We start from the raw sequence: 70836 nt of genomic DNA on the forward strand, positions 1-70836 counted from the left end.
AAAAAAAAGTCAGGACTTTATCAGAACTCTTAGATGTCGATAACTGTATACAGAACAAGAGAAAATGTACAGTCCATGAACATCTACTATATAAATGCCTAGTGGCGTGTGTGAAAAAAAAAAATCAAGCTGCAGCGCCACCTGCTGGGCAGAGTTATACACTGACCTATATATTTCTAGAAGGAGAAGTGACAGTTGGGAGTGGTTGGTGGTTGCCGGGGGGTGACAGTGGGGGAGTTTTTAACACCTTAAGTAGCTTGATGAAGGATGTGGCGATGAAGATGAAGGATGAGGTGATGGAGAAAAATGATGAGGTAGGTGACATGTGGTCAAAACCACGTAAAAAAAGGGCGCTTGCGTCGGGAAGTAACGCTCTTCCCCTGAGGAGGCCTGGGCTAGGCCCAAATGCATGACAAGAAACTTTTTAACACCTTAAGTAGCTTGATTTGACTAGAATGCATGAGTATCATGCACGGGTTAACTTGTATAGAATAAAAAACATATACTGAGAATTATTATGGGGTAATAGTTTAAATAACCTATAAGGTGCAATCTACATGCTGCAAAGAAAACAATATCACAATGGCGTTCTATAAAAATATATGTTTCTGCAACTTTATAAAATCATATTTTGGTTGTACTTTTATTTTTTTTTATATTTTTCCTATAGGATAACTAAGAATAACAGCGCATCCAGTTCAGTTATGCATATCCAAAAAAACAAACCTGTAATAACAATTTAAATATCTATGCACATATAGTACTACTTAAGCTATGTAGAATATGGTTCAGAAAATGATGTTTAAAACGCCATTCCATCTAAAACATACGTACTAACCTATTCATGCAAAATATAAAATTACCCTGAAATGAATTTGATGCATTTGACATTATTTTCCCTTTAGATAAAGTTGTGGATGAAGATTTCTATATAGAGTAGATTATGTTAGGTAGATTTTTTTTTTAGATTTAGCAGTTTAATAAAATGGTAAACAAGGGCTTGGGGTGTTTTTATTTTAATATTTTTTTAAAAATCTTTTTTTAAAGAGGAAGCAGCATAGAAAATACAAACCGCACATAAATCAAAATATGAGTATACAAGATGTCTTCTTTTATATTTTTATACCAGTGGGGAGGGGGGAAAAGAGAGAGAGATCAGGGATGGGGGAGGAGGTAGACAGGAAGAAAAGGGGGTTGAAAAAGCACGAATATCACCGTAAATTATTACTAGTGGAAATATATGCAGCAGGTCGACCTATGCAATAATAAAAATGTTTTTAAAATTGTGTGGTTTTTTTTTTCTGTTAGATAATTATGTGGAAATATGTTTTCTGGAGGACCCTGTTTGGAATAGCATGTTGGTGCTTGTATGTAGTAGTAGTAGTCAATGGCTGTCTGCAACTTGTAGTTCCACAACAGTATTTAATGACTCCGTATTGTTAGTCACCCACCTCTCAGGGTATTGTTTGTCCTGTGTTACACACGCGTGTTTTTTTTGCAGGACCGGTGTCCCCTAAGGAATTGTTCCCTGTGCTAACTGGCTTGGGGCTGATCTCACATTATGAGAGGGGGACCCCTGTTCTAGTGTGACCAGCTGGGTCTGGCAGAGTCTAGTGCGGGTTGTCACTTTTGCAGAATGCACTTGTGCTATAGTGGTAACCAGACCAGGCTATCTGGTGCTGGTTCTTCATTTATGAAGGAGGTGCGATGCTGTTTGTGTTTTGTTTTGTTTTTTTTCTCTCTCTCCCTGGTAATTGAATTTTAAGATGAATATCTTTCACAAAGTGCGGTGAGAGCTTTCCAAGCAGCTAGTGCTAGTGCAACATATTAAACAGTAATGCTGACAGAGAAAGTTATGTTAAAGTATTGCAAAGAGAAACTAAGGGCTAGATTTACTAAGCTTGCGGGTTTGAAAAAGTGGGGATGTTGCCTATAGCAACCAATCAGATTCTAGCTTTCATTTTGTAGAAAGTGCTAAATAAATGAAAGCTAGAATCTGATTGGTTGCTCTAGGCAACATCCCCACTTTTTCAAACCTGCAGCTTAGTAAATCTAGCCCCAAGTCTGGAATGAAGTGACGTGGTGAAAATGGTGATGCTCTGTACAGCACACTCTCTGCTAAAGCCTTTTGTGTGACAGAAGAAAGGGTTTTCACATTCAATGTAATGTCTGTTTTCTGCTGGTCCTGCACAAGCCTTCTCAAAATCTGTGATCTTCCTTTACTTTACATTTAATGTCGGTGGCATTAAGAAAAGGTTTTTCCACAGGTAGATTGTAGATAATAAAACCATTATCTAGCAATTTTGGCGCAAGGCTAAGATGATCTAATGCATGGGCCCAGCACACCTGTAAATGTGGCCCAGAAGGAGTTTTGGTTGTGGCAAGGGGGGCAGTACTGTTAATGGAAAAAAAAATCCTGCAAAAAAAAGAAAATACTTACCTTGCAGTCACGTCAGCTGATACTCCGGCTCCCTCCCTTGTCTCCTCCTCCATGTGGTGCTCGCAGTGAATGTCGGGCGTGATGTCATCACGCCCAACATCCATTGCGGAGCGCAGCACAGGGATGTATATGTCAGGCACCGCAGGCCTGGTCAGGGGCACCCTGATATACAATACCTGGCTTAAATGCACTTTATTGATATTGCATCGAAACAATACAAAAAGTGATTATAGTATAATAACTAGAGAGGATTTTTTGAACAGGGCGATTGAAAGGTAAGTATAGGGGGATTTTAAAAAAAAAAAAGTGATATATATATATATATATATATATATCACTTTTTTTTCTCTTATATATATGTTAACTATGTTTTCTATGGTTTTTTGGATGATCAGCTATCGTTATTGTATCTTATGTGCGGCCCGAACCAACTCGTGATCTTCCAATGTGGCCCAGGGGATCTAAAAGGTTGGACACCCCTGATCTAATGTATGTATCATTGTGAGCCTGTAATTCATCCTTCTACCAGCTAAGGCTGACGGGTCGTCTCTGATTGACCGTTTTCTCACAGGCTGGAGAACACCGCCGAAGGCAGAGAAGAATGTGGGCAACTGAACAGTTCTTCTCTAGGAAGGAAAAGGTGATGGCACCTTTTGATATTTTATGGTGTAATCAAAAGACAATATAATAGCAGTAATAGAGTAGTTATGAGCAAAATGAATTCTGAAGCAATACGGTGCTTTACACCTATGGACTTGGATCTTGGTGAGGAGCACGGCTCTTCCTGGATGAATCCTAAGAGGACTACTGCAGCTAGACCCACAAACCATGGACCATGCATGTTGGGATGTCTGGAAGTCCTGGTTCCATCTTACTTGCACGATATGTTATATATTGGACATCCCTTTTCTTATTACCTGTCTGCCCTACAGCAGAACTGCTGTAGCTTTGTCTTTTCCTGACATTATCTCCTGCTTTTCACAGTAGTCGGAGCACAGAGTCTACTGGAACTGTTGTCTGCATGCTACAATACTTAGTTTATACCTACCTACCTGCCCAGCCAACGAAAAATTTAAATACACATGATTGGCTCCACTGCAATTAGTTTAGATACATTTTGTGGGGGGAATTCAATTCCCCAATATGAGCTGCCGGAAATCACCGCTATGTCCAGCTGCGCTCATGGCCGGGTGCTGGGGTACCCAACCACCACGGATTCTTGCCGGAGGAGAGGTGAAGTACAAATACGGAAGAGGGTGTCGTGAATTACGCCCTGCCCCCCTCCCGATGCAATGCTAAGGCTAAAATGATGAATGGCCAGGATGCAGGAGAATAGCCTGCTCTCTTGGGAGACCTACCCAGAATTCTGGAGTATCCTGAACATTCTGTGAGAATGGGCAGCACGGTGACTAAGTGGTTAGCACTTCTGCCAAACAGCGCTGGGGTCATGGGTTCAAATCCCGACCATGGCCTTATCTGTGTAGAGTTTCTATGTTCCCCCCCTTGTTTGCGTGGGTTTCATCCGGGTGCTTCGGTTTCCTCCCACACTCCAAAAACATACTGGTAGGTTAATTGGCTGCTATCAAAATTGACCCTAGTCTCTCTCCCTCTGTCTGTCTGCCTGTGTGTATGTTAGGGAATTTGGAATGTAAGCTCCAATGGAGCAGGGCCTGATGTGAATGAGTTCTCTGTACAGCGCTGTGGAATCAGTGGCGCTATATAAATGATGATGATGAGGGATGCTCCATATACATTCTTTTATCTGCTCCCAAACTTCCCTTTATTGAAGTTCCCTAAGCTGAATGAATGGCCTGCACAGTTATATAATTAGTAAGGATGAAAAGAGACCGGTCCATCAAGTTCAACCTGTCATAAATTCTAATTGTATTCATTCAACAGAAAGCAAAACAAAAATACCGGTGTGAGGTTGACAATTTAGTCTCCCATGAAGTTGATGCTTAAAACCACCATTCTTGTTCATTTTGTCATCCCGGGTTACTGTAATGGCATATTAAGTGGGGAGTTCAGGAGTAAAGCATTTTATATTGGGGGAAGAGACCAATTTTTTTTCTAATCACATTAAATTATACTGAATGAATTGATGTCATGGATATTTTGTTACCACAAATTAATACTGCAAAGTCTGCAGCATTTATAAAATATGTGTCAATATTTAAGGCCTGATTCAGTATGGGTGAACCGGGCACAGTGTTGCCAGTTCTGAAATAGAAAAAAAGCAACTGTGAATTCCAAAACCAGCCCATAGCATTGTATGAAGGGGGAGGTGGAATAGACTTTAGGGTGCTTTTCTTCCTAATGAAAATCACAGAGGGAAATATGAAAAATATCAAACTTCTTTGCAATTTTAACCCCAGCATATAACTCTAATCACTCACGGGGCTCAAAGAATATAAAATAATAGCTACCAGCATTGAGTAGTCCAGGGATGGAGGAAGAGGACCAGCATTTCTCCCATCCTAGTTTCAATAAACTCAGGGGTGTCCTCATTTGAAAGAGGGGAGTTTCTACTTTCAAATGCTGTGGCCCCTCAGTAGTTGCTTAGTGATCACCAGACAATAACACCCTACACTGCAGAAATTATTAAGGTGTTCTAGTAGTAAAAGCTCCCAAATCCTGGATCCAAGAAACAATGGGGACACCTCAAGTGAAAGAGGATAGTCCCCTCTGATCATTGATGCCCCCCTCGATCCCTTTATAATTCTTGATTACTGGACAATAAAACCTACACTACAGAAAGTGTTAAGAAATCCATAGATGGGTGTTATAATGCCCAGATCTCCTCCATCTTGACTTAAATAAACTCAGGGGTTGTCTAACCTTAAAAATGGTATACCTGGCTGGGCTAGCCATATTATCCCTACACATTATAAGCATTTAATTCATGACAGTGCAAACTAACAAGAAGAAAGAAAAAATGCATTATCATATTCAAGGGTAGATTTCATTATGAAACCCTATGTGTAGAATCCCTCTTTTTGATATTTTGGAAATGTAGATTGATGCCAAACACTAAGTCTTTCCTTATGGAGTTTAGAAAAAAAATAAATTTGCTTTTAGTTCACTTTCTTGCGATGTCAGTACAAAAACACTTTTTTGATCAGCTCATTTGAACACTCTTTAAATAGTGTTTACAAATAAAAATATTTTAAAATATTTAATAATTATTTTAACTTAAATGCTAATTGCAAATTAATATTGGTGTTTTCAACGACTTATTAAGCTGCACTACTTCCAACACTATAGGGCTTAAGTCACTTCTGGCACTCCAGCCTGCTGGGACTTGTAGTTCCACTACAGCTGCTGACCTACAGGCCGCTTTGTAACCTTTAACATTAACCATCTGATTTGCGGTGCATCATGGGAAGTGTGGTTCTTTTTACAGCTGGAGCGTCACGGTTGTTATAGCAACATCCGCAGTGATCTCATACGGAGTCACCTGATCTTTGCAGCTGCTTCCGGTTTCGTACAGTGGTTTCAGCCTGTCGCCACTTCCGGTTCCGGTTAAGTGACAGGCCCCGGAATCCGCAGGAACCCTTGAGACACCGGGACCGGGAGATGAGATGACAACGTCAACCCTGCAGGTACCGGAGAGAGCCGGAGAGACTGTGGTGGGCGGGATCACCGGGGTACTGGGGGAGGGCGGGGGGCGTCACTGTAGTGTGTTGTGACAACAAGGGTCTGATCACTGGGTGCTGGGGGGGGGGGCTGATGACAGGGTGCTGGGGGGGGGGGCTGATGACAGGGTGCTGGGGGGGGGGCTGATGACAGGGTGCTGGGGGGGGGCTGATGACAGGGTGCTGGGGGGGGGCTGATGACAGGGTGCTGGGGGGGGGCTGATGACAGGGTGCTGGGGGGGGGGCTGATGACAGGGTGCTGGGGGGGGGGCTGATGACAGGGTGCTGGGGGGGGCTGATCACTGGGTGCTGATCACTGGGTGCTGGGGGGTCTGATCACTGGGTGCTGGGGGGGCTGATCACTGGGTGCTGGGGGGGGCTGATCATTGGGTGCTGGGGGTCTGATCACTGGGTGCTGGGGGGGGCTGATGACAGGGTCCTGGGGGGGCTGATGACAGGGTGCTGGGGGGGGCTGATGACAGGGTGCTGGGGGGGGGGGGCTGATGACAGGGTGCTGGGGGGGGGCTGATGACAGGGTGCTGGGGGGGCTGATCACTGGGTGCTGATGACAGGGTGCTGGGGGGTCTGATCACTGGGTGCTGGGGGGGCTGATCACTGGGTGCTGGGGGGGACTGATGACAGGGTGCTGGGGGGCTGATCACTGGGTGCTGGGGGGGACTGATGACAGGGTGCTGGGGGTCTGATCACTGGGTGCTGGGGGGGGCTGATGACAGGGTCCTGGGGGGGGGCTGATGACAGGGTCCTGGGGGGGGGGCTGATGACAGGGTGGTTGAAGGCTGATTACCTATATTATAGTATTGTGGCAGAATTTACGTGTGTAATAATACTGAGGGTATGAGAAAACTGATGTTGGCATCTGATATGGCACCTATCACTAAATGCTGCAGAAACAGCTGTGTGAGGACAAAAAATGCAGAGAGCAGAGTACTGGAGTTGTCAGAGGCAGAGTAGGCGTGGTCTCTAGCCAGGGATGGGGTCTTGCAGCTGTCAGAGCAGTACAAGAGACTAATATGTGGTTGGATAAAGATGCAGAGAGCGATGTAGCGGTTGGCACCAGTGAAGGAGGTATTGCTCTACAGTTGGGGAGCTTGATGTCTGTGATTGGAAAACTTATAAAGGAGACTGATATGTGGTTGTCAAGAAGGTTTGGTGGGTTAGAAAGGACCCGCACTAAGGAGGGAGCCAGAGAGAAGACGAGGAGAGATACCAGTGGATGTCAGAAAGCACAGGTTGAAGGTTGGCTAAGTGCTGGTGCGGGGAGAAGAAGCATTAAGTTCTGGAAGGACAAAGGGAATTCTTCCTGGAACTTGGGAAAATAAACTGTGCCACAATTATTAAAGTATCCCCTTAACACTTTCTGTTATTCATTGTAACATATTTGTGTGCCATGAAAACGATAGATTGACCCTTGGACTACACAGTGCTTATCTATAGGCAGTGCTTAAAATCATTCATAAACAAAAACAATTTAACGTTTACCCTAACTAGTCAATTTTATTCCAATTCTTCCTGTTGCGTTAAATCTGTTGACCTCATAGTGATCTGGATTCACCCAAACATCCAGTTACAGGAGTGTATCATGTGTTTCTGTGGCTGTGTCACTAATTATAACTTGTGACTCAGGTGCTGCTTGTGAGTAAAAAAGTCACATGTGTTCATATGACAGCAGAGGTGTAATCATAGGTTGGACAAATGCTACCAGCCTGGCAGGTCCCTATTGATGTAACGCTGGTGGCCATTTTACTAGTGGGCACCCATCTTCATTTAGTTCATTCACAAAGCTTTGGCTTTGACAGTTGATCGAACAGATGTTGTCCGCCATATAAGATGTCAGAAAAATGTTTCTATATAGATCTAGTAAAGTAATAGCAGTGTGTGACTCTTTAATCTACAGTAATACAAATTTGCATCACTTGGATTGTCTACACATGCAATGTGCAGTCAGTATATTGGAACAATAGATACTGTACATGGACAGGTTGCTAACCTTTATTGAGGAGGGGTCGGCCCACACTAAATTCTTAACACACTGTATACCTTGGGATTGACTTTGTTTAGCAGAATACAACGGTTTAGGTGTTTATTTTGCTTAAAAAATAATATATATAAAAAAGCTGGTTACTGTATAGAACTGTTTTGTGTATTTTATGTCATTGAGCATTTGTTCCCACCAATTTATGAACCAACGATAGTGGACACAGGACTAAATGGACAACCAGAGTATTAAATCTTGTTATAATGCCATGTAATATTTATATAGCAGCCAGTTTCGGTCTACCTCTTCTGTCATGTTTAGGAATGGCCTCACAGCTGAAACTGGGTACTGATAAGTTTTTGGGTGGTGCAATAGAAACCAAGATGTTATTTTGTAAGGTTGTGGCGATCTATTGAGTCATGTGCCAACTATTGTTTATTCCTGGTACTGTGATAGCAATTGTCCCCTGAACTTCCCACTCAGCAATTATTGGATTTTTCCATTATTCTCTGGATAAAGGACACAGTTTTTACATTGCAGGCTGTTATTCAACTGAAACAAAAATTTAAATGAAGAGCATGACACATTATCTAAGTTTATGAGACTAGTACCCACAGACATTTGGACGTTTCAATGAACTTTATGAACTATTGTACAGACTTTATATAATAGTTGTTGATCATTTGCTCCCATGAAATCATATGCAGACACTTCGATAAAAAGATAAAAGCAATCTGGACAGTCGGATTGTTCTGTTTGGTCAGTTTTAATTCATGTTTTAAATAAGTAGGGCTGACAGTACTCCTCCATGTACTAACTAGAAGGTAAACACATTACCAGGTCATTAAAAAATCTGACATCCAGAATACAGTTTATAACACCCCAAATCTAGCTTTTCTGGAGGCAAATTCCATGATTTCATCACTCTTTATGAAATGAATAAAGGATCTATAATACCGGTCTTTATAAAACAGATGTTTTAACTTTGATACAATGCCACTATTGTGGTGTCCTGGTATTCCCCCTCTGGTCCCCCGGGCCCCTTCCCCCTCTGGTCCCCCGGGCCCCTTCCCCCTCTGGTCCCCCGGGCCCCTTCCCTCTCTGGTCCCCCGGGCCCCTTCCCTCTCTGGTCCCCCGGGCCCCTTCCCTCTCTGGTCCCCCGGGCCCCTTCCCTCTCTGGTGAAGCATACTGTCTAGAATCACAGGTAGATAGTAGACCGTTTGGAGATTACGCCTAGACCAACATCACCTTTTTTCTTTCCTATAGAAAGCCATCGATCTGGTGACCAAAGCCACAGAGGAGGACAAGAATAAGAACTATGAGGAGGCTCTGAGGTTATACCAGCATGCTGTGGAGTATTTCCTGCATGCCATTAAGTGTAAGTCCGTGGGCACCCATACTGGGTGACATTAAACGCAGTGATACATAGAGGTGCATGCTCAGGTCAAATGAATGTGGATATTTGGTTACACTGGCTTGTAGTCTGGGTGACATGGGTTATAGAGATACACATGGTGCCAGTCTGGGTGAGAAAGGGATGTGGGCATACATAGGTGCCAGGCTGGGTAAGAAGGGACACAGGTATACACAGGGTGCCAGACTGGGTAAGAACGGACGCAGTATACACAGGGTGCCAGACTGGGTAAGAGGGGACGCAGTATACACAGGGTGGCAGACTGGGTAAGAAGTGATGAGGGCATACACAGGGTGCTAGGCTGGGTGAGAGGCTATGTTGGTGTACACAGGCTGGGTGAGAGGGTATGTCAGCGTACACGGGGTACACTGACATACACGGACTGTCTTTGGTGTGAATGAGAAGTAGGCAGTATGCTCTTACTACGTCCTACCTTGTTTTCTGACAACAGATGAAGCTCACAGTGACAAGGCCAAGGAGAGCATCCGAGCCAAGTGCATGCAGTATCTGGATCGAGCAGAGAAACTTAAGGATTATCTAAAAACGAAGGACAAGCAAAGCAAAAAACCTGTGAAGGAGTCACAGAATGAGAAGGGGTGAGATGTTCTTCTCTGCATACTGCATGGGGGTATGAGGGGACCCCCTCTTACAGGTGACTTGTTAAGTTTTACCTCTTTAGTATAGACTCTTATACAACACTCCTGTGGGTCCCAAATCACTCTTACATCACACAGGTCAATGTCAGCCGTTTTGGGTGTAATTCGTTAGTAAACCGATGGTGGTCCCTTTCTAGTAGTGGTGCATGTTTAAAGAGAACCCGTCACCAAGTTGAAGATTGCGGTGTAATTTCTTCGCTTAGTAATGCCTTGTGCAATAATTACCTATATAAAAGCCTTGATGGCCTGTGAGAGACACTATAAAATAGCCCCGTTTTCCTATGCCGAGAGCTTGACGTGACTTCCTGGTTGGCTCCTCTATAGCTCAGTGTTGCCATATTAATGGATTTGTAGCCGCAACTGTTTAGAATTGTTCTTTTCATTTATTCAGAGCATTTTCACAGTGTATGGCTATTTAGTATAATATTTAATACAATGTCTATATGTAATAATTAGATTCAACACCTAGATTATTCCAGTATCTTATTTTGTCTTTAAATACAAGTCAAATGGCCCTTTAAATTATGTGATTATTCTGATTTCTTGATATACTTTTTCATCTTGAAGGTTTGTAATTAACAAACTCCCAACAGCCTCTCCTAAAAAAATGGAAAATGTAGTATTACCTTTTTCTCAATGGTTCCTGACTTTAAAAGGTATATATCTGTTCCACGTATAGCTGAACGGTCGGCCGGTCATTGATATGTCTGTGTTTTTTTTCTATCTTCACAGAAGCGACAGCGATAGTGAAGGTGAAAATCCGGAAAAAAAGAAACTACAGGAACAACTGATGGGTATGTGTGAGTGATGGGGTGTAGGGGTCTCTGTGAGTGTGACAGAAGACTGGATGGGGTGGAAGTTCAGGTGCAGATACGAGGGGGCTCTGGGTGTGAGTGGACTTGGATACTATTCATTGATTGATGTCTCCAGGTAGCCAGTACCATCTAGATATAATAAACTGTTAAATCCGATGCCATTGTCAGAAACACAGCTCTTGACAAATTCAGAGTCAACTGCAGTCAGGGTAGACGATGGAGATAAATCTTTTTATTGACTATGCAGCTGGACAATAATCAAAGGTAAACAGGGACGTGTGGTTAGATTCCACCTGGTGCTCTAACATTTTTCACACTTATAGTGCTTGAAGGAGGTGATTCTCTGTCTAAGAGGAAACAGGATGGACAGGAGAGGTGGATGTGGCTGAGAGAGGAGACAGGAGGGACAGGAAAGGTGGATATGGGTGGGAGAGGAGACAGGACGGACAGGAGAGGTGGATGTGGCTTTGAGAGGACACAGGAGGGACAGGAGAGGTGGATGTGGCCGGGAGAGGAGACAGGAGAGGTGGATGTGGGTGGGAGAGGAGACAGGAGGGACAGGAGAGGTGGGTGTGGCTGGGAGAGGAGACAGGACGGACAGGAGAGGTGGATGTGGGTGGGAGAGGAGACAGGATGGACAGGAGAGGTGGATGTGGCTTGGAGAGAAGACAGGACGGACAGGAGAGGTGGATGTTGGTGGGAGAGGAGACAAGACGGACAGGAGAGGTGGATGTGGCTTGGAGAGGAGACAGGAGAGGTGGATGTGGCCGGGAGAGGAGACAGGAGGGACAGGAAAGGTGGATGTGGCTGGGAGAGGAGACAGGAGGGACAGGAGAGGTGGAAGTGGCTGGGAGAAGAGATAGGACGGACAGGAAAGGTGGATGTGGCTGGGAGAGCAGACAGGATGGACAGGAGAGGTGGATGTGGCTGGGAGAGGAGACAGGAGAGGTGGAAGTGGCTGGGAGAGGAGACAGGAGGGACAGGAGAGGTGGATGTGGCTGGGAGAGGAGACAGAAGGGACAGGAGAGGTGGATGTGGCTGGGAGAGGAGACAGAAGGGACAGGAGAGGTGGATGTGGCCGGGAGAAGAGACAGGATGGACAGGAGAGGTGGATGTGGCTGGGAGAGGAGACAGGAGAGGTGGAAGTGGCTGGGAGAAGAGACAAAATGGACAGGAGAGGTGGATGTGGCTGGGAGAGGAGATAGGAGAGGTGGAAGTGGCTGAGAGAGGAGACAGGAGAGGTGGAAGTGGCTGGGAGAGGAGACAGGAGAGGTGGATGAGGCTGGGAGAGGAGACAGGATGGACAGGAGAGGTGGATGTGGCTGGGAGAGGAGACAGGAGAGGTGGAAGTGGCTGGGAGAAGAGACAAAATGGACAGGAGAGGTGGATGTGGCTGGGAGAGGAGACAGGAGAGGTGGAAGTGGCTGGGAGAGGAGACAGGAGAGGTGGAAGTGGCTGGGAGAGGAGACAGGAGAGGTGGATGAGGCTGGGAGAGGAGACAGGATGGACAGGAGAGGTGGATGTGGCTGGGATAGGAGACAGGAGGGACAGGAGAGGTGGATGTGGCTGGGAGAGGAGACCAGACGGACAGGAGAGGTGGAAGTGGCTGGGAGAGGAGACAGGACGGACAGGAGAGGTGGATCTGGCTGGGAGAGATAGAGAGAAGAGGCATTCCTATTGGACTTGGATACAATAGATAAACTGCTTGAGGAAGCTTGTGACAGTATAAAATATATATACAATAGCCGTGTCATATTGCCTAATGCTAGTAATATCTCTTAAACTCCAGCATTCCAGTCCCTGTTGAGCGTCATTATTTTCCTGCAGATTGTGACTGGCTTCTTCCTCTTACCATGAACCTCATTGAATTGCTGCAGGTGCCATCGTAATGGAGAAGCCAAATGTCCGGTGGAATGACGTGGCTGGGCTGGAAGGAGCAAAGGAAGCTTTGAAGGAAGCTGTGATTTTGCCCATTAAGTTCCCCCACCTCTTCACAGGTCAGTATTTCCTCTTGTGTATAATTCTCTGCACCAACACCACTCACATGACATGCTGAGAGAAAATGTTTTACCTTGCAATCACAGTTTAATCAGACGCAGGACCCGCCATATTTCAAGCCTCATAGGTGCTGGAGCGGTGACGCCTCTTTGTAAGTTTGTCAGCAGAGAGGGTGCACTGAAAGAGATATCTGATTGGATGGTGCAAATAAGGTCCAATCAGGTGCCAGTGCTCCTTTCCTGCTGACAGCTGTTTAAATGTTACCCAATGGCACCACCTCCCCACCCCCTGCTGGTCACCGAACATGGCATCTCGTACTCATGTCCAATTGTGATGCAAAGCTTTATGATTCTGCTGTCTTAAAGCTGCATTCTAGAGTACAGTGAAGAAAATCATTCTGACCTCCACAACCAACTCTGGATCCTGGGGGGTGGGGCTGTGGACAGGGGTGTGGTTATGTTGTCAGTGTTTGATGGTGATTGGGAGTCTTCGTTTTAAAACCTCTGGACGAGGGGAAAAATTGTGGGTATTTAGATTTAAAATGGCCTAATTGGTCATAAAAATTGCAGCATAATGGTACCGTAAGCTTTATAATGACTCTAGAGACTTGAGACATTATATTTTGCCAACAGTATAATGGTTTGTTTCCAACTGTCTAATGAGTACTCCTGTTATTCTGCTTCTATTTACATTGGTATAATCTTCCCTCCATTTCCCCCAGGAAAGAGGACCCCCTGGCGTGGTATCTTGCTCTTTGGACCCCCGGGAACGGGAAAGTCATACCTGGCCAAAGCTGTAGCAACCGAAGCCAATAACTCCACATTCTTTTCTGTGTCCTCCTCTGACTTGATGTCCAAGTGGTTGGGAGAGAGTGAGAAGTGAGTGGGCAGGGGATGCTACATTAAATACAGATTTGTCCCACTGTTTGGCATATGGACATCATATCATCTGTATTTTACAGGCTGGTGAAAAACCTATTTGAGCTGGCGAGACAACACAAGCCTTCCATCATTTTCATTGATGAGGTCGACTCACTGTGTGGCTCTCGGAATGAAAATGAGAGTGAAGCTGCTCGTAGGATCAAGACCGAGTTCCTGGTGCAGATGCAGGGTAATGCATGCTCCTCTGTTCTACAAATCCCATCCTTAGGTTCCTCTTGTGTCACCTTAGTACTCTTCTGTTCTTCGTAGTTTATCCGATGGTCACACACATTTTATGATCATGCCACCCCACCATGCATTGTTAGTTCTATATTGTCATGACCACTGCTTATTTTTCAGGTGTCGGAAATAACAATGATGGAATCTTGGTATTGGGAGCCACCAACATACCGTGGGTGCTGGACTCTGCCATCAGGAGAAGGTGAGATTGGTGACTACTGCCCATATCTAACCCACCATATACCTCCTTCAGGGGAAGAGGCCAAACTACCCTCTTGTCTGTTTAGCTGAAATTATATAGTAACTGTAGACTTAAGAATAGTGCCCCCTGGTGGCATTATGAAAGATAATAGAATGTTGGTATTCACTATTTTTCCTTGATTCTACGCTACTATGGCAACCACAGTCACATGAAACATGGTGTAGTAAGCAGAGAGGCTTTAGAACACCCCTCTGACCTCTGTCTGCAGCCTGTGTCTGTGTTTGGTAGCAATTTTTGTTTGCCAACCAGAGAGATTTTGAAAAGCATATAATGATTTGTAGGAGGATAGCTAAGAGAAAAAAATCTGATACATGCTTAAACAGTACTTAACTTCTGCATTACTTTTAAGAGTTCTGAATATGTCTATAGGTAACTTTGTTTCATAAATGAAGGTGAAAAAGATTATTCTCTGACTTCCAGGTTTGAGAAGCGGATATACATCCCGCTGCCAGAAGAGGCTGCTCGCGCCCAGATGTTCCGGCTGCACTTGGGTAATACGCCTCACAGCCTCAACGACGCAAACATTCGCGAGCTGGCCAACAAAACTGATGGTTACTCAGGAGCAGACATCAGTGTCATCGTGAGAGATGCATTAATGCAGCCCGTGCGAAAGGTTCAATCAGCCACACACTTCAAGAAGGTAATATCCTAGGTGTGTGCAAAGACGAGCAGCACGCGTAGGGTGGTGAGGAACATTCTGATTGGCTGGTTCTTCTGTGTTAGGTCAGAGGTCCTTCCCGCACTAACCCTGGACTCACAGTAGACGACCTCCTGTCTCCATGCTCTCCTGGAGAACCTGGAGCTGTTGAGATGACCTGGATGGATGTGCCCAGTGATAAACTGTTGGAGCCTGTAATCTGCATGGTGAGTAGGAACAATACTGTCCTTATTTAAAGGAAGACACACTTACAGCCAAACTAATTCTTTGTACGTTGTCTTTATTCTACCCGTCCTTCCTTTCTCTCGTAGTCCGATATGCTGCGATCTCTGGCGACCACCCGGCCCACAGTGAATGCAGAAGACTTGTGGAAAGTGAAGAAGTTTACAGAAGACTTTGGTCAGGAAGGATGAGGTGCAGTGGGCACCGTGAAGGGAGGGGGGGCATCGTGTTCGCTTGCTTATCTTTAAGTGCCCCTACCGGTAACACCGCAGGAATCTGCAGGCTCCGGCCACCCTCTCCTATATTCAGGACTCCTACCCTCCCCTAGGGCCCTGCACCAAAGGGGAGGCTCCACCCACCTTCAACAAGCTTCTGTCTCTGAGGTTTACATTCATTTGCCATCAGTCACCAACCCCCCACGTGACTGCCTCCCCCCAACCCAACAAACTGCAGGAACGTCCTCCTTTTCCTCCTTGCCTGACTTACAATGACAACTGACTTCTAATTGACTGTAATGTCCCAATTCCTTCCCCCCCCCCCCCGGGAACATAGGCAGGGTGGCTTCTACATGCTCCCACTTATGTCCGCATCCTCACCACCCTCCCCCCCCCCTGACTCCCCGCCGGTATCTGATGTGTGCATTACTGGGGATGAGTGTTCAGCTGTGTAAATATATTCTCTCTCTCTCTTTCAAATCATGTTCTATGTCTGATACTCATTATTAAATAAAGCTGCTGATACACACAGTGATCCGTTATAACACTGGAGGGCCAGTCTGTAGGTTAAGTAGTTCAGACGTTGACTCAAAAGAACGGATCGCTGGTCGCGGACGTGGGCGCCTTCTGGGTCTTAAAGGTAACTTATTGGGGTCATCTGTCAAACTGGTTTTCGGTTGTCTCAGACAGAATCCTGCTGCAGTGGGTTTCTAGCGTTTCGGGCACACAACAAGTTCCAATCTGCATTTGTGTGGCCAGATTAAAGATCGCAGAGAGACAAGTCCTTGGCTAGAGGAGTCGCTCCGAGAAGGGCAGATGTCATGGTTCCTTTCTCATCTTGCGTGTTACTTGTTTGCTATCCCATGCACTCCATTTATCCCTATTATATTACCAGATAGGCCCTCACTACTGGAGGTCCATTTAAAGTCTGTAATATTTGGACACCCCGAAATTAAGCGTTGGGTAAGGTTGAACGATGGGCAGGTGTCCGGCTGTAAATTTTGACGTCATTGCGAACTGTATCATTGTTAATTTAAAGCGGCAATGTCGGGTTAAGTGTTTAAATACTTAACCTGCGTGGTCCTGACGTTGCCGTTTTAAATTAACATTGATGCAGGTCGCGATGACGTCAAAATGTACCGCCGGACACCTGGCCCTTCGGAATAACTTGCTGTCAGCCTACTGGTACCGTCGGCTTTAAGGTAAGTCTGTTTAAACTGAAATCCGGTTTTGCTACATTCAGGTTTTATTTGTGAAATTGATTACCACCGGAAATTATTACTGTGTGGCTACTATTCATTGCAAAATATTTATATTATTTATGCCAAATGTGTTAATTATGCCAAACTATGACTCAGATTTAAAGGTCCAGTTACGATTGCTGCTCCTAGGAACATTAATATAAATCATTTCTCATCCTTTGCCCGGACCAGCAGAGTTCTGGCCTCACTGCTAGGAAGATTCCCCTGACTAGATGACCACTATTGACATGGCTTTTAGCACTCTGTGGGAAACCCATCCAGGCACTGAGACGGGATGGTCCTGATTTGGGTGGGCAAAAGGTGCAACATATACAGAACAGATTATGTCCTGATTTTTTTTTTTATATGAATTCCATTCTAACCATTACACTCTACTTCTATGCTCTATTTAACCTGTCTGCAAACAACGTAATCCTGCAAAGCCACGTATTTGCAATCCCCTGACCAAACTAGCGTCACTGGTTTGGAAAGCATTCTGGGAGTCGTCATTTGGACACAGCTGGTGGCTAACTCTAACCCAATGTAAATATTACATACAGCTACAGAGCTGGGGCCAAAGTCACTAAGAAAACACCTTTTAAGATTTTATTTTACCGGACATATTCCTGATAAGCCCCTTGTATACAAGAACGTGTATAGTATGCACCTTTGTGCTTTTACTATAACCGTTTTTGTTTTTCAGTTTGGTTTAAGGTGGACCCCTACATGTCTAGTCAGTCAATCATGTTAAACCAGAAACAAATTACTTTTTTTTTTTTTATACCTACTAGAATAACTGCTGAATCTGTTATCAGTGCTCATTTACATATAACAGGGAGGGGTCACCAGCCAAGGAAGAGAAAACGGACAAAGCTTTATTTAAAAAGAAAAACAAAAGTATGCAATAAATTCATTTTCAACTGTTGATTATGGAGTAGAAGGAGACAGTAGTGCAACAATATTAATTTCGGAAATCTGTATATTAATGATGACAGGCTGAAGTAGACCTAATCACCAATTATTTTACAGACTGAACCAATATTCATGACACTACAGGGTATAAGTTCTGCAGGAGGCAGTGGGCTCACGCTATGGAATTGAGAGAATACAACCTCATAAATATTGGTTCTTTTATACAAAATGTTTATCTCTAGTATGTAGATGACAGTTTAACGTTCCTGGTACATAATTGATGGTAATTAGAAGGATATCAAGTATTAATGGAAGAAGTAGAGCTGGATTAAAGGGGGAGGGATGGGCACGTGGCGTCTACTACCCACCAACGACGACAATTATTAGCCTCAGCCATTTTTAAAAGGAGAAAGGTTGGAGTAGGAGTATGAGGGAGTGACAAGAAGAGGGCGAGATACGGGGAAAGGTCAGGCAGCGATCTGGTAGCCTTTAGTGAGTTCTGAGGGAGAGTTTAAAGCATTGAAGGTTGAAGAAGCATCTGATTGCTGTTCATTATACAAGTCACTAGCAGACAACTGAATATATAATTGCAACACTTACTTTAATCAGCACAAGACAATTGACAGTTTGTGTAAACAATGTGTTCCACAAAAAACAAGCTACAGTTCTTCCTCTTACCACTAGAGGGCACCCTGAGTCGTCGTGTACATCTTCACAGCACTAGAGGCGAAGCGGAAATGATTTTACATCAATCGTTCAGTTCCATCCAGTTAACATTTACAAAGGTTCGAGGATCCATTTTATCAAAGTAGAGAACGCCATCCAGGTGATCCATCTCGTGTTGGATAATCCGGGCCGCCCAGCCTTGCGCTTTCCAGCTGGTCTGATCCCCCTTTTCATTCAGACCTAGTGAGAACAGGCAGGGTTAGGTTTAGACAGATGCTTTGCCATTTCCATGAATGAAGGGGTGTTTTAGGAGCATAGTGAGAGTACCTGAAAGCCATATGTGCTGCAACATACCCTCCCCCTAAGTATCAGATGAAGAATTGATAGTATAGTCTTGTTCTCGGTGGCCCTAGACAACTGCCTATCTTGCCAAATTGCTCCCATCAAAACACTTGTATTGTGTTATTTGTGTGACAAGCACTTTAAACATAAATCAAATTACTTTCAACGTAGTAGTTACAACAACTGTGTTCAAGATTGGAAAAAGCATGTTGTATTTGTCGTGTCCCCACATGTATAAAGCAACTAGGAATGGCATGAAAAGCAGACAAGTTCCATGGCTTATTCCAGGCATTAGACACTATTTAAATTAAATCGGAAGCGTATGACAAGAGCATGTAAATCATCCGGGCAATCGATGACACTAAGAGGGTTTTCACCTTCATATCACATTCATTGTGCAATTTACTTTGCCCTTTGTGACTTTTATTAAAAACATTGCTCTATCTGTGCTCTGTAGTCACGTTGGTTCTATAGTAAATCACATGGGTCAGGAAAAGAGAAGCGGTTGTGGACAGAAGCTCACACTTCCTACCTGACAGGACCAACGTCTCAATTTCATCCTGTCATTTCCTTTGTGGTCTCCTATCTCTTCCTCTTCTCACCCCCACCACCAATCTCCCCTGGTTGTAGTTTAAGCCACATGGACCTCCAATCCAGCTCTTCGATCACACACAGCATTGGTGCCCGCGGGCTGCACCCACCGGGGTGCCGGTACAGTTATCTTAACACTCTTCTCACGCCTAAAATATATATTTGTTGAGAACATTGGGGTCTATTAAATCAGGTAACTTTACAGTACAGTTTACACCTAAATTAAACATTGGATAACAACCTGCAACCAGTTTTTGGGTAGCCAGACTGCAAATCTCAACTCAAACCCTCCTTGGTCAATCAATGCAACAAGACCTGGTTAATTCACATCTATCCAAGTCAGGACATAGGTTCTGGGCAGTTCATTGACTGGTATAAAGACCACATTTATGTGTAACGCACCAGATATCTCCACAGAGTAGAACCTCGGTACAACGGCCGAGAAGCCCGCTAAACTGCTGCAACCCTCTGGGAAGTGGAGTTTACGAGAGTCCAGGACTCGCATAGATGGGTTAATGAAGATCCTCAGGGGGAAGGGGTCCATTTCACGCAGCACTCGCACTTCAGAGGGCACCTCCCGACACATATTCTCTGGGAGCTCCAGAGCCATAATACGTAGAGGAACCCCCAACTGAGGAGCACTTAGTCCTACACAGCCACCAGACTTCAGAACCTGGACCATTCGCCTCAGCACAGCCTGCGTGTCCGGCTGTGTGATATGCTCCGGGGGAACAGACTGAGCCTGGATGCGCAAAACCGGATCTCCTGTCTGAACCACCCGCTTGTAGGGTGGGGTGGAGGCTCCCAGCACCGTCCTCTTCAGATACCGCCAGTAGCTACGCTGCTTTACACCTGTCCAGGAAGCGCAAAGACGGGAAGACTGCGGACCACCAAAGAATACACCGTGTGAGTTCTGGGACAGGAGACCGAGGAGTCTGCAACTTCTTGAGACCAACATGTTTGGATTACCTACAGAAAAAAAACAAAAAAAAACACATAACTCAGTAAACCCTTCATAGATATGGAGTGTACCCTGCATGACATTATCATCTATCCCAGTGGTTTAAAAAAGCTTCACTCTCAGGTAGGGTGAAAAAAAAATAAGAAAACCCTCACAGCAGCCCCAGGGGTCGTTCTTCTCACAGCACTGGCCAAAGCCAGGGACTGTATGAAGCTGTGTGGGGAGGGTGACGGCAAGGACCAATAAGGAACCAGCGTCACAGAGATTGAAGCTTCTAATTGTACCTCCTGCTCACACTTACCTCTGCAGCCATTTTAAAAAGGCGAATTTAAAAGATTTTGGGAAAACCAGTTTCGGAATGCAGTTCACAGGGCTCCCCCTAAGGAGCAGCACTTTTTTAGTGAAAACTGAATGGAAAATAAGTGGCAATTCTGTTTTGTCTCCTACACAACGGAAGCAGCCATTTTGTAGGCTGAACCCATGAGAATTATTATCATCATTTATTTGTTGGGCGCCACAAGGTTTCCGCAGCGCCTTACATAGTACAAACAGTAGACCATACAGGGTGAAACATTACAGAACAATAAACACAGAGTACCAATGCTTCAGAAACTCCGGGCAGACATATGGAGCAGAAGATTCGGTATGGAGACAGGAGGGGAGAGGGGCCCTGCTCATGCGAGCTTATATCCTAAGGGAAGGTGGACAAAAAGGCACGAAAGGGAGGCAGTGATACGAGGGAGAAAAAGAGGCAGGGGAGAGGGGGGAGAACTGCAGAGTAGATGAGGGGTTAAGTGGATGGTTGGAAGGCTTTCAGGAACAGGTGAGTTTTGAGTGCCCGTTTGAAGGAGCATAGATTGGGGTGCGAGACGGATGAAGCGAGGGAGGTAATTCCAGTGCAGGGGGGTAGCTCGGGAGAAGTCTTGGATTCTGGAGTGGGAAGAGGTAATTAGAGCGGAGGAAAGGCAACGGTCATTTGCCGAGCGCAGGGAGCGGGCAGGAGTGTGGATGGTGAGGAGGTTAGAGATGTAGGGGGCAGTAGACTGGGAGAGAGCTTTGTAAGTGGTAGTAAGGAGTTTAAAGAGGAGTCTGTAGGGGAAAGGGAGCCAGTGTAAGGCATGGTAGAGAGGAGAGGCAGAGGAGGAGCGGCGTGAGAGAAAGAGGAGTCTAGCAGCCGCATTGAGTACAGATCGGAGGGGGGCAAGATGGGAGAGAGGGAGGCCAGTGAGGAGAAGGTTGAAGTAGTCAAGGCGGGAGATGATGAGTGCGTGGATGATAGTTTTGGTGGCGTCTTGTGAGAGGAAGGGTCGGATGCGGGCAACGTTGCGCAGTTGGAAGCGACAGGCTTGAGCAAGGGATTGGATGTGGGGGGTAAAAGAGAGAGAGGAGTCAAGGGTGACACCTAGGCAACGGAGTTGGGTGACAGAGGAGATGGTAGTGTTATTAACAACGATAGAGAGGTTGTGGTGGGAGGGGAGTCTGGAGGGAGGAAAGACAATGAGTTCAGTCTTAGAGATCTTAGTTTTGAGAAAGCGTGAGGACATCCAGGAGGAGATGGCAGAGAGGCAGTCAGATACGCGAGAGAGGAGGGTGGGAGAGAGGTCAGGAGAAGAGATGTAGAGTTGAATGTCGTCAGCATAAAGGTGATACTGAAGACCAAAGGAGGAGATGAGCGCACCAAGGGAGGAAGTGTAGAGCGAGAAGAGAAGGGGGCCGAGAACAGAGCCCTGGGGGATTCCTACTTGGAGGGGGGGATGGGGCAGAAGAAGAGCCAGAGGTGGAGACAGAGAAGGTGCGGTTGGCGAGGTAAGAGCAGAACCAGGCGTGGACGGAACCAGAGAGGAAGAGAGAGAGAAGAGTTTGCAGAAGGAGGGGGTGGTCCACGGTGTCAAAGGCCGTGGAGAGGTCAAGGAGGATAAGTAAGGAGAAGTGCCCCCTGGATTTGGCTGATAGGAGATCATCGGTGACCTTGGCTAGGGCAGTTTCAGTAGAGTGGAGGGGGCGGTACCCAGATTGGAGAGGGTCAAGGAAGGAATTGTCCGGGAGGTATTGGGTGAGACGACAGCAGACTAACCGCTCAAGTAGTTTGGAGACATAGGGGAGAAGTGAGATGGGGCGATCGTTGGCGACAGAGGTGGGGTCAAGATTGGGTTTTTTGAGGATAGGAGAGATAAGAGCGTGTTTAAATGAGGAGGGTACTACACCAGAGGAGAGTGATAGGTTGAAGAGGTGTGCCAGGTAGGAGCAGGCAGTGGGAGAGAGAGAGCGAAGGAGGTTAGAGGGGATGGGATCAAGAGGACAAGTGGAGGGTGGAGAGGAAAGAATAAGGGAGCGAACTTCTTCGCCTGATGTGGGGCAGAAGGAGCACCAGAGTTGTTTGTTAAAGAGGGGTGGAGCAATGAGGGCAGCGGAAGAGGGGTTGGAGGAGGAGATGTTAAGTCTGATGGCTTCAATTTTGGGACAGAAAAATGTGGCAAAGTCAGCACCGGAGGGGAGAAAGGAGGGAGTTAAAGGTGGCGAAAAGACGGCGGGGATTAGAGGACTGAGAAGAAATTAGGGATTTAAAGAAGGTTTGTTTAGCAAGGGAGAGGGCAGAGCAGAATGAGGAGAGGATAAATTTAAAGTGAAGGTAGTCAGCCAGGGAGCGAGATTTCCTCCAGAGACGTTCTGCAGTGCGAGAGCACTTTTTGAGGAAGCGGGTGAGTTTGGAGTGCCATGGTTGGGGGATGAGACGGCGTGGGCGGATGGGAGAGGCAGGGGCGACAGCGTCCAGGGCAGTAGTGAGGGAGTGGTTGTAGAGACAGGACGCCTGGTCGGGGCAGGCCAGGGAGGGAAGGGGAAAAGGAGAGAATCAAGAGAGGAGGAGAAAGAGATGGGGTCAATCGTTTCCAGGTTGCGTCTTGTGAGGGTGGCTTTGGGCGGGGAAGGAGCAGTGGAGGAGGACAGAGTGAAAGAGAGGAGATGGTGGTCAGAGAGTGGGAAGGGTGAGTTGGAGAAATCAGAGAGATCGCAGAGATGAGAGAAGACAAGGTCGAGGGAGTGACCAAGACAGTGGGTGGGGGAGGAGGTCCACTGGGTGTGGCCCAAGGAGGAGGAGAGGGAGAGAAGTTTGATGGTGGCCGGGTCTGAGCAGTTGTCAATGGGGATGTTAAAGTCACCGAGTATGACGGAGGGAAGGTCAGAGGAAAGGTAGTGGGGGAGCCAGGCAGCAAAGTTATCCAGGAAAAGGGAGGTAGGGCCAGGGGGACGGTAGATGACGGAGACACGGAGGTGGATGGGGGAGAAAAGACGGATGGAGTGAACTTCGAAGGAGGAGAAGGAGAGGGAAGGTAAGGTGGGAATGACCCGAAAAGTACAGCAGGGGGACAGGAGGAGGCCCACTCCACCACCTGGACGTTCATCCGGTCTGGTGGAGTGGATAAAGGAGAGGCCCCCATAGGAGAGGGCGGCGGGTGAGGAGGTGTCAGAGGGAGTGAGCCAGGTTTCAGTGATGGCGAGAAGGTTAAGAGAGTTGGAGATAAAGAGGTCATGGATGGAGGTCAGTTTGTTGCGGATGGACCTTGAGTTCCAGAGGGCACAGGAGAAAGGGAGGGAAGGATGAGGGGAGATGTGGATAAGATTGTCGGGGTTGCTGGAGCGAGGGGGGGGGGGTGAATTGGACCAGTGAATGGGGCTGGTGGAGAGGTTGATGGAGCAAGGGGGAGAGATGGGATCATGTGAGAAGGACTGGTGGAGGTGGCCTGGGGAGAGGATGGGAATGGGAAAGGAGCGGGGCGGCATGGTGAGAGATGGGGGACAGGAGTGAGAGAGACGAGGCAGCGGAGGTAGGAGGAGAAATTGAGCTAGGTCGAATAAGGGCTGACGGAGCAGAGAAAGAAAGTAGGTAGGACTGTAAAGGATTGGGGAACAGAGTGAAACAGATGGGCAGTGGCAAAACAATATGAACGATGCAAAGTGGGGAAGAGCCGGGGCAAAGCAAAGTGGACAATGTAAAGTGGAGGAGAATATTATAACAGTCTGAATAATGAAATGAATCTAAATAACAATCAAATAACGATCTGAATAATGAGGACAATATATGGTGGAGAACAGTAAAATAAAGGTGGAGTAAACAATTTGATGAAAATAAAATAAACAAATTAAGTTAAAGATAAAAATTGATGGTTAGATCAGATAAAATACAAGGGCACGCAGTGAAGGGGCTACGGAGAGCCCATACTAGGAGAGCCGGAAGGATATCTCAGGAATGGGGTGAGTCTAGGAGGATTCAAGGTGGTCACGGGAGCCGGAGTATTTCAAGGGGGGTCCAGCGATCAGGAGGTGGTCCACGGGGTTCAGCAACCGGGAGATAGGCACAGGATCCAGACTAGTCCAAGGGGTTATGTGATCGGGAGGGATCAGAGTTCCAGTTCAGTACAGAGTATAGACCCAGAGAGGCAAGAGAGACAGTGGGACCAAGGGGTCAGGAGTTTAGGGGAGTCCGGTGGGGCAAGGTGAAGGCCAGAGGAGTGGCAGGGGGAGTTAGGGCCTGTGTGGACCGAGGAAACTACGGTAGGGGGCACATGTTAGAGGATGTTGAGTATAGATGATCCCTGTGCTTTGTTGGCACAATTGTTGGTTAAAAGTTGTGATTTTTTATTTTATTTTTTGTTTCAACTATATGCTAGGGCAGGGGGGCATGAGTGGCAGCCCCGTGTGGAGGTCAGGCCTTGGGGCAGTCTGAGTGCAGACGAGCCACGCAGACTTCAAGGGAGCAGGTGCAGGGGCACCAACGTGGAGAGGCAGTCTGCTGGAGAGGGACACAAAGGGACGCACGAGGGGTTAGCTTGAGTGCCCGCAGCAGGCGGGGTGTCTGGTGGAGAGGCCAGTGGTGAGGTGGATTCCGAGGAAAGGAAGAGCGGGCTCACCGTTAGTAGATCGCAGGAGACGGAGCAGCTGGAGACATTGGCTACACAGACAGCAGTCAGAGGAGAGCAGCAGCGTCGGAGCGGAGAAGCTGGTATCCGGAGGAACAGCAGCCGGAAGACTGGCGGTCATAAGACTGGCGGTGGAACAGCAGCTCAGGTCTGCAGCGTGGAGTTCCAGACGGCCGACGAACCGCAGTACTTGCCGGCACTAGCAACGAACACTCACCCGCGACGTGGAGGCGGGAAGCAGCAGTGGAGGTCAGACGGCAGGGGAAGAATCAGACGAGAAGAGCGGGAGTCGGCAGCGTGGGAACCAGAAGGCGGCAGGCGGGTTCAGGCATCAGGTAGGAGGTCTGGCGTCAAGTAGAAGGAACCCGGAGGAAGAGAGGCAGAGTGCCCCAGCCATCGGCAGCAGATCTCAGAAGAGGCAGGCATCTCCATGGTGGAATGCGGGGCCCAGAGTAGTTCCCAGCTGGGCTCCAACGGAGAGCTGGCAGGACATATCTGTCCACTGAATGAGGGATGCCTATCAATTCATCGGGAACTAGTGACATCACTGAAGAATTTTCTGACTAATATTCATGAAGCACTGGGTTCTAGTGAACTGATTGGCTTTGGCTGCATTGTAATGAATATCAATTTGTCCTAGAAAATGGCTGCTTGCCTCCACTGTGTATAGGCAAAATAATCTTCAAATGAAAGCTATCAATATCAAATATTTTATTATGCACAAAATGAAAATAAGTGACTTTATCATATCATTTCAATAGAAAAAAAAAACATTTATTATTATCTATTGCCCTCTTATGATACAGGTCATTATGTTCGTAGACTCCAAAAACATACTAGTAGGTTAATTGGCTGCTATCAAATTTACCCTAGTGTGTGTGTGTTAGGGAATTTAGACTGTAAGCTCCAATGGGACAGGGACTGATGTGAGTGAGTTCTCTGTACAGCGCTGCAGAATTAGTGGCGCTATATAAACAACTGATGATGGCAATAGACACTCTCCAAAAACACTACAACAGGACAAAGCTACAAAGCTATGTCTTTACAATTAAATAATGTGGACAAGTCATACACTTTTAATACAAATGGCAGTTTGGTCAAGTGGACAAAATAGAATTGTTAAGCGACAAAAAAAAGTGTATGCTTAGAGGACAAGCATGGAGATATAGCAGAGGTGAATGGAGGTTTTGAATAGGAGAAATTCGTTTTGTAGAAATATAAATATGTAGCTTGGAAACAGTATATGTAAATTCCAGAAATGGGAATCAGGAATTAGGACAAGATTACAGAGGACTGGTTTGAGGGTCAATGCATTTAGCCATTAATTAATGATTGGGGACACATGTTCAGTTACTGATAACAACAAAAGGGTCCCCATATATTGCTGATCACTGATTTAATAGAGCAGAGAATTGAAAATGAAGTGACAGGAAGTAGAAGAGACTTAATGACCTTCCACTGTCACTAAGTATCTCTGTACTGCTGTATATTATAACAGGGCTCCCATAATGATTGCATTATAACATATAAACCCGGGTTATAACGCTGAATTCCCTCTTTAAATAAAGTTTTGCCATTACTTACCCTCACATGGACAGCAACCTCAGTCTTCTGCGGCGCGCTGATAACACGTCATACTGCCGCAAAGCTTCATGGGAGTTGTAGTTTCCTGCCTTATGTGTTTCACCCTGTCTATATAGGGTGAGTTTAATCACACATGTAGATTTATGTTTACTATATATCGCTATATTATTATTACACTGATCAATTTCCAACCCACAATAGTTTTTATTTGGCTCCTAAATACACATTAGGATCCACCCTGTACATTATTGGGTGTCTGTTTCCAGTTGCAGTAACTGTATACAGCTTCAGGAATTTGGCTTAGTTAGCTTCTTATTCACCTATTCATGCTCCAAACTTCTTATTCAGAAAACTTTATTTTTGAAGGATTAAATCAAGTTGGATCAGAAAACTTTATTTTTGAAGGATTAAATCAAGTTGGATCACTGAGTTAACGTTAGATGATCACAAATGAGTGTCTTACACAAATTGCAATTGTACTTCGCTCATTCTTCCCAACTCTCCCGGAATGTCCGGGAGACTCCTGAAATTCGGGTAGGTCTCCCACACTCCCGGGAGAGCAGGCAAGTATTCCGCATACTGCAACTTGCTCGTCAAAGTGACATGATTCGCCGTGAATCGCGTCATTTTGGCTCCGCCCCCAACACAAAACCAGCATTTTATCGCGGGGCAAAAATGACGCGATTGACCACGGTCCCTGCCCGGGATCTCCCGAAATTAACTTTTCTAAAGGCACCAGGGTATAACCTTCATTGAAAAAGTTGGTAATTTTGTTGTAAGAAAAGGAACAGATCCCTATGCTAATACACACAGGCCTTTTACATATGCATATTATATTTTCATATATCCCCTGCTGGGCCTGTTGTCACGTATCCCCTGTTGTCACGTATCCCCTGTTGTCACGTACCCCTGTTGTCACGTATCGCCTGTTGTCACGTATCCCCTGTTGTCACGTATCCTCTGTCGTCACGTATCCCCTGTTGTCACGTACCCCTGTTGTCACGTATCGCCTGTTGTCACGTATCCCCTGTTGTCACGTATCCTCTGTTGTCACGTATCCCCTGTTGTCACGTATCCTCTGTTGTCACGTATCCCCTGTTGTCACATATCCTCTATTGTCACGTATCCCATGTTGTCACGTATCGCCTGTTGTCACGTATCCCCTGTTGTCACGTATCCTCTGTTGTCACGTATCCCCTGTTGTCACGTATCCTCTGTTGTCACGTATCCCCTGTTGTCACGTATCCTCTATTGTCACGTATCCCCTGTTGTCACGTATCCCCTGTTGTCACGTATCCTCTGTTGTTACGTATCCCCTGTTGTCACGTATCGCCTGTTGTCACGTATCCTCTGTTGTCACGTATCCCCTGTTGTCACGTATCCCCTGTTGTCACGTATCCCCTGTTAAACATAAATTGTTCCTACCTGTTGTGTTGAGCTCCGCTGGTCTCCATCTGGGACTGGGTGGAAGTTTGTTCAGCACAAGTCACACAGCACAAATCACACTCAGCCTCTGTAGGCGCAGCCACCACCCCAGTCAGCATCAGAAAGCCTTGCGATTGGCTGCCTGTTGCTGTCCAACGATGGGCCCAACCCCTGGTGACTATTGAAGCCGCCAGCGGTTCACATCACCACGCCACCCCAAGAGGTAATCTATAAAAGCAGAGGACCAAGAACAGAGTCTTGAGGAGTCTTGAGCCGCATCAACCAGTGTGAGTGGAGGGGACGATGCATTCAGAAAGGTGGAAGGTGAATCAGAAGAGTACAATGTCACAGGTCAAGGCAGTGAAAGTGTGCAGGAGAAGAGAATGGTCAACTGGATCAAAATCAACAGAGAGGTCACGGAGGATGAGTATGGAGAAGTGATCCTTCGACTTAGCTGTGAGCAGATCATTGGTCACATTAGTGAGGACAGTCTCAATGGAGAGTAGATGGTGAAAGCCCAATTACAGAGGGCTGAGGATCAAATGAGAGGACAAAAGCTGTCAGGCCTTGTGCTTATTCAGTCCTTGACTTATCCTGCAGTTGGTCCACAAGTTTCATATGCTCTGACATCTTCACTGTCTGCACGATGGGGTTTACATTTGGTTTTGCACCTCTTTTCCAACATGGCGGTGCTGACCCACAGCCACAGGGTTTCTCATAATACCTGACAACTCTGCTGGACTAATGACCTGCTGCTAGTACTTAGTTGCCAGCACCTGAGGCTTCAGCCACATGTTCATGCCTATATAAGCAGCTTCCTGGGAACAACATCACTATCAGTTTATTGAACTTCTCTTCTTAAACCAGCACTCTGTATGCTGTTGTCACCTGTCTGCCTTACTCTGTCTGTTCTTTGGCTCTTGGATGTCTGCCCTCTCTAGCTTTCACCTCTGGCTATTGGCTGACTTCTTCACTGGTTTTGACCCCTGGCTCTCGGACAAATACCTTCTATGGCTTTGACTCCTGGCTCTTGAACGACTACCTTCTCTGGCTCCCTGGCTAATCCCTGGACTTGTTGTTACATTAGACTCACTTTCTGTATTTAAAGGTAGGGTATCTCTTCTTACTAAAGTCTCTTCCTGTGTTTTCCCAATATTTACAAACATAAATCCTAGAGACCTGACACAAGCCTCTCAAGTTTGGAAGCAAATGGGAGGAGAGTAAAAGAGCACTAGTTGAAGACACAGGTAGGGGTGCGAGATAGTTTATTGAGGGCAGGTGGAACATTTTAGCTGAAAGAGCCACACAGGAGTTATATGGAACTTACAACTTGACACCTAAGACTGTAAGAATACATCTGAGTAGCATTGTTGATTTGGAACCCCACCGACATACAATAAAGATTTTAATTGGACATCGGTCTTATTCCTTCATGATAACTTAATGTTTTTATTCCACATTTTATATATGAGCTGTTTCAACTGTTATATAAATTGAGAGATACATTTACTCATACATGTGACTGATATCTTATAGTGGGGTTATACCTTGTGCTCTGTAGACTGCGTATTATAGGATTGTCTATTGTTCCTGGTAGCAGCAGAGACTCTTACATTTCAATTATTCTGATCAGAGTTATTTATATTATAAGTATATGTCTTGCTAATATGTCTTTGACCATGCTTGGTCCCGCTATCGGGTGCTCCTCATGACCGTATAAGACAGGATCCTTCATGACATATAAGCTATTTTATATTACTTAGATGTTTTACAGCTATTTCAGGCCATGCCATTAAATACTTACAATAGTTTTTGTTAGAATAGCTTTTGAAATGTTGTCTCATACTGTATCTGAGCCCATTCTTCCCAAACCTTCCCCTTCTTCCCTTCTCCAGTTTTAAACAAAAAAAAACAAAACTAAACAACGGAGACACATTGTCTAACTTAGTGCTGAAAAACTCAATGCCGGTTATGATAGAAAGGTGTCAGAACACACAGTACATCACAGCTCGCTCCATATGGGCTGTGTAGCAGCAGACCGGTCAGAGTGCCCATGCTGACCTCTGTCCACCACTGAAAGTGCCTACAACTGGCACGTGAGGACCAGAACTGGACCATGGAGCAGTAGAAGAAGGCGGCCTGCTCTGATGAATCACGTTTTCTTTTAAATCATGTGGACGCCGGATGCCTGTGCATCGTTTACCTGGGAAAGAGACAGCACCAGGATGCACTATGGGAAGAAGACAAGCTGGCGGAGGCAGTGTGATACTCTGGACAATGTACTGCTGGGAAACCTTGGGTCATGACATTCATGTGGATGTTACATTTACACGTACCACCTACCTAAACATTGTTACAGACCAAGCACACCCCTTCATGGCAGCGGTATTCCCTGATGTCAGTGGCCTCATTCAGCAGGATCATGCGCTCTGCCACACTGCAAAAATTGTTCTTTAATTGTTTGAGGAACATGACAAAGAGTTCAAGAGGTACAACTTGTCTCTCGCTGTCCTGGCTGGTCCCGTATAACTGGGGCACTCTTGTTCTCCATATTCAACTCAGTGAACTGTGCCTGAGACAGCTGTATCTCTGCTGGGAAGCAAAATAAACAAAACAATACTGTTTTTTTGTAGACTGACCTGCGCTTCGGTCACATGCAGCAATCTCCACCTCTGGTTCTCATTTAGAAAAAAACAATTCATATAAAAATACAGCATAAAGTAGGTGTGAATAACAGAAGGAATCAAATTCTCAGAAATGACATTGAACTCCTAACCCTAGACACTATAACCAGGTTATTCTCTGCGCCACAGGAACCTACAATTTTGTTTATTAACTTTGATTGTCCTAATGCAATCCACTAATATTACTGGATAAATGAAAATCTTTCTAGTAAAAATATTAGTGGATTGCATTAGTACAATTGATTTTGCAGGTAAACTTCCTTTTAGTACTTTGGATGTTGCACTAGTCTCTGATGACAATGTGAAGCTAGGCTCATTGATGACATTGAGAAAAGTCTGTCTGCTGACTTAACAGACAAGCTGGTTTGGTAGATTAATAGCTTGGTGCTCTACTGACAGCCATGGAAGAGTTCTTGGTTTGAGTTCTCAGGCAGGTTTTATTTTTAAGCATTTGAATGTTGCTCTAGGCTGTTTGATAACATTGAGAAATATCCAGAAACTCTGATGGCAAAAGCTAGCTTAGTTGTGTAGAAGCCCAGTACTCACCTGGCTATGATGGAGATGTCTAGAAGCCAGGTACTGTGATGGTGGAGCTTGTTACTTGAATCCTTAGGTGTGTTCTCTCTTACTACCATGAATGTTGCACCAGGCTGTTTTGAGATATTGAGAAAAGTACATGAGCTGGACCAACAAGTCACTGCCAGTGATGGAAGAGTCCCAGGTTTGAATCTGCAAACAGGTATCATTTTAGCACTTAGGATATTGCACATGCTTGGTGACATTTAGAAAAGTCTTACCTCCTAAAGTTACTGTGCTGGGTCACTGGACTAGTGCCCATGTGCTCTACTAACAGAGATGTTGAAGTCCTGGATTATCTTCCCCCAGATAGCATTGTGTTAGTACTTTGGATGTTGTTCCAGGCTGGTTGATGACACTGAGAATAATCTCACACCATAATTATGAAACAAGGTGGCTCTGTAGACTTGTGTCCAGATTCTCTGTTCATATCTAATGGTGGAGCTTCTGGTTTGAATCCCAAGACAGGCTTCTTTTAACTACCTTGCCTAATGTGTCAGAATTAATTTTTAACACTGAGAAAGCTCATTTACCTAAGTCTAAGCTGGCTCAGAGGACTAATAGCCTGCTTCTTTGCTTGTAGAGATGATTGAGGTGTAAGTTCAAATCCACAAAGTGCTTCAACTTTTGACTTTACACCTGGACTGTTAAATACAGTGACAAAAGCCTCCCCACTTACTTGCACCATGTGTTGTCTCAAATGGCTAGTAGCCAGGTGCTTTACTGACATTAGATGGCTATGGTCCTGGTTCAAATCCCCCTTTGTATATGGGTTGGTGCACCTGGCTGGTTCATGACTTTGAGAAAAGTCTTCCTGAAGGGCAGTCTGTCTATATTCACATTGAGGGCATAAGTTACTGGGTGATCAGTAAAGTGCTCAACTGAGAGCAGAGTTCCCATCAATATTGATAAAAGAGTAGTCTAGTGACAAATTAATAATGTAAGAAGAGTAACATTTTCATAAGTTAGCTGTTAGTTCTTTTAGAACCTCCACAGCCATGTTTAAATAATGCTAGACAAGTAATTTAACACATCATCACAAGGAGAAAACCCACTGAGCAGGTTGATAACAGAGAAAGACCATCAAGCCTGTCTGGGGATTAAAACCAGGACATCACAATCAGCAATCTGGCTATTAGTCAGCTGAGCCAGCCAAGCCAGTACATAATGTGAGCAGCAGTGAGACCTTAATGGCATCAAGAGGTCTGGAGCCAAATCAAAAGAATTGAGACTTTTCTCATGGACTTCATCAAACCTGTTGCAATATGAAATGTGCTAATAAGGAAGCAACTCGGAATTCAAAGCAGGGCTTCTACTATGACTGTCCATTGGCACCCCACTACTGTCTACTGAAAATTCTTACCTCCTAAATATACTGTGCTGGATCAACATCTCTACTAGCAGAGATGTTGAAGTCCTGGTTTATGTTCCACCAGACAACATTCTGTTAGTAGCTTGGATGTTGCTCCAGGCTGGTTGATGACATTGAGCATAATCTTACTTCATATCTAGCAATCAAGATGGCTCTGTTGACTTGTGTCCAGGTTCTCTGTTTGCAGCTAATGGTGGTGTCTCAGGTTTGAACCCCAAGAGAGGTTTCTTTCAGCTATCTTTCCTGATGAATTATGCCATTGAAAAAACCTTGGCTCAGAGGACTAGTAACCAACTTGTTTACTGGTAGAGAAGTTTGAGGTCTTAGTTCAACTCCACAAACAGCTGTAGCTTTTGTACCTTGGATTTTACACCTGACTTGTTGAAGACATTGAGATAAGTTTCCGTATTTTCTTATGCCATATGTGGGCAGCGTGGTGGCTAAGTGGTTAGCACCTCTGTCTCACAGTGCTGGGGCTATGAGTTCAGTTCCTGAACAGGGCCTTATCTGTGTAGAGTGTGTGCTCACTGATGTGAGTGTGTTGTCTGTGCAGTGCTGTGGAATAGTGGTGCTATATAAATGATGATGTTGGCTCAGATGAGTAAGATCTAGGTAATGTATATGTCAATGTATATGTCAATGTATATGTCAATGTATATGTCAATGTATATGTCAATGTATATGTCTTTGCTGGGTGGACTTGTCTGACTCATGACATTTAGGAGTCTTTGTGAAAGATGGTCTTTAGTCATATAAGTTAGTGGGCAAGTAGTAAAGTGCTCATTGGACAGAAGAGTTCCCATCAATATTGAGAAAAGTGTAGTCTAGTGAGAGAAGAGTAGTGGAAAGTTAATAATGTAAGAAAAGTGTAGTATTTTCATAAAGTAGCTGTTATTTCTTTTAGAACACCACAGCCTTGTTTATTGAATAATGCTGCACAAACAATTTAACCCATCACTTACAAGGAGAGAACCCACTAAGTAGGATGATGACAGAGAAAGACCATCAAGCCTGTCTGGGGATTCAAACCAGGACCTCCAACACCACAGTCAGCAATCTGGCTACTAGTCAACTGAGCCATCCAAGCCAGTACTTGACAATGAGCAGCAGTGAGACCGTTATCAATGTCATCAAGAGCTCTGTAGCAAAATCAAAAGAGCTGCAAATGATACCAGGCTCAGGATTTGAACCAGGGACTACAGATCAACTATAAACAGACACCCTATCTACTGGGCCACCAAGTAAGAACTTTTGTTGAGGATATGGAGAGACTTTTCTCAATGTTTTCAATCAGCCTGCTGCAACATTCAATTTGCGGAAAACAAAACCAGACGGGATTTAAACCAGAGACTCCTCTATCACAGCAAGTAAAGAACATGGATACTAGTCTACTGAGCCATTTCTTTCTTTAAACAAGATAGGAGACTTTTTACACTGTCTTCATTCAGTAACTTTGTATCAGGAATAGGGCATGTCTCTGAACTACAAGTCCCAGCAAACTCAGTAAACCTCAGTCTGACCATCATTGGAGAGAGTCCAGCCACAAGTGGAGTCCTCTATTTCTCTGACTGCAAAAGTCTTTGGTATCTGATTATCTGATATTTCTACTTAGGGACCTTTAGAACTTTGAAACAATGGTGTCAAAACATTCTGCTCTGTGGTGGGGTTTGTACATGACAAGGACTATAGGAAGGGGAAGGTGACAAGTGGGGGTTGTACATGTCAAGGACTATAGGAAGGGGCAGGTGACACGTGATATGTGGAGTGATGATGATGACGATTTTGGTGTGGTCACCTCTCCAACAGACAAATGGCAGCTGGGGGCAGTTGGTGGTAGTGGTTAAAGAGAGACCTTTGGGGCCTCCTCACATTTGGGGCAGTTAGCGAGAGAGACAAATATTTAAGTAAGTTACAATAAAGTTATAACTAAGTTACATACAAACCTGAAAATACCTTAATGTGTGATGAATTTCAGATATTACTCTATAAGACAGACACAAAGAGTCTGATTCATTAAGGAACGTCAATGCCAATATGTGCCGTATTTTGTGTAAAATCGTTATGCGCCTGCCCAGAAACAAACCATACGTCAGAGAGTGCAGCAACGTCCAATTCATCTTCGAATGCAAATGAACCTCTACAAACTACTACGATTTCAGGGACAGAATGGGGAGGGGGACTGGGCATATGCACGTAGTCAATGCACAGTAAGGACGTGCAAGCTCGAGCGCAATCACCCTTGTGACCGCCCACACAATAGACAGCATCCTTGTGACCACATAAAATACAAAGCACCCTCGTGAACACCACACAATACAGAGAGCAAAATATGATTTTTATTGATACAAACAAACTGCTGCAGTTAATGTGTGAGAACGTGGTTATCAGCTGCTGGTCATTTTCATACCTTCTAACACCTCAAATGGCCAAAGAGGGAATGTATAAGCTTTGTTATATATAACTATTCTATCTTCAAGTGTTCATACATCTGAGCAGACTTCAAATTACAAATAGTCAAACACAGTTAATTGTCAGTGGCATCAGGGTATAACCTCCATTGAACAAGTTGGTAATTTTATTGTAAGAAAAGGAATGGATCCCTATGCTAATAGATTCCGTCCATTCACACATGTATATCATATTTTCACATATCCCCTGTTGTCACATAGCCCGTCTGGGACCTGGATGGTATGTTGGTACAGCACAAGTCATATACAGCCTCTGTAGGTGCAGCCCCCCACCCCACTCAGACTCGCAATTGGCTGCCTGGTTGCTCTCCAATGACGGGACCAAACAGGGAAGCTGCCAGCGGTCCTCATCACCACCCCGCACCCGCTCATCACCCCTGACCCCCTCCCCCCACCACCAACCCTCATCACCACCCAGCACCGCTCATCACCCTGACCCCTCCCCCCCTATTTCTGTGGAGAGGCCTGGAGCTGCAGCCCTGACTACGCTGTGGCAGATTACTTGAAGCTGTTTTGGTGCAGTTGTGTTTTTGTGTGATTGGGGGAGGAATAGTGACCACAGAAATAAGTTATCTCTAAAAATCAGCATTGTCAGCTAATGCCCAAGTTCAGGGTTTCCCAACTCCAGTACTCATGGAAAACAAGCACTGTTAAGGCTCCATATCTCCTAGCTAGAGCACAGGTGTAATCATTACTGACTGACACATTGTAACAGATGTGAAAAAAAGTAACCGCAGCGAAACGCGCGTCGGGCGTCTCTCTGTGTGTATTCAATCTCATAATACATTCTATGATGTTACTTGTGATAAACATTTCGATCTTATTATAGATCCTAATCCCCTATTATAAGAATTAGAATTGTGCTTAATCCCGAGAATAAGTTTCTATGTAGGTATTCAGCAAATCACCCCCAACACTATAGTGCAATATTACAATATACCCCTATTTCAACTATATGAGGCACAATCATAACAATTAATTAAATATAGAAAAAAAAATCATTCAAGATTCCAAATAACGAGCAGCTTTATTTAAAAAAAGAGATCATGGAATGCACACAGCAATTTTTAACCACAAAATCACAATTCACTTTATCACATATTTTGCTGTTTTCATATAAAAAATAATTTTAATAAAAATATAAATAAAAGTTTTATTTAGAAGTAGTGGGTTATACACTATATGGATAAAAGTATTTGGCCACACAATGTTAATTATTGAATTGAGGTGCTTCAATCAGACCCGTGGCCAGAGGTGTAGAAAGTCAAGGACCTAGACATGCAGTCTCCATTTGCAAACAATGGGTTTGTTCTGAAGAGTTCAGTGACAAGTGTGGTACTGTGATAGGATGTCACCCTTGCAGTAAGTCGGTTCGTGAAATGTCATCCCTGTTGGACATTCCACAGTCAACTATAAGTGATATTATTAGAAAGTGGAAGCGTTTAGGAACAACAGCGACCTAGCCACACAGCGCAAGACCACCGTAAAATCACAGAACAGGGTCCAACGACTGCTAAGTAGCATGGTGCGTAAAAGTCGCCAACACTCTGCTGATTCCATAACTGATGAGTTTCGAACTTCTCAAAAACCATGCGGCGGAAGCTTAATGGAATGGGCTTCCATGGCTGAGCAGCTGCATGCAGGCCTCACATCACCAATACCAAGCGTCAGATGGAGTGGTGTAAAGCACACTGACACTGGACTGTGGAGCAGTGGAAACGTGTTCTGTGGAGTGATGAATCACGCTTCTCTGTTTGGCAGTCAGATGGGCAAGTCTGAGTTTGGCGGATGCCGGGAGAACGTTACCTGTCTGAATGCATTATGCAAACTGTGAAGTTTGGTGGAGGGCTAATGGTATGGAGATGTTTTTCACGGTTTGTGCTAAGCCCCTTATCTCCAGTGAAGGGCAATCTTAATACTTCAGCATACCAAGTCATTTTGACAATGCTATGCTTCCAACCTTGTGGAAACAGTTTGGGGAAGGCCCTTTTCTATTCCAACATGACTGTGCCCCAGCTCACAAAGCAAGGACTACAAAGACATGGTTTGATGAGTTCGGTGTGGAACAACTTGACTGGCCCACACAGAGCCCTGACCTCAATCCCATCGCACACCTTTGGGATGAACTGGAACAGAGATTGCGAGCCAGGTCTTCTCATCCATCATCAGTGCCTGACCTCATAAATGCTCTGCAGAATGAATGGGCACAAATTCCCACAGAAACACTCCAACATCTTGTGGAAAGCCTTCCAAGAAGAGTGGAAGCTGCTATTGCTGCAAATGTGGGACCAACTCCCTATTAAAGTATACGTATTTCAATACAATGCCATTACAGTCCCTGTTGGTGTAATGGTCAAGTGTCTGAATACTTTTGTTGGAGAAGGGGGACCAACTCCATATTACAGTATATGTATTTAAATACATTGTCATTACAGTACATGTTGGTGTAATGGTCAAGTGTCTGAATACTTTTGTCCATATAGTGTATATAAAACACTTAACAATTTGTGAAATGAGAGACTATTGTGGACCATGTTTAAAGCCAGTCTACTTATTTTTCTCTTTTCATTATAACAGATCCACAGGTTTCACTAATAATATCACTTGTGACCAGGAAACCCTGCAGTGTTAGGGCTCCCCGAGGACTGAATTTGGGAAACCCTGAGCTAGTTTATTCCCTCTGGTTTCTGTCTATTTACTTTTCCCTTTTATCAGTATGACCACTGTTACTAAATGGTTTAGTCTACAACAGTATTATTTACTCTATTGTATTATCACATTGTTGTTTCTTTGATGTTTCTAATAAACAATTTAAAAGAGTAAAGTAAATAGAAATCAATGTTGATTAGGTCACCATGCGCTTTACAAGCACCAGCCAGGGGGGTCTGTGCGTCCTGACCAAAGGCCATCGTGCAATCATTATAGTGTTAATGTAGTCTATTACTGTAATGTTAAATGATACCTATTTTAGCAGTCAATTAAGTTATAAATGTTTTCATTAAACTCATTTTGCAATGGACTGCATGAAATTCCTGTAAGGTGCTAGATTGTACATATCAAGATCTCATATCAAGATCTTCAGTGCTCTTGTGGGTCTGATTTATGGATGACAAGTCGGTGCAAACGCCCATCAAATTGATGGGCGGAACTAAACGCTACGGGCCTTGAAATGCCGGGTCTCCCCCACTCCAAAACCCTCGCTCCCCCCCTGAAGGCCCATACTCTGCTCTCAAAAGAGCGGAGCAAAGGCGTATTCTGGGCATGTCCAGGTGTCAGACCGCACATGGTCAGAAGAGAACATCCCTGTGCTCTATTGAAAACAGAGTGCGAGCCAGGAGGTGAGAATCCTGGGCCCCTACCCAGGTTTTGCTATAGGGCCTGGTCCTGTAATACTCCATGCTTGCTCAACTCAGAAATACACCAAATAGAGTTCTTATATACTAGAGTACGGAGCAAAGAATATTTGTAGATCCTGATTCCAGCAGGTTTTAATGCAATACAGTCCCAAGTACAGAATAGTGGACAAATGTCGATACTATCATCTTACCCACAAGTGACGTGCGGAATAGCACAGCAGACCAGTGTAAGATAATAATTAGTAACGCGTTAGCAGAATATATATATCTTTTACATCATACTGCTTTGATGATACTTGGCATAAGAACATAACATTGGATAAGTAATGAGATGTATGTATGGATGTATGTATGGATGTATGTATGGATGTATGTATGTATGAACTTTCATATAGAGGCAAGTTTGACACCTCTTCTCCCTCCCTCAGGTTGACAGGAGCCTCACAGGGCTACTCTGTGCTGTTGGGGGACCCTGCTCCGTCCACTATATAACGCTCAGGGGTATATTTTCTAAATTGCCAGTTTGAAAAAGTGGAGGTGTTGCCTGTAGCAACCAATCAGATTCTAGCTGTCATTTATTTAGTACATTCTACAAAATGACAGCTAGAATCTGATTGGTTGCTAAAGGCAACATCTCCACTTTTTCAAAGCTGACGGAAACTCGCAGCTTTATCCCCTAGGATTTGTAGTTCCACAATAGCTGGAGAAGAACACGTCATACAACACCATATTCTAGAAAGGAGATTTTGTTTTGGGTGATAAAATCTTATGAAAAACCATACCAAGTAACGTCAAAGATTCATTAAGTGGATTTCTCTGATGACGGGATTTTGAAAGACCATTATATTAAACAAATATTTTTTGAATGTGGTGGAATAACCACAGGTTTCATACAGGGCATCTTTCATGAATATATCTTAGTGCTTTCATAAGAATACAAAAAGTGCTGAAAGCTTCCGAAAATGGAACCCATGCCTGACGTTTTTGTGAAATAAAATTAAGACTAATATTGAGGATTCACCCACACAAACATTAGGTTGTATGATACAGACACGGTCTGTCAGTAAGATAAGTGCAAGTGAAGCAACAAGTAGATTATTATTTAAAGTAGTGACTGTAAGCATCATTGGAGCTACTCATAGCCGAGGTGACAGATTATGTCACATTGTAAAATCTAGATTGACAGCAGACAGATCCCCAATGTTCAGTTCAAATCACTGCAACTTTATGAATACAGTCACTGAACATCTCCTGGAGAGACGTCCGGCTCAGGGACTGGGGATATTTGCACATTTTCCTTCGTCTCCACCTCCACATTCTCTGTGGGGGAGAGGGATTTCTCTGCTTCAGAGTGAGGCTGAGCGGTGGGAACTAATTCTCTGTCTGTCACAAGAACAGCCTCCTTCTGTGGTAATATTCCCTCCAAGGCGTCATGCAGCACAGAGACTTCGATAGAGCCTAGAGTGCCGTATCGGGACAGATGGGTAGGGGCCACACCTGAAAGATCAGAGAAACAAGGAGAGCGCTCTTAATCAATGCATTAAGTACATCATCATCAGCTATTGATATAGCACCACTAATCGTGCAGCGTTGTACAGAGAACTCACTCGCATCAGTCCCTGCTCCATTGGTGCTTACAGTCTAAATTCCCTAATACACAAAGACACAGAGACTAAGGTCAATTTAATAGCAGCCAATTAACCTACTAGTATGTTTTTGGAGTCTGCTAGTGACATTTGGTACACCGGTCTTTTATAAATATGAGCAAAGCATGCAATGCATAGAAGTATTTTACTGGTAAGAGGAGTTGTCTGAGCCATGGAGGAGGTTTAAATGGAATTTCTCCATCTGCAATAGGAGGATACAGGTGATGGGTTATGTCCTACCCCTAGGAGACCGCTAACTATCAAAACACAGATGACTTCTCATCCTTTAACCTCCTGCTTGCCACCATTTTTTTTTTATTTTTTTAACCAGTGCCCTATACTTTATCCCCTCTAGTACACAATGGGGATAACCTCATATTTCCCACAGAGGTTAAGAGTTAAAGCTGCAGCAATTTGACCCCATTAATCTTTTGGGCATTTCATTTTTTTTTTGCACAGATAACAATATCCTGAGTAACACAACAATAACTGAATTAGCTCACACTCATTCCTACAGTGGTTTACATGGGATAAAAATCCTCCAAAAAAATAAGAATTGCAGCTAACACAACAGAAGGGAGAGTGATAGGCTTATGTCCATGAATATTTTACCGTTGACTAGTATGTATAAGGAACCTGCTTCGCTACTACAACACTGACTGGCCCAAGTAAAATGATTACTCCCTTATTTGACAGACCTATCCAAAAAAAAAACAAAAAAAAAAAAAAACCACACCAAAGTCTTAGTCTTTTGTCAAGCTAAAGAACAGTCAGCTCCAGGCAAAGAAATGGCTTTAAAAAAAAAAAAAAACCTAAAAATAAAATCACAAGGCCTGGTATTGTTTAGTGACTTCCCAAAACAAAAAAAGAGATTTATACCGAAGATCTGGGCCCTCTGTGCAGGGGGAAAGAGGACCTGTAAGCAGCGGTTCAGATATGGCGTCAAGTCCTCTAGGAAGACCGTGCAGAACTGGATAAATAGTTCACGTTCCTGGGGGCTGAATGCGGCGTCCTCGGCTCGATGAAACGACAAAATGATGTTGACAACCTGAAGGTAAGAAAGGAAAACCAAAATAAATACCAAACTCACTACCAATATAACATATTTTGGATATACCAAGACTCATACATACATAGAGCTCCGTCTGTGGACATCAAATCCTTGTAGTAAGCACAAGGCAGTGAGAGGCCACATGAAGCTCTACCAATCATTCCTACTTTTCCCTTATTGACATGAATGTAGCAGCCTATTCAATAATGGGATGGGGGCAACTTCTCTCTAGTTGTCCAGTATGTCAGTGCTTTAATATACTGCGGAACTGCGCCAATACAGTCATATCAAACACAACACGAACTACAAACACAACACGAACTACAAACACAACACGAACTACAAACACAACACGAACTACAAACACAACACAACAGGAGTTGTGCTCAATGCCATTACTGAAAAAAATGTTTAAGGGTGTACAGGTCTACGTATTGATGATAACTGGACCTTTGACATATATATATATATATATATATATATATATATATATATATATATATATATAGTGGTTAGCACTTCTGCCTTACAGCACTGGGGTCATGAGTTTAATTCCCAACCATGGCCTTATCTGTGTAGAGTTTGTATGTTCTCCCTATGTTTGTGTGGGTTTCCTCCGGGTGCTCTGTTTTTTTTCCCCCCCAATCCCAAAAAAAACTACTAGTAGGTTAATTGGCTGCTATCAAATTGACCCTAGTCTCTCACTCAGTGTGTGTGTTCGAGAATTTAGACTGTAAGCTCCAATGATGCAGGGACTGAGGTGAGTTCTCTGTACAGCGCTGCGGAATTAGTGGCGCTATCTAAATAAATAGTGACGATGATATTGTCATGAATTTGTAACATTTATCTACATATTGCACAAACCTGTGCACTAGAGACAGAGGAGAGTATAGTACAGGATTACAGGTATTGGATCTGTAACCTGGAAATGTTAACCAGAAGGTTTAAAAAAAAATAAAAAAAAAAAAGTATTTCTACATATATTTACTATAAGGAGCTCCGCTAAACAATTTATTTTGAGGAAGTGGAGTAAGAAATGGTTTATTTTTAAATGAGTTTTAGTAGATTTTAGGCTTCTTGTTCCAAATGAAAGAATACAGTCTCATCCAAAACACCTTTAACTCCAATCATTCTATACAACAGACTGCACAACTGTATATATAAAAATAAATGATTGTATTTAGGTTTATGCTGCTGGTCACAGCCCAGAAACTACAGTCATTGAATCCGATTACTGCAGAAGCGGAGCTGTGGTCACACAGCACAGATCTGATGAGCACACACACATCAACCAACCAGATTTTCCAGCAGCTCAATTAAATTCCACTTTCTCACTAATGGATTTTGATTCAGCAAAAATGATCATTTAAGATACGCAAACGAAATGACATCAGGTCGACTTGTTCCGAAATTACTATATTAGTGTGTGCTCGGGCAGCGTAAGATTTGACGCAGTGAACCACTGTGGCTGGATCATTTATAAATAACTTAATGTATAATTTTATTTCAAATAGTGGCATAGTGTGCCGATGTATATCATTGCAAGCGTATAGATTTTTGTATTAGGAATGTATTGATTTCTGGTGCAGTAGGCATATGTTGGAGGAAATGTGTTGTAAGAAATGAAGAATGGAAATCCCATGCTAATTAGGCCTTTAAATTTGCGAGTGACCCAGACAGATTTCACCCTGAATGCACAGGAGGGGGTCATTAGACTTTCATCCTGTGTCTTGAGAGAGATAAAAAAAAACAAAAAAACTAGCAGCTAGTAATTTAGGAAATCACAAATTTTGTTAGGTTTATATTGCATTTAAATCCAAGTTTCCAGAATATATTACATCCTGATGCTAATCATTATATGTAATATCTCAGACTTTCTGGTGCCAGGTAGGAAAGTGGGGCTGGGTTACCGCCTGCCATCACGTGTGTCCAAAACAGTATATAAAGAGCTGTTTAGCCATGTAATATATTATACTATCTGTACTTCTGGATGACCACTAGTACCTCCAACTAGTGTGTAGTCGTCCTTGTAAGGACCTCCTTGAGCAAATAAAAATCACTGCTAGAAGATTCTGCCTGGCGCCTATTGCCTGCTGTATCCTGTTGACCAACAGATGAGAGCTTACACTCTAATCTGTTCCCTGGCGGTCCTGTGTTCAACTAGTGTCAATGCTCTGCCTGCTACCCAGCACTAATGATTCATAGTAGGCGGTCAGGAGGTACCAGTCAACAGCCGCTACCCCAGAAGTGAGCGGATTCTAGGTGCCGCAAAGGACCTTAGGGGCGGCAGCCAAATCCTCGTACAACTATTTTGCAGTTGGCGAGTGACTGGTGGCAAGGTGACACCAGTAGGAGTGATCAGTAACAGCCGTTTATTGAAGGTGAGAAAGAAACCCAGATAACTTGTGCAGGAAGAACATCCCTTCATCTTTCCTCCACCCTACAGACCGGGTGGTGAAGTAAGCTCTAATAGCTTTATAATTTGAACAGTACACACTTACCTTACCCAAAGCATCCTGTAACTGGTTTGTCACTTCCTGAGTTAGACCCACCGGACAACAGAGACGCAGGTCATTAAAAGCCACTAGAATGTTGTTGAGAAAACAGGCTAAGGGAGGGAAATCCAGGAGCACCATTGGGGGCTGCAGGGTTCCTGGCTGGGCAGTTGGTGTTGGGACAGGTGGGATATTGCTGCTGCTCAGGCCCATGGGGGTAGAGATCAGGGTATACATGTTCATCTCCTCCTGGAACTTCTCCACAGCCTCCTTTGCCGCTCGTGTAAAGTTCTCAGCCGCCACCTGCTGGAAGATGGGCGCCAGCTGGCCGCGGAAGTCTGCCCCCACGCGGCTGAAGGAGAGTCCGAAGTACATGCACTGGCCCATAAGAGAGTCCAGTCTACTGCCCACCCCTCTCTGAAGGTCACTCTCCAACACTTGCAGGAACTCGCTAACTTTCTGCAACACCCACCCGTGGAATATGGCTCCCTCACTCAGAGGCAACGAGCCTGTAGGTGGGAGTAGGAGGGGGTCTTCGTCCGAGAAGATGGCCCGGTACTGTGTGACGACATCAAAGAGGTGTACACGGCAGCTCTCGATAGTTTTGGTGAGGTGGAAGTAGGGGTCCTCCTGGGGGATGGAGCTCTGGAGAGATCGCAGCCATGCGTCCCGAGCTTGCAGGAACTTAATACGCAACTCGGCTTCAGTGAATACATCCATCCGACGGAGGTAGCCAATCACCCGCAGGCAGGCGGGGAGCTGAATGTTACCACGAAGCTGCTGGAGGAGTTGGTTCAGCATCAGCTGTGCAGACTGACGCACTTCATTTACTATTCCCTGCGGAGAAGGGACATACATACAGGATGAGAAAGGAACGCCACATCATACAAAGAACAATGCTCACTGAAAATTCTCCTTTTGTTTATGTTGGCCAGAGGGATTGTCCTCCTTAAGCTGGGTACACACTACAGAATTTCCCACCAACTTTTTATGCTGATCGATTTTACACGCAATTGATTGTCCGATCGCTCGGTCCATGGACTGCATACACACTAGCCTTGTTTTAGACGATAAAGGGAAGAGCAGATGTCCCGTTAGCGACTTTTTACAGCCATGTTGTCGTGAGCAATGATTGTAATTTCGCACTCACTGACGTGGATTGGTCGGAAAATTATACACACTACACAATAGAAACGAGATTGGAACGAAAATATTTAACAGTACGACCAACCAAATGAGGTGACAATCGTCCATTTGGGCAGACTTTCGACCATCGTGTCACTGCACACACTGACCCGACTTTTGAACGAGCGGTCGTATGTTGGCTGGTTGAGCCGATTATTGGACGAAGACCCTGTAGTGTGTACCCAGCTTTAGACACCATCTCATGTACCCCTTTAGTGCAGGGTTGACTCCTGTGAAAACTGACAGCCAAAAGCAGAGAACTGTAATAAGATAATTGTTTTACACCGCACCAGGTTGACCATTAATACTCCTATATGGCATATAGTGGGTAATTTTATATCACCTATGATGGAGGGTGCACTCACACACAGTGTTGGAGTCAATATTGTAAGGAGGGAGAAAGAAAGAGTGTGTCCAGACGAAGAGGCACTCTAATGGTCAGAGATTAAAACTTAAATTTTATTAGTATATTTTAAAAGTTCTCAGTATAATGAGTTCCATGGGGACCTATAGCGAAATATTTAAAATAAGAGAATTGGAATGAATGTTTAGAAAATTTATGTTTTGTTAAAATAGGTAGTAACACGAGACTACCAAGCTGCCCCGCTGCTGAAATAACTATATATTTATATAATTGTTCATGATATAGATAGTACTAGTATAAATCGATCTGACCATATAGAGACATCAATAGTATAAGTCAACAGAGATCTCCCAATGTATGTGGTAAGGAGAATCCCTTTATGGCTATAGTATGATAAATATGATAATAATTTAGTGGGAAATAAGGATACATGCAGGGAATATAAAATCCCAATAGCCATAAAGGGATTCTCCTTACCACATACATTGAGAGATCTCTGTTGACTTATACTATTGATGTCTCTATATGGTCAGATCGATTTATACTAGTACTATCTATATCATGAACAATTATATAAATATATAGAGATATTTCAGCAGCGGGCGGCTTGGTAGTCTCGTGTTACTACCTATTTTAACAGAACATAAATTTTCTAAACATTCATTCCAATTCTCTTATTTTAAATATCTCGCTATAGGTCCCTATGGAACTCATTATATTGAGAACTTTTAAAATATACTAATAAAATTTAAGTTTTAATCTTTGACCATTAGAGTGCCTCTTCGTCTGGACACACTTTCTTTCTCCCTCCTTACAATAAAAGCAGAGAACTGTCAGTCAAACAGCATGGGGAAGGGGGTGAACCTCAAACTATATGCAGCGCAGAAAATGCTGGGACAGCGAAAAATAATTTAATTATTTTATTCCAAGGTTTGGTTCTGTTTTCTTTAATCATTGGGGCACTGCACCTCTATTTATCGTCTTTGGCAATGTATATACACGGACTTAGAGTTCTGCACAAACAGTGATCACACCAGCGATTTACATGAAGCTTTCTTCCTATGTATGGCTGCCTCTGAAAGAACATCTGCACTAGTGGACACACCTGTATGACCAGGATAGAAGAGTACTTCTTCTCCAAGCGCTTCACATAGGCGGCAAGTTCCAGCGCTTCCTCGTAGTACCCGTTCCGGACACACGTGTCCATCAGCTGAGGGATCTCCAAGATTTCCAGTATCTCAGTGTGTCGGTTCAGGGTCAGTGTGTTCATACGCCGGCTGGAACTGATCTCCTCCGCCTGCTTCACAAAGCCCCTACAAATTCACATGGAATATTATTTATATTAAATATTGCATCGAAGGGAAGGGGAGGGGAGGGGAGGTATAGTAGTCAGAGATGACAGCTAGTGGCGTTAGTGACATAGATGACATCTGGGGAAGGCAGAGGTAGTTGCGACACAGATGACTGCCAGGGCACAGGCAGCAGAGGTGGATAATGAAATATGTGATACAGATGACAATCAGGCATATAGCAGCAGTTGTAGGGACACACAGGATGACAGCTGGAATGGGGGGGGGGGGGTATTACTAGCAGGGACACACAGGATGACAGCTGGGGGGGTATTAGCAGTATGGACACACACAGGATGACGGCTGGGGGGGTATTAGTAGCAGGGACACACAGGATGACAGCTGGGGGGGTATTAGTAGTAAGGACACACAGGATGACAGCTGGGGGGGTATTAGCAGTATGGACACACAGGATGACGGCTGGGGGGGTATTAGTAGCAAGGACACACAGGATGACGGCTGGGGGGGTATTAGTAGCAAGGACACACAGGATGACAGCTGGGGGTGTATTAGCAGTATGGACACACAGGATGACAGCTGGGGGGGTATTAGTAGCAGGGACACACAGGATGACAGCTGGGGGTTATTAGCAGTATGGACACACAGGATGACAGCTGGGGGGGTATTAGTAGTAAGGACACACATGATGACAGCTGGGGGGGTATTAGTAGTAAGGACACACAGGATGACAGCTGGGGGGGTATTAGTAGTAAGGACACACAGGATGACGGCTGGGGGGGTATTAGTAGTAAGGACACACAGGATGACGGCTGGGGGGGTATTAGTAGTAAGGACACACAGGATGACAGCTGGGGGGGTATTAGTAGTAAGGACACACAGGATGACGGCTGGGGGGGTATTAGTAGTAAGGACACACAGGATGACAGCTGGGGGGGTATTAGTAGTAAGGACACACAGGATGACGGCTGGGGGGGTATTAGCAGTATGGACACACAGGATGACAGCTGGGGGGGTATTAGTAGTAAGGACACACAGGATGACAGCTGGGGGTGTATTAGTAGTATGGACACACAGGATGACAGCTGGGGGTGTATTAGTAGTAAGGACACACAGGATGACAGCTGGGGGTGTATTAGCAGTATGGACACACAGGATGACAGCTGGGGGTGTATTAGCAGTATGGACACACAGGATGACAGCTGGGGGGGTATTAGTAGTAGGGACACACAGGATTACAGCTGGGGGGGGTATTAGTAGTAAGGACACACAGGATGACGGCTGGGGGGGTATTAGTAGCAGGGACACACAGGATGACAGCTGGGTGGGTATTAGCAGTAAGGACACACAGGATGACAGCTGGGGGGGTATTAGCAGTATGGACACACAGGATGACAGCTGGGGGGGGTATTCGCAGTATGGACACACAGGATGACAGCTGGGGGGGTATTAGTAGTAAGAACAGGATGACAGCTGGGGGGGTATTAGTAGTAAGAACAGGATGACAGCTGGGGGGGTATTAGTAGTAAGAACAGGATGACAGCTGGGGGGGTATTAGTAGTAAGAACAGGATGACAGCTGGGGGGGTATTAGTAGTAAGAACAGGATGACAGGATACTAGAGGGCGCCCGGACCTGCAGCTCTCCTGGAAGCCGGGCAGCTTGCTGAGCAGCCGGGACACACAGGATGACAGCTGGGGGGGTATTAGCAGTATGGACACACAGGATGACAGCTGGGGGGGTATTAGTAGTAAGGACACACAGGATGACAGCTGGGGGTTATTAGTAGTAGGGACACACAGGATGACAGCTGGGGGGGTATTAGCAGTATGGACACACAGGATGACAGCTGGGGGGGTATTAGCAGTATGGACACACAGGATGACAGCTGGGGGGGTATTAGTAGTAAGGACACACAGGATGACAGCTGGGGGTTATTAGTAGTAGGGACACACAGGATGACAGCTGGGGGGGTATTAGCAGTATGGACACACAGGATGACAGCTGGGGGGGTATTAGTAGCAGGGAAACACAGGATGACAGCTGGGGGGGTATTAGTAGTAAGGACACACAGGATGACAGCTGGGGGGGTATTAGTAGTAAGGACACACAGGATGACAGCTGGGGGGTATTAGCAGTAAGGACACACAGGATGACAGCTGGGGGGGTATTAGTAGTAAGGACACACAGGATGACAGCTGGGGGGGTATTAGTAGTAAGGACACACAGGATGACAGCTGGGGGTTATTAGTAGTAGGGACACACAGGATGACAGCTGGGGGGGTATTAGTAGTAAGAACAGGATGACAGGATACTAGAGGGCGCCCGGACCTGCAGCTCTCCTGGAAGCCGGGCAGCTTGCTGAGCAGCCGGGACATACAGGATGACAGCGGGGGGGGGGGGGGGGGGGAATTAGTAATAGGGACACAGTAGTAGTTAGTAGTAGTAGTAGTGACAGGATGACAGCTGGGGGAGGGGGGGTATTAGTAAAAGGGACACAGTTGTATTAGTAGTAGTAGTAGTAGTGACAGGATGACAGCTGGGGGAGGGGGGGGTATTAGTAAAAGGGACACAGTAGTAGTAGTAGTAGTAGTAGTAATGACAGGATACTAGAGGGCAGCCGGACCTGCAGCTCTCCTGGAAGCCGGGCAGCTTGCTGAGCAGCCGGGACACACAGGATGACAGCTGGGGGAGGGGGGGTATTAGTAAAAGGGACACAGTAGTAAGGACAGGATGACAGCTGGGGGAGGGGGGGTATTAGTAAAAGGGACACAGTAGTAGTAGTATTATTAGTAGTAGTGACAGGATGACAGCTGGGGGAGGTATTAGTAAAAGGGACACAGTAGTAGTAGTAGTAGTAGTAATGACAGGATACTAGAGGCCGTCCGGACCTGCAGCTCTCCTGGAAGCCGGGCAGCTTGCTGAGCAGCCGGGACACGCTGTCCTCCACCTGGCTGAAGTCCCGGTAGATGAGCTCGGTGCACTCCGCGGTGCGGATGAACGTCTTGTAGTGAGTGAACGCCAGGTCCCGGGTCTGCTGCAGGATCTGTGCCCGCTCCTCGCTCAGCCTCTCCGGCTCCCTACGCAGCTTCTCCACCCCAAACGAGCTCAGCTCCAGTAGGTACGCGGCAAAGTCCGGGCTGTCCCTCCAGCTCTCCGGGAAACTGCTCCGAAACACCGCGGCCAGGACACTCTCCTCCTCCACGTCCACCGCCGCCATGTTGCCGGAGGAATACAGGGCAGGACTTCCCGAGAGGTGACGTCAGCAGGCGCCATGTTGGTGGAGGAATACAAGACCGGAGTTTCCGAGAGGTGACAGCAGCAGGCGCCATGTTGGTAGAGGAATACAAGACAGGACTTCCCGAGAGTTGACGTCAGCAGGCGCCATGTTGGTAGAGGAATACAAGACAGGACTTCCTGAGAGGTGAAGGCAGCAGGCGCCATGTTGATTAGAGGCGATCTGTCAACAATCTTTATTGGTTACAGACAGAGACTTTTTGATTGGTGGAGAACTAGTTTCCTAGAATGCACCGGGAGTGTCCCCAGTATCCGGCTGTGTCACACGTGGAGGGAAGATGAGGCCGCTCACTGATGAGGAGACCAAGACCATGTTCCAGAAACTCTCCAAATAGTAAGTGCGCACTCACACTGAGGGTCACATGTGGCCGGGGTTACACAGTAGGGAAAGGAGGGGTCGGTCAGTGGTGGAAGAAATGTGTGGGGCAGCCAGGGGTGAAGGAAATTTGGGTCTGTCCTGGGTATAGAGCAGTTGGGGAAGGGAAGGGAAGGGAAGGGAGCTACATATAAGCATAATTATGTTCATACAAGTGTTTAGAAATAAACAACGTTTGTGTGTTTCCTATGAAAACAGAACATTTAGTATTTGAGATTTATGTGTCCTCAGAAATAAATCCCACGTTTTTCCATTTGCATTCATACTCCTGGAAGCAGTTTTACTAATAACATTACAAATAAGGAGAGGTATGAAGATGTTGAGCTCTAACTGGTGACAGATCGGGGGCCTGATTCATTAAGGATCTTAACTTAAGAAACTTCTTATTTCAGTCTCCTGGACAAAACCATGTTACAATGCAAGGTGTACAAATTAGTTTTCTGTTTTGCACATAAGTTAAATACTGACTGTTTTTTCATGTAGCACACAAATATCAACTTTAAATTTCAGTGTACAAATAAGCTATCACGTATTTGTGTGCTACATGAAAAAACAGTCAGTAACTTATGTGCAAAACAGAATACCAATTTGCACCCCTTGCATTGTAACATGGTTTTGTCCAGGAGACTGAAATAAGAAGTTTCTCAAATTAAGATCCTTAATGAATCAGGCCCAAGGTCTCTGGACCTTGGCTGGTGAATTATTGACATTGTCTTCTCACTGTTATTTCTCAGCATTGGGGAGAATATAAAGCTGCTTGTGGACCGTCCTGATGGAACCTATTGCTTCCGGTTACACAATGACCGTGTGTATTATGTGAGGTAAGAGAATATGTATTATAATAGCAGTTATTCCTTATTCGCAAACCCAGTCCCCAGGGCTCCCCAACAGTGCAGGTTTTCTGGATCACATGTGACATAATTAGGACCACCTGTGGATCTGTTACAATGTGTCAGTCAGTATTGAATACACCTGTGCTCCAGCAAGGAGATATGGAAACCTGCACTGTTGTGAAGCCCTGAGGACTGGGTTTGGGAAACCTTGCCTTATACACATAATACAGATTCACTATAGTACTAGGAAGTGGACCTTGTTTATGGTGTAAATTACTAAAGAAAATAGTTTTCTTCTGATTGTTTAGGGCTTTCGCTAACCGTTTTCCTTGTATAAATGGAACTTGCTACAAGACTAATAGCATTTTATTACACACATAGAACTCATTGACGTCTTAAACTTTTACAAAGTGCAAACGATCCCCACTATCTGTTTTCCATACTCCATGGATCAGTATGCTGTTAGGGGATGGAGACTGATCTTAATATGTGCATGTAAAGTTGCAATTACCTGCCCTCCAGTGAGAAGATCTTGAAGCTGGCGACGAATATTGCCCGGGAGAAGCTGGTGTCTCTAGGAAGCTGTTTTGGAAAGTTTACCAAGACACAGAAGTTTCGTCTTCACATCACAGCCTTGGATTACCTGGCTCCATATGCAAAGGTGAGGATCAATCTTGCTTCACACATCCTTCTGTGCTCCATGTGATGAATTACTGTCATTATTGCTTGACTGGCTGTAATTCTCCAATCACATCCTCCTTCAAAGTAACACATTACACATTTCTTGCTGCTAGAAAGACTGTGTATCTAAGTAGGGTGATCTACTCCCACCCTGCTATGTTACTAATATACCCGTTACTGTTAGTTACTAACATGTTCTCTAAAAACCCATTTATTTTTTTTTGAAAGCTTACCTTATCGCCAATAATACTATTCACACTAATACACCTTTACAGCTGTCACAATATCCACTCTAAGCTGCACTCCTTGTTACAGCTGTGCCCTCTCCCACTTAGAATGTAAGCTCTCTTATGAGCAGGGTCCTCCATACCCTTTGTTTTCATGTCTGCATTTATTTTGTCTACCTTGTATGTACTGTTTGCCCTACTGTACGGTGCAGTGGCACCTTACAAATCTACGATAATAATAATGCCTGTACATGACTCCCATCTCTGATCTCTCAGTACAAGGTTTGGGTGAAGCCAGGGGCTGAGCAGTCTTTCCTGTATGGGAATCATGTTCTGAAGTCTGGACTGGGAAGGATAACCGAGAACACAGCTCAGTACCAGGGGGTCATTGTATACTCCATGGCTGACGTTCCCTTGGTGAGTACGATTTGATTGCCCTTGTTTTACTTAACCATGTATAAGGTATCTTCAGAGGCGGTGGGTTTGTTGGTGGGAGGAATAAATGTCTACAATGCTATAATGCTGATATTGCTCGCTAACTAATTCACCTTTAGAAATCTGGGAAATGTTCTGTAGTTGTAACAGGTTTGGTATTTCAAGGTTGCAGTTGGAGTGTGCTGTTGATAGTTAATATTTTTGATGTTAATCATTATTTAGACTGTAAGCTTCAAGCAGGGACTGATGTGAAACGAGTTCTCTGTACAGCACTGTGGAATTAGTAGCGCTATATAATTGATGATTATTAAGGTCATCCTTGAATAATGTAAAAAAAGAAAACAATAATGATCTGCAGCAGGCACATGTGTTGGAGCTGTGAACATACAGTTTACCCAGTTTTTGTCCCATTTTAGTGTACACTCTGCAGCAACTATATAATACATCCCATCAACATGCAGCACCAAGTGGCATAAATCACCCTAATCCAGAGGTTCCCAAACTCTGTCATCAAGAGCTACAGACAGTTCATGTTTTCAGGCTCTCTGTAATCCTACACAGGTGAGTTAATGTATTTGGCTGGGTCAGTATTTACCCCACCTGTTTTTACAGACAGACATCCTGAAAACATGACCTGTTGGTAATTCTTGAGGAATAGGTTTGAGTTCCTCTGTCCCAATCATTCCATTGGTTAGTGACAATCCTCTGTGGGTGACTTTATAATTTACCTGTTCTTCTGTAGGTCATTCATAACCTTTTTATCTCACTGCAGGGCTTTGGGGTAGCTGCAAAGTCCACGCAGGAGTGTAGGAAACTTGACCCAATGGCCATCGTGGTCTTCCACCAAGCTGACGTCGGAGAGTACATCAGACACGAAGAGACACTTACATAAATCACAAGGCTGTCAAAGACTTTCTATATTGGAGGACTCCTGTAATACCACAGTAACCCAGGCAGTGGAGACAGGCCTGTTGACTTCAAGTACATGCTCAGTACAACTTCAGTGATGGTTCTTTCCTCTGTGGCAGACACAGGTCTTTCTGGACTAATTACGGTTTGTTCGAACTGCCGATTCTACAGCAACCGAGTATGCAGACGCGTTGTTGCAACCCAACTGTGAATGTGAATGCTGACTGATTATAGTCAGGCCATGCGGAATGGGAGCACCAGGCACCCTGCTCAGGAAAGCCACTTAATACAGCCTTCGGTAGACTTATCGGAGACCGTCCTTTTTTCATTCTGTAGTAGTCTCATGTACAGTAAAGGTGCTTCCTGATCGTCGGACTGATTCTATTTCAAAGCACACAAGTCACTCGAAAAAGAGTTTGTGAGAAACAGCTGGTGGCAGAAATCATTACTTTAAAAATACCTGTATATACTACTGAGTGAATAAAGGATTAACTCTGATGAAATCCTCTACCGATCTCCTTTTTGCAATGTTTTTGTTTTGTTTTGGTATTTTTAAAGCAGACTTTTTGACGTTGTATTAAACAGACAAATGCAATCACTTAATCTGTGCATCTTAAGACAAAACACCAGGAAGCTTTTATAATATTTTAATAATAGCTTTTACACTCCTATGTCATGTTACAGCTGTGTTTGGTTTCCTTATTCAGTCCTTAAAGATGTAAAGCAGCAATCCCACATATAAAGTGTTTTTTTTTTATTTTATTTTCTATAAAGAGCAAGTTAAGTATTTTATTTTGCATGCATCTGATACATAATTATCTCCTTTTTAAAAAATCTCTCTGGAGGGAAACCAGTATGGCTGCCAGTCACACAAACACAGACTGTCATGGAGGGAGGATGTTACAGTGCAGACAGCTCAAAGGGATGTTCCAAAGCCTCTCCACTCGCTACATCATGTGACTGTGGTTGCCATGGTAGTCACATGACACTGGTAACTGCAGAATTGGAAATCATAAATAGCATGCTGAAGAAACAAACCAAGGAAAAATTGTAATTGCAAAGGTTATTCTTATTAGTCTGCTACAATAATTTGTGTTGGGGGGTGGTGACACATTTTTCGTGGGATTGCTGCTTTAAAAAAATGTATTAACAGCTTTCATTCAACACTGCTGAAGTTGGGGTAGTGTATGTGTGACTGCCTTAAGGTTAGCATACATATAACAGGGTAGTGCTGATTGGGGGGGACACATCTGTTTTGAGGCGGAATGTAAAATAATCAAAAGTTTTGCATTAATAACATTTTACCATTTGTCTATTAAATACCTGAACCCTTCTCTAAAGCTGCAATCCCATAATTATTTATTTTAAACAGCGAGAATTTGTAAGATGAAGCTGATTTATTTTTCCAGGATGTCCTTCTATAACTAAAGTGTTCCCTCTGTGGAGGAGACTGGTATTACCACCACTGCAAGAAGAGATGGTGGAAGGTGGGTGGTTTGTGCTGCAATCGTGCGCGCTGAGAAGAGGGGAGGGAAACAAAAGAAAAAGCACTGGTATATGCTCCTATAGTGCTTGTTCTCATTTTGTTTATGTTCTTTTGCGCTTGATACACAACTCCTCGTGTGCTTTTACAGTAAAACAAAACACCCATTGTTACATGAGCTTGGAGTTTTGGAGTTCTATCCAAGCAGCTACTCAATATTTCAATCTGCACTCCACCTAAATGTTACTAACCTGCTTATTCTGCTAGTGGAGCTCTGAAAACAGCCGTAATGCAGATGAATTAGGAAGCTCCAGGAAATATGACTATGACTGGAGGAAGCAGCAGGTTAATACATTTCGGGTGCTAGTTCAACTTTAATATACTTTTGTGGATTACAAGGCAGCCAGGAAGGACATAGGCAGAATGATGGTGACGGTATAAGAGTGGATAGAGCAGGTCTACTTGTTGAATACTAACAAATAGCGGAGTCACATGTGAATTGAAACATCAGCTGAACATTAATATGTAAATGCCCAGGTAGGATTAGAAAGTATCTAAATCCTGGGTAGAATGCATCAGTGCAATATCCGCTGAGTCTCCCCCTCAGCACCGCGGCTTCTGCGTGGCTGTGGTGGTCTTCATCTGAAAGAGGCGTTTCAGGAAATAAAGCTGCAGGACACCGGAGACCACAATCAGCAGGCTGGTGCCAGCCGACCACCAGTTCACATAGTGATAGTTGGACATCAACCTGTAGTAGTCGGAGCCTTTCCTCATGCGGGCAAAGTTATAATATCTCCACATGTGCAGTACGCGACCTTGTACAAGGCGGGCGCTCTCCTGGAGGGGGAACAAGAGTCAGGGCTTAGAAGTCTGGTGTTTCCCACTCTCCTTCCTGTAATTTCATACCCACAGAAGTGATTCACCCCCAAAAATATCAAAAGCAAATAACTAGAGCAGGTCTGGCCAGCCTATGGCTCTCCAGATGTTGTGAGACTACAAGCCCCAGCATACCTTGCAAACTATCAGCTGGCAAAGCATGCTGGGGCTTGTAGTTTTATAACACCTTATGTGCTGGGGGTAAGTTCTGACCGGGTTTTTCTGACTCTTGTTGAATTTACACTATGAGCATGTTCTACTAGTATCCCACCATTCCCTATGTGATATGATTCAGAGGTAGGAGGGTGTGTACTAATTCAATATCATATTGGCTGGGATGGCTTTAATACTTACTTCAATAGTTGCCAGGGTGTCATTTAGCTTCTGCTTGTGGTCTTCAGCGTGCTCAGGTCCTTGTCCATCATAAAACACCCCGAAGTTAAGGTACACCTGGACTTTGCCAAAGCTGTTCTTCCAGTTATTAACGCAGAGCTGATAAAATCCTAGGAAGAGGAAGGAAAGCAGTGACAATGTAGAGGGAACGAAGCAGATGATAGGGTTAGAGAGCCTTAAGGGTTGTCTATTTTTATTTTTAATTTAAACAATCCACTTTGTACAATTCATCCATATAGTAGGAGAGAAGCTTATGTTAAAAGCAGGTACGTACAAAGTGCCACACTCCATATATTCCTGCAGTGCCAGACACTTGCCCACACTTTCCTCTACTGTCAGGATATGTATAGCTCAGCATTAATGAAGGGTGGAGTAGATACCTAACCAGTGGGGATGTCCAAAATGTTCACAGGAAGATGTTACATATCTGCTAAGTAGTTTATCTATTAGCAGGATACAAAGCTAGTGCTAGAAGCTGTATGCACTATGGATTCCAGCTCTAATGAGGCCAGACATGAATGCAGAGGGCACAGCTTTCCTTCTGGAGAGAAAACATGTTTTACATTGCAGGTAAGGTTGGATACACTCTGCCAGAGCATGTATCCAAACAGGAAAAATTTGTGCAAGCATTCCATAGCTCGGCCACTGATTATCACTTATCAAGCATGTATTATGCTTTCATGGAGCAATTAAGCTAGCAGATTCCACATGTAAATATGTATAGGAGTACAGCTTTCTGTGCAAAACAACCTGTTTTTTTTTTACTCCGTGAATTCAAATAAACCTATTATCTCGGACTTAGAAGGACCCACAGTGGCCAGGGAAGAAATGCTAGATTCTCTTCTTTTTTTCGATAGACAAAATCCATATTTTATTCACTGCATTTCTGCTCTGGAATAATGGATTTTTCATCATTTTAATTCTGAAATAATTATTAGAACATATTGTATATTTCTACTAAATACAAGAAGTGCTTCAGAATGGTAATAGAGAAAAGTGTAAAAGATTGGGCAGGGGGCTGAACTTAGAAAAAGGTACTAAGAAAGGGACATCACACAGCCCCCAAAACACTAGCTTGAGACTCCCGCTTTGTGCTTACCCGTCTCCTTGGTCTGGAAGTTGATTTGTCCACGTGCGTCATTGGAGGTCTCAATCAGAAAGCCCTCCGGAGTGTGGGCCGAGACAGACACCCGTCTGTCCTGCATAACTCCAGATGTCCATTGTACCTGCGCAGAATTAACTATTTACACACAACAGCATGACAGAAGACACCACTTGTTCAACTATTAAATTGACCACAATTGCACTAGTGTGTACAGCTACTGCCCTGGTAAATAGTGTCATATAGTCTAGAAGACATGTCATGCCTTGTTGATGTCAATGGTTTATATAAATTCAATGTGGCTCACTCCACTCTATGTAGACGATACTCACATCATTTTAAAGGGTTTTAAAGGGTTTGTGCAGGTCAGTCTGGAGGCCAAAGACCCATGTAGCATAATGAGGTTATATTGTAAATCCAAAATAACAATTACACAGAAAGTTGTCACTTCTGTATGACAAAAAAAATTTTATACCGCGCTTCTGAATAAGAACTTTAGAAAGGAATCAAAATTTACAAAAATTACATTAAAGAACCAACTTATCATATACTGGTCTATAAACTTTCAAGCATTCTCTGAAAACCCACCTCTTCAGACAAGTTTATAATATTCCTCAACTACCCTCTTAACCTCACTAGATTACCCTATTACCACCCGTCACACAATTTCACACAAGACAACTAACCCCTTGAACAACATTGTTGTGTGACAGGATCCTTTAGATTATGAGTCACTTTTACCTTTGCAGTCTGGCTGGACCGAAATGCAAAATGCAGACTTAATCTCATCTATCAAACTCCCATTGTCCCATAGATTGTAAGCTAGCGAGCAGGGCCTTCTCACCTCTTTGTCTGTTTTACCCAGTTTGTTTCTTACTGTATTTGTCCTCAATTGTAAAGCGCTACAGAATATGTTGACGCTATATAAATATATGATGATGATAATATATATATATATATCTTTCAACACCCTATCTAGCAATCCTTGAGTTATCAAGAGACTCACCCACACTCTCGCAATCATTTTTCCCAGAGTGCAACACCATTGAGATTCTTTAACGAATCCAATGCTTAGTGATATCGATACATTTGCACTAAAGGATCAAATCTGATAATTCTGAATTCTTCCTGTTGAAGAAATGACTTCTCTGCTTGATAGAGAACTCTTTGGTTCATGGTTAGGACACAACAGCTCAACCTCCACAGGAAAGCGAAGGGTCACCTTGCTGGGAGCGATAAGGTGTTGGTGAGAACTTTTTTGGCTGGCAGCAGGTGTTGAGCTTTTAGTCATTGCATCAGCACAAGGTACTACTGAAAAGGACTCTGCAGCACTAGAATATAGAGCTCCATTATCTTACACCATATGTTACAGTAGTATGGGAATATATAGGTACAATGACCCAGAACAAAGGGTCTCCCTTGCTTGATGAAGCTATGGATCAATTGTTATAGTGATCGTCCATATACAGGAAACATAACTATTAATTTTCATAACACAAGATCAATTTGTTTTGTGACATACAATTCACGTTTTCTGATGAATAAATGTAAAATTGGGGTGACGTGTAAAAATGAATGCAGACATAAAATAGCATGAAAGCAAAGGTGGCCAACCTGTGACTCTCCAGCTGTTGTAGAACTACAAGTCCCAGTATGTCCTGAAAACCAAGGCAACAGCTGGAGGGTCACCGGTTTGAGCAGCCCTGATGTAGTGTGACATTTATAGAAGAAAAACAAACAAACTACAAAACCTCATTGCCGCCAGGTAATTTACGAATATAAACAAAGAACTGATTAACTGTAATAATCTTAAATAGTAGGGCATTAATAGCATTTACATGAGCAGTGCTAGGCAACCACTTCAATGGCCACATGGGGGGCCCTCTAACCTCCAAAAGGGGCCACATGTTACCTTTAATCTCAACAATAAGTTAAAAGTATACATTTAATCAAATACAGAGACGCCTATGTGTAATAAAATACCAGCAGGTACTTTAAACAAGTGTTACAAGCTATAACACATATGAAACTAATGCAAGAAGTAGCTGAGGGGTAGCTGTTGCCCATCACTGCATTGGTGGAATTCTGCCAAATCTCAGCCATCAGGGGACAAGACTAGTATTGGATATGTAATAGGGAGCCCTACGTAAATATTAATGACATTGTCCACTTACATCATACCCGAAGTAGAAATAGCCACTCTGATGTGCAAAGTGCCAGATGCATTCAGTATCCGCAGGACCCACCAAGATGGCAAAGTCGTAGCGATCAGCTCCTCGGAATATCGGCGACAAGTTGGAACTGCTCACTGGTTCGGACTTCTGCGGCAAGCTGGGGCCAAGCAGGGTCAGGAGGAAAGCGGCCAGGAGGAGCATGATGTGTGCAGGTAGAGGCTGAGACTGAGTACTAAAGCTCAGGTACACCTCAGTAATCATTAACCTGTCCAGCCTACAAAGGCAGCCCATGCCAGAAGACAAGTGAGGATACAGGCTTCTTAGAATAAACCTGAGCCACTGCTGGAACTGAACAGACTTCCACTAGATCACAAAATATGACTATATGTACTGTATTAAAATCAGCAGATTGAGGAATGAAGAGAAGGCGCACACATCAAAACCCAACTTTTATTATTATTATTAATAAATTAAATTCTATGGACAGTTTTGGTTGTGTTAACACCTCTGCAAGGAACAAGTATGCACACAAGGGCTGGCAATAATTGGTAAGACGGAATGGTGTGTAATAATGTACAAGGAGCATAATTCAATCATAAATGGTGATCACAGTGATCTAGAGGTGGATCAAAGCTGCCTGTATATAGTGATTTGGACAACTAAATTATCTCCATATAGATCCATATGCACGGGGACTTCTTTAAAACAAAAAAAATAATCCTTCCCCGATCGATAAATTACCCACCAGTCTGGGCATCAGAAGACCCTGCAGTTGTCTTCTCCTCAGTTAGATTGTGGTTGATTTAAATTATATACCTGCATTAAATCTTGTCACCAGCTTTAGCCTACCAGGGCTACATTCACTGATCTCTTCGCTCCCAAACCCTGTATTGTTCAGCTGGACTCATCTACTCAAACATGCAGTTTTCAGAGGGTTTCAGTTTTTACTAGGTCTAAGAGTCAATGCATCTGTACCTTTACACACTTATAAATTACCATAGCACTGAGATCCTACCGCAGTCTGCTTTATTTCAGAATGCTTTCTGTTTCTCTCCACCCTTCAGGGAGTCACGTCTTCCTTCTAAAACCCATTGGTAATGGAAATAAACATTTGAATAAAGGAAGCTTGGGACACTTAGACCATAATCTCCTTTATATAGCCCACAATAACACGGCTGGAACAGCTAAATCAATACTCGTATTTAGGCATATAACTCTACCATCCTCCAGTGGGCAGAGTCCCATATCCCTTAAAGCGGCTCATACCTTTCCGCCAACGCCCATTATTAAAAGGATACAATTTTTCTGATCACAGAGATAACTGAGGGAGTAGAGTTCACCTCCTTAAGCTCTACCTCAAGAGACTGTTCTCAGCTTTCTCCCAAAATACAAGAAGACCATCTGCTATTAGACTGAGCCCCAAGACCCTACCCAACCAAATAGAATTCAATACTTCAGCTTCATTACTTTACAGCCAAAGAGGTAATCACTTGAGGAGCCCGACACACCCAAACCTTATACCTGAGGGCACAGATCTTCCTATCACACTGAATTTTCTTCCACTCCTATTAAATATTACTGTTACGATTCCTAGTGAATGCAGGACACGGCAATAGCAGTAAAAAAATCCAAGTATCTTTATTTCGGCAAAATATGCGAGCAAGGATTCAGTTTGTGGAATATGCAGATTTCAGGTAGCAGAATAAACAGGTATACTCCAATATACAAATATGAACAGGTGTGATGAATGGCAGGAGTAGTCCACAGAAGCAACAGGTTCCAAGCAATGACAAATACAGTTTAAATGCAGGAACAAGTATACTGAGTTACCCAATTGCCAGGAAGCACGAGGCTCCAGACTAAGGAGGCAGGGGTCAGGATTCCAGATTGCCAGGAGCAGTCCAGAGAAGCAGACAGACTAGCCAAGTCCAGTGACCAGGCAGAGGTCAGGGTCACAAGCAAACAAGCATAATCCAGTAATCAGGCAGAGGGTCACAACAGGAGAAAAGACAGCAGCAATGCAAAACTGTAACAGGGATAAACAAGAGACAAGCAGCAGCCAGGTATAAACAATGAACTGCACACAGCACAGATTGAGGCAGGTATCTGAAGCTGAGACAGGTGCAGTTCTAATCAGGTAAGGAAATTAACTCCTACAGTCATACCTTTACTGAATGTTTCCTGCATACTAGTAGGTTAATTGGCTGCTAAATTGCCCTTAGTCTAGCTCAGTGTGTGTGTGTGTGTGTGTGTTAGGGAATTTAGACTGTAAGCTCCAATCGGGCAGGGACTGATGTGAATGAGTTCTCTGTACAGCGCTGCGGAATTAGTGTCGCTATATAAATAGATGATCTATGACTCCTGAAAATAAAAATGTATATAAACCCCCCCACCACCACACACACACACACACACATACACACACATACACACACACTAATTAGATACTAAAAAGAAAAAAGGCACCAGAGATACAGGAAAAAAATCCTGTAATACTTTGAAAGGGGTGGTGCCCTATGCAAGCTAATTACTAGTCATAAAACAGTGTGTTTGTGATTTAATTCATAGTATTAGCTCCGTGTGCCACAGAGGAATGGTATCCAGCCATAGGTTTAAACCTGAAAGGGGTCGGGGGAATACATTACTTTGTTTCTAAATTCTTCTGCTCCTACCCGTGAGGTATTTACGAGAACAGATATCCAGAGGTCTAGCTACAGATTAGTGTTCAATAACAATTTATGGTACGGGTCATAAAAGCTACACAAAAAAAAATAAAAAAATCTTGGAACCTCTCTTCTAGGCTACATCAGTATCCAAAAACAGACTCCTCGCATTCTTCGTGGTTCTGCGATATCTTGGGTGACAGGAGACTGAGCAGCAAGCAGTAATCTGATCATTGGTGATTGTACCACTTTCCTGTGTTTATTCCTTGTTCTTTTGTAAGAAACTATTGTATTACGTATTTGTATGTCATTTTGTTAACTGTTTTTCCTCCTAAGCATTGTGGAGTTATTTGCATATTAAATTCCACATAAGTTCACGTCTGTGTTCTTACGACTTCACGTTAATCAAAAACCACCATCCAGTCAGTTTAACACTGTCTCACACACGTCTCGAAGGAGAGTGCTGTATCATGACAGGTGGGCAAACAGGTCACTTGTTTTGAGAGCAGGACCCCATTAGCGTATATTTAAAAAAAAATACACACTAGAAACTAGTAAAAAGCGCATAATGAAAAAATACTCGCCAATAGATCATATTCTGTGAAAAACACATAAAAACTGCGTTTTTAAATGTATTGGTGTGAATGAGCCCTTCATCTGGGAAGAAAGTATCTGTTAAAATCACTGAAACAGAACTGTAAGTCTCAACTAAACAGCTGCTTTCGTGGGTGTGCATTAACCAATATCGAACGTACTAAGATCTGGCAGATAAGCTAAGTAATAAGCAGCTCTAATTCAAAGTCAAAGATTTCAGCAGAACGAGCATTACATTAAATGCAAGCTTTTTCTTTCCAGTGTTGATTAGTTAAAGGTCTGTATGGTCATTAAATGAAGGGGGAAAGCTATCCTGCTCACATTTTTATATGTTTTTCACATTTCAACAGTCCAAAAGTATACATTAATACAGGAAGACAGGAAAGATCGCAAATATACTGTGAAAAAATAAAAAACATTTTCCTCAATAGTACTCTTATAAAATATGTATATTTGTATAACAGCATTAATCAGAATCTGTGTTCATGCTATTTTATCAACACTAATATTTGGCTTTCAAAAAAGGACACAAAAACAATACAATGGTTCATAAATGGCGATTTCTAAACAATAAACTTGGGTAAAGTTTATTTGATAACGCAGAACTAGGACAACATTTGTATAAAGATTACACAACACAATACAAAAAAAAAACTATCAATATGTACAAAATAGCATAAAAAGGTCCACGCCATGATGTCTCTAGGCCTTAATATCCCCCCCCCCCCTCAAAAAAAATAATAATTCATCTTTTCCTCAAATGACCCAATATAGTTTTGACATTTGCACATGGAACAGGATGACGGCGCACAGCAGAGATGACCAGTCCAGTGTCTGGGAGCTGAACAACGGCCTTTAAAAGTGATCTTACCGGCTGCAAGTCCAGGACAAAATTCATTGCTGGAACACTAGTGAACCAGATTCTGTTTCTGCATTTCATAGGTGACTTTCCCGGCAGCGTTTGGTGCATAGGAACCTTTATTTTAGGATATCATTTTCTGTATTGAACAGCATACATCAACCAGGCAGAAAATAAGCCATTTAAAAGATTAAGTGACCACATACAGCAACAAATCTATAGGAACTGCTTATTGGTCACTGATAATTGGACAATGTGCCGTGGATGTTATCTAAATTTGACTCTCCGAGCCCACTAGGCATGGAATACGAAAACTTTGGCACTCCACCGAGTGTTGGCCAAGAAGTATGTAGAACTATGGAAGTTGTGCAGTGGGACACTGGCAAGTGTGTCCAGCACACAATGTACTTGTAGGCAGCCTCCTCTAGAGGCAGTATAACACTAGAGACGTGACCGGTAGCTATTCCACGTAGATCTAAGCATCCATTCTGGGTTGATGAACCTGTCATACCAGGGAAAGCTTCTTCATAGTCCTCCACCTGTCCTTTATCATGACGGCGGTGCGGTTTTGGAAATCATAACTCTTCTGAATTTTTGCCCAGCTGCCTTCCCCATATTTCTTAACGCCGCACTTAATCCATTCTGTTTCTTCAATGGTCCATTTCTGAAAGTCAAAAGCAGCAAGTAATTACCAATTGGTCCACACAAACCTCTTCGTAGGCTACTAGCAAAATTTGATTGGTCTGTACTGAAAAGGGGTGGAGTCTCATTTCTTCCCTTCACCAGACTAAAGGATTTATTTATTTTTTTTATTTTTTTTTAAAAGCAGAAGTAATGCAAATATTTTACAATGTAAGGACACATTCTGTTAAAAGCAGCACTAGCGTTAAGAAAATATAGGAACAAATGGTTACAAAACTTTTGGTACTTGTACTTTTCCTTATACATTGTGTGCCGCTTCTTAGTAGGATCACAAGAGACATTCACATGACTGTTTAGAGGAATATAGTAGGATAAAAGAACACAGCAGATATATTCATTCTTTTCTATGTTCCGCACTGCACACCCCATGCATTACCCTGATCTGCCATATGAATGGCCATTGTAATCCTCAAAGGGGGAAGGGGATTTAAATCCCTGTTTGAGAAGCATTTGGTTTTGACCAATGCTAGTTGACTGGAGTGCAGCTACAGAAGGGGAGGAGGATGGACAGCCAGTGTGAACACCCCCCAATAATACACAAAACTTTATTAGTATATCAAAAGGAGAAACAAAAGCAATGTTTGGATACTACTTAAAGCTCAGTCGTACAAACAGAGCAAAGCCTATTAGTGTCCATTAACAAGAACCCCTTGGCCCAAGCTCAGAGAGCACCATCCACTTTATCAGGCCTGTCTATCCTATGGCTCTGCAGGTGTTGTGAAACTACAAGTCCCAGCATGCCCTGCCAGCTATTGGCTGGCTATCCAATGGCAAAGCATGCTGGGGCTTGTAGTTTCACAACACCCGGAGAGCCACAGGTTGGGCAGGCCTCCACTAGACTGTAAGATTGCACTCTCCTCTTTGTTCCGTACACAGCTGCATTGTTTTGTAGGACGTGTATGATCCCGTTTTATGTGGTTTTCCCCACTGCCCAGAATAATAATAATAATAATAATAATAATAATAATAATCTCACCTGTTTCCTTACACCAGTTGGGCTGTCATCAGATTTTGAAGTTCTTGATCCTGCAGAAAGTATTCAGAGAAAAGGTTTCATGCATTGGTAAATACTCAACACCGTGTGATAGCAGCAATGTTTTAAATGACATTCTCAGCTGTCCTCGCCTTTCACCACTGACGCTCAGTGAGAGGGACCAATTTTATTTTGGGAATGATGTGTAGGCCTGTACAGGTAACCGACTCTCCCAACTGTGTGTGACCCCTTCCCTAAAGTCTGACGAAGTGCAAGACCATTTCTATGAACCCAATTAAAAGAAGTGACTGTTGCAACACGTTAAGGACTAATCCCTAGTTGGTTTGTGGATCACTTCAATGCGTTATGGACGGAGCCAAAACTTACTCTTTCCCTGGAATAATTGTTCCTCATCGCTCCAATCGTCTTGTTCAGACACATTAACCCTGTTTAATATAGGATTTCTGGTTCTGTGGAGAAAACACATTTACACAATGTTATATAGCACAGCATCAGTTCACTTTTATCAAGCAACCTACTAAAACAGAAAAGATAGGCAACCCGTGGCTCACCACCCTAGGGAACTACAAGTCTCAGTAAGCATTGCCGGCCTTGGGATAAAGAGCCAATCAGTCGCCTAAGCATGCACAAGGTAGCTGGTAACAAAGTGTGGCTTAGTGGGAAGCACTGTGGTTTAGTAGTTAGCACTTCTGCCTTACAATACTGGGGTCATGAGTTCAATTCCCGACCATGGCCTTATCTGTGTGTTCGTATATTCTCCCAGTTTGCGCGTGGGCTTCCTCCGGGTGCTTCGGTTTCCTCCCACACTCCAAAAACATACTAGTAGGTTAATTGGCTGCTATCAAATTGACCCTAGTCTGTCTGAATGTTAGGGAATTTAGACTGTAAGCTCCAATGGGGCAGGGACTGATGTGAATGAGTTATCTGTACAGCGCTGCGGAGTTAGTGGCGCTATATAAATAGCTGGTGACGATGATAAACGGGTGTTAAGACAGTAAACGTTCCACTATGGTGACAATGACACTTCCATGTAATTTACAGGTCCCTTATTTCCTAGATTGGTTGCTCAAGAATAATGCTGTGTCTTACAGTAATTACTAGGGATGAGGTAGGATACAATCAAAACAAATGGGTAGCTTACCAGGGTCTATTAATATCACCAAACACATTCAATGGTTTTTACACTTTGCAGACTAAAGCACCACTACACTATTTAGAAATGTTCACCTTTATGACACTTATTACCCCCCTCTATGTGTAGCTATATCCCTACTCAGTAGAGGAGGGTGAAGATAATCTCCGCTTAATTCTAAGACGATTTATTGAAGAATTGGCGACGTCTTAAGATAACAGAGGAATACTGGAGGGATGCGGATAAACCGTTCTACTCCGTATAAACACAAACGTGCCCGCATCCTTATACCCAATTACTCTAGAAAAGAAGAGAGGCCTGTTAGGCGCTTACACCATCCTCTTCTTCGGTACCCCCGGCGAGGTGAACAACCTGCGGGCAGATGAACTGGCGTGGTTTTGCGGCGAGCTGGTCACCGTACTTGCACTCTGCTCTTCGCTCTCACTTTCCGGCTGACTGTCCCGCTCCATCACCAGTTGGTTCACAGTTACAGTACATCTCCGTCTTCTAACCAGTTTTGAGACCAAGGTCTCTTCTTTAGGGGAGGGAGAACGGGGTCTCTTATTTTTGTGAATTTTGGGCGAGGGAGTTTGGAGAGGGGTGGTTTGCCTACACAGATCCGTCTCGCAGAGGGTCTGGAATTTAACATCTGGGTTCTCGTCTTGATAGAGCGATTTGAATTTGGATCGTACGGCAGAAAGGCTGTATGTGGGGCCACAGTCTGCTTGTGACCTGGAAGGAGAAGAAATACAGCTCAGAGAGGTCTACAAGATTCAGTTCTCTGCCGATTACAACTTTAACTGTATTACTTATATGAAAGAGGAGTCCATCCCTATGTTTTATGAATACTTAATGTGCAAAGACATTAAGTAAACACACCTGTATAATACACAAGGTATAGTGTAGTTTAGTCTCCTACGTTAACAAAACATGGAATGCGTTTGGTGACCAGAGTCTGATAAACGTAATATGTTCTGATTGTCTAACTGCTGTGAAGGTCCTAGCTTTACCCCACCTCATCTCTAGTGATTACATACCCTTGTTCATGGGCATCAGCCCACATCTGCTTACAGTGGTTCAATGTGGACTATAGGGGGTCCCATAAACATCAAGTGTCACCTACACACAGTAGAAGCAGGCGTTTCGTGAGCAAATTCATTAGGACACCATAGGCAAACCGAGGAGGGGGGGGGGGGTTCCTAGTGCCTGGAAACCCCCCTCCAAGCCTGAGGCACTGTATAATTGAGGTGGCTGGACCCTGCTCCCGCTTCACACAGCTCTGCTTGAAAAGGGAGAGCTGCGTGCACCTAACATTAGTGCACACAGCATTGCCCATGTATATTATGGGTATAGGAAGAGTTGGAGAGCAGCCAAGCACTGTCTAATATTGTAGCCACACACCAATGCATGCTGGTCACGCTCACAGGCGGCGTGCTGTGGAAACCCCCCTCTGCAAATCATGCGTTTGCCCCTGAGGCCTGTTTGCTTCCCAGCCAACTGATAGGCTGTGTTGGTTCATACCACAAAATAGCTGGCTCCACTGCGAGTAGGTGGTCAAAACCCTTTAATTAGGTGGACAAATAGACAAAACATATTTTTGTATTTGGATAAAGGTTAATAGCAAGCCATGTACTGTAGACAATAAAAGAATATAAAGAACTCAATGTGGATATAAAATGTATGTGCTCATGAAACTTCATAGTAAATTCAAATATCCCTATAATTTACACTGGGGTGTTCCAAGACCCCATGTACATATTATAAGTGGAGTTCAGTCGTCATGTAAATAATCTACAGGAAGGGCTTTATTAGCGATTCTAATGCTGAATATAATATTACATCACCACTGCTCATGGATTATACATAGGATAATGTTCACCCACGGTAGATGATTACAAGCATTAGAAGTCACTCAGAGCATCCCTTGGACCAGTGACAACGTGCAGAAAATATTGTACGACATTTATGATAAAGGCTACACTGGTAACTATGCCAAAGAAGCGCTGTAACCCATGGCAACCACGGACCGGCTTAGGAAGTGATAGTGCACATATGATTATTTACCATGTGTTAAAACATCTTTTATTATGGTCACCTCGGTGCCAGCTTTTATAAATGTCCTCTAGTTTTTGTTTTACAGTGGTATTGATAATACTTGTATATTATGTAGGATTCTACACCGATTATAATGTCAACCAATGTAGTGTAATGTAAATACAGGGATAATTGCATATAGTACAACAGATATACTCACACAACTGTCTTAGGTGGAGTAGTAGCATGTTTGTGATGTGATCTTGGGGTCACGGTTTTTGATGTACTTGGGGTCACGGTTTTTGATGTACTTGGGGTCACGGTTTTTGATGTACTTGGGGTCACGGTTTTTGATGTACTTGGGGTCACGGTTTTTGATGTACTTGGGGTCTCCTTTCTTGGAGTCTTGTTCTGAACAGACGCATTTTCCATCCTCTTTTTAAGTTGCATATTTGGGGTCTGCGGCTCCTTGGACTCTGTGTTTAAATGCATATGATCCTTCTGCGCAACCTTAACACAATAACAAAGACTAGGTTAATAACGCTGACTGCATAGAGCAGGGGTGGGCAAACCAGTCCTCAAGGGCCAACAACAGTTCATGTTTTTAGGATTTCTGTCTGTAGAAACAGCTGGGATAATTACTGACCCAGCCAAATAGATTAACTCAGCTGTGCATGATTAAAGAAATCCTAAAAACATGAACTGTTGATGGCCCTTGAGGACTGGTTTGCCCACCCCTGGCATAGAGGGACAGGAGCGGTGCCATAGAAACCACAGACGGATTCCTCTCGATGAAAAGTAGTCGGTTTAAAAATCAACAACAACATTGGAACTTGTACCCAGAACAAGAATCAAATGAATTAACTTGAATTAAAAGGGCTGCTTCTGTACAAAAGTACTCTGGGTACACTACTATGCGATGACTCCATTAAGTTTAGGTTCATAATTTATTTTTATCATGTTTAAAAATCTAAACCGCCATCTTCAAGACAGATAAAATTACAAATGAGAGTATGTGCACATGGGGGTTCACCCCAAGATTCCCCCCAATGCTAGATGAACGGAACACAAGCAGCCCAAACAGAAGTTTAAATAAGAATCACATGTCGCCAAGATTATTGCAGGGGCCGTTCACAAGGCCAATCAGAGCAACACAAGGTGAATGCGCATGTCCTGATCCATCTATGCTCCGTTGAGCATTTCCCCCTACTGGACTAGTGAACGGCCCTTGGAATCCTCTTTTGGATTAATGATCCCTTTTTAAGTCTGAGCTGTATTCTATTCCATTCAATGGCAGTTGAGCAGAACATAGCACAAGCATATGGGCAAAGTAGCCTGAACACCAGTGTGCACGGACCCTTTAACACATAGGATCGGCAGAATTAAAATGATGACCCTGTCTAGAGTCTTATACTTGTATCTATCTATCTATGCTATTCCAGTGCCCACAAAAGCTCTCCATGGCTTACAGCCTCCAAGAACATCACTTGTATGGAAATGCAAGAGACCAAGGGCTAGATTTACTAAGCTGCGGGTTTGAAAAAGTGGGGATGTTGCCTATAGCAACCAATCAGATTCTAGCTTTCATTTTGTAGAAAGTGCTAAATAAATGAAAGCTAGAATCTGATTGGTTGCTATAGGCAACATCCCCACATTTTCAAACCCGCAGCTTAGTAAATCTAGCCCCAAGAATGAACAGATCTATTCTAATTCAATGTAAACTTAAAGTTATGTTTGGCCAGCCCATATTATGCCGACAGTGAGCCAGGGGATTGACGTGTCGCTGACGAGCCAAAGGCCACAGAATTCAGAGCATTGGTATTGTACTGTATCATCTATATTAAGCTGTTTTATATGTACTGGAAGATGGCGTTATTGAAGATATGTTAATGAGAATATAACATCTGTGTGCAACAATTCTTGGTATAAAATATCATTGTCCCTGTGTTGTGGTTGGGGTATCCAAGCTTATATTGTTATCTCTTTGTAGTATATAAACTTATTGCAGAATCTGTATGCACTGTGTATATGATTGTAAGTCTAAGATATCTGCTTTGGGGCTATACAATATAAGTGACACATGTTTGTCCAACACAACAACTTGGAACAGAATAGGAACAGAATTGGAGTGAAATGGGGAACCTGAACTTGCCTTTTAATGGTTTAGTGGGGACTTATAAATCCTTACTTACTGAACTGTAAGATAATATGTACTGTATAACTGATCTCAAAGATATATGGTAGAGTTATTTGTTCTTGTATTCATGATAACTGAGCTGGGATCATGCGTTCGATTCCCGAACATGGCCTTATCTGTGTGGAGTTTGTATGTTCTCCCCATGTCTGCGTGGGTTTCCTCCGGGTGCTCTGGTTTCCTCCCACACTCCAAAAACATACTAGTACATTAATTGGCTGCTATCGATATTGACCCTAGTCTCTCTCTCTCTGTCTGTCTGTGT

General features: G+C 44.0%; 5 protein-coding genes across 7 annotated transcripts in view; 2 read left to right on the forward strand and 3 right to left on the reverse strand.

Moving 5' to 3' along the window:
- Positions 1–5920: 5920 nt before the first annotated feature.
- VPS4A (vacuolar protein sorting 4 homolog A) lies at positions 5921–16007 on the forward strand. Its single transcript, XM_075189097.1, has 11 exons — positions 5921–6042; positions 9339–9450; positions 9938–10082; positions 10875–10936; positions 12835–12954; positions 13677–13833; positions 13917–14065; positions 14236–14317; positions 14798–15017; positions 15101–15241; positions 15347–16007. The coding sequence occupies exons 1-11, from the start codon at positions 6022–6024 to the stop codon at positions 15446–15448; spliced, it is 1311 nt and encodes a 436-aa protein (XP_075045198.1). The 5' UTR covers positions 5921–6021; the 3' UTR covers positions 15449–16007.
- Positions 16008–18209: 2202 nt separating this feature from the next.
- Positions 18210–49909, reverse strand: COG8 (component of oligomeric golgi complex 8). Of its 2 annotated transcripts, none has more exons than XM_075189100.1 (5): positions 49505–49909; positions 46413–46620; positions 43765–44595; positions 41092–41260; positions 18210–18531 (listed from the first exon to the last, which is right to left on the reverse strand). In XM_075189100.1, the coding sequence occupies exons 1-5, from the start codon at positions 49831–49833 to the stop codon at positions 18374–18376; spliced, it is 1695 nt and encodes a 564-aa protein (XP_075045201.1). In that variant the 5' UTR covers positions 49834–49909; the 3' UTR covers positions 18210–18373. The 2 variants fall into 2 exon arrangements, with proteins under 2 accessions (XP_075045201.1, XP_075045200.1); XM_075189099.1 differs by lacking the exon at positions 18210–18531 and adding an exon at positions 38671–40063 and having other exon boundaries at positions 49505–49907.
- On the forward strand, positions 49440–53879 carry NIP7 (nucleolar pre-rRNA processing protein NIP7). The gene is made up of 5 exons (XM_075189101.1): positions 49440–50244; positions 51021–51107; positions 51642–51780; positions 52304–52444; positions 53235–53879. The coding sequence occupies exons 1-5, from the start codon at positions 50189–50191 to the stop codon at positions 53352–53354; spliced, it is 543 nt and encodes a 180-aa protein (XP_075045202.1). The 5' UTR covers positions 49440–50188; the 3' UTR covers positions 53355–53879.
- A 1555-nt stretch (positions 53880–55434) lies between these two features.
- On the reverse strand, positions 55435–59600 carry TMED6 (transmembrane p24 trafficking protein 6). The gene is made up of 4 exons (XM_075187668.1): positions 59400–59600; positions 57223–57349; positions 56085–56233; positions 55435–55691 (listed from the first exon to the last, which is right to left on the reverse strand). The coding sequence occupies exons 1-4, from the start codon at positions 59598–59600 to the stop codon at positions 55458–55460; spliced, it is 711 nt and encodes a 236-aa protein (XP_075043769.1). The 3' UTR covers positions 55435–55457.
- Positions 59601–63206: 3606 nt separating this feature from the next.
- Positions 63207–70836, reverse strand: part of TERF2 (telomeric repeat binding factor 2) — a 13956-nt gene continuing 6326 nt past the window's right edge. The window contains exons 6-10 of one of the 2 annotated variants that reach the window (XM_075189102.1): positions 68598–68887; positions 66677–67075; positions 65578–65660; positions 65194–65243; positions 63207–64179 (exon numbers count right to left, since the gene is read on the reverse strand). In XM_075189102.1, the coding sequence (XP_075045203.1) occupies positions 64021–64179; positions 65194–65243; positions 65578–65660; positions 66677–67075; positions 68598–68887 (981 nt within the window). In that variant the 3' untranslated portion in view covers positions 63207–64020. The remainder of the gene's footprint in view (positions 64180–65193; positions 65244–65577; positions 65661–66676; positions 67076–68597; positions 68888–70836) is intronic. The other variant, XM_075189103.1, reaches the window with a different exon arrangement.

This window comes from Mixophyes fleayi, chromosome 10 (assembly GCF_038048845.1).
Source record: "Mixophyes fleayi isolate aMixFle1 chromosome 10, aMixFle1.hap1, whole genome shotgun sequence".
NCBI lineage: Eukaryota > Metazoa > Chordata > Amphibia > Anura > Limnodynastidae > Mixophyes > Mixophyes fleayi.

Bases quoted from the DNA above. Each gene is read 5' to 3' on its own strand.
- NIP7 (XM_075189101.1), top strand. From the start codon at position 50,189: ATGAGGCCGCTCACTGATGAGGAGACCAAGACCATGTTCCAGAAACTC. The intron at 50,245-51,020 runs GTAAGTGCGCAC...GTTATTTCTCAG, and splicing joins TTCCAGAAACTCTCCAAATA to CATTGGGGAGAATATAAAGC. The intron at 52,445-53,234 runs GTGAGTACGATT...ATCTCACTGCAG, and splicing joins CCATGGCTGACGTTCCCTTG to GGCTTTGGGGTAGCTGCAAA.
- TMED6 (XM_075187668.1), bottom strand. From the start codon at position 59,600: ATGCTCCTCCTGGCCGCTTTCCTCCTGACCCTGCTTGGCCCCAGCTTG. The intron at 57,350-59,399 runs GTAAGTGGACAA...AATTCTGCGCAG, and splicing joins ATTTCTACTTCGGGTATGAT to GTACAATGGACATCTGGAGT. The intron at 56,234-57,222 runs GTAAGCACAAAG...TCCTCTTCCTAG, and splicing joins CTTCCAGACCAAGGAGACGG to GATTTTATCAGCTCTGCGTT.
- COG8 (XM_075189099.1), bottom strand. From the start codon at position 49,833: ATGGCGGCGGTGGACGTGGAGGAGGAGAGTGTCCTGGCCGCGGTGTTT. The intron at 44,596-46,412 runs GTGTGTCCACTA...CCTTCTCCGCAG, and splicing joins CTTCTATCCTGGTCATACAG to GGAATAGTAAATGAAGTGCG. The intron at 41,261-43,764 runs GTAAGTGTGTAC...TCTTACCTTCAG, and splicing joins TACAGGATGCTTTGGGTAAG to GTTGTCAACATCATTTTGTC.
- VPS4A (XM_075189097.1), top strand. From the start codon at position 6,022: ATGACAACGTCAACCCTGCAG. The intron at 9,451-9,937 runs GTAAGTCCGTGG...TTCTGACAACAG, and splicing joins TTTCCTGCATGCCATTAAGT to ATGAAGCTCACAGTGACAAG. The intron at 10,083-10,874 runs GTGAGATGTTCT...CTATCTTCACAG, and splicing joins GAGTCACAGAATGAGAAGGG to AAGCGACAGCGATAGTGAAG.